Source organism: Xiphias gladius, chromosome 21 (assembly GCF_016859285.1).
Source record: "Xiphias gladius isolate SHS-SW01 ecotype Sanya breed wild chromosome 21, ASM1685928v1, whole genome shotgun sequence".
In the NCBI taxonomy this organism is placed as follows: Eukaryota; Metazoa; Chordata; class Actinopteri; order Istiophoriformes; family Xiphiidae; genus Xiphias; species Xiphias gladius.
This window is the reverse complement of record NC_053420.1, coordinates 29,474,170-29,546,258: the sequence shown is the minus strand read 5'-3', so window position 1 is coordinate 29,546,258 and position 72,089 is coordinate 29,474,170. Positions and strand designations below refer to the sequence as shown.

Here is a 72,089-nt window from a genome sequence, read left to right as displayed (position 1 = left end):
CTGGAGGTCAGATTTTTCACACACTTCTCACAGCCATTTGCAGACATACTCATGCATCTTTAAAAACTCAGCATTCCAATGAAATTTAAACTGTTTTTCAAGGAAAATATCTGCTAAATTTTCCCAGAAAAGAGGAAGGAGAATCTCTCAGACAAAACAGATTAACAGATAACATTATTACAACAAAGACACAAAATCAACACAAAATCATAACTTTCTCTAGACATTGAAAGTCTGCAGTGTGTCTTGGCGTGATGAGACAACAGCTTGATTGATTATCTTTCGGTTTGCATCTAGGCAGAGGGCCATGTCTCTGCGGCTGTTGGTGGATTGAAAGATGAAAGCTCAGTCTGGAGCCCTGTGTGGTCCTGCAGCTCCGGAGGCCTGCACTCTGGCAGCCTCCTCCTGCCCTGAACACACCTACATACATCTTTCCAAGTTCATCTTTTATTATGAGAAAATGCAGATGGGAATGCAAAACTTCATGAACAAGGAGATGCTGGAAATGGGTAGAATTGCAGACAGTAAAGGAATCATTTTGCTATACACTGGGACTCATGCCAGAACCAGGCATATGAACAGATTCGTTCCTAAGTGGCATGTACAGTACAAGTGATTTGAACTGCCATTTTCTTCAGAGGGGGAAAACACACTGATTTGACTTAAGAATTATAGTGGCTCAATCTGAATGAATTTGGAAACTAAATGGGAATACATTATATAAACATGCAAATTAATGCAAAATTAGTCTCACACAACTGATTTAAGATGAGTTTGTGCAGAGAGTTGGTGAATCTGACTTGGAACACTTTTACCAACAAGCCTGAGACGAAACAAAAATGTTCTTGCATGAGACCCAATGTCTCTCCTTAATGTCTACCCTTGGAAAACAGGCCAAGGACACAATAAGGTTAAACAGACAATATAGATTGAATTATATTGTCCTTACTTTGAAAGGCACTTCTTCTCCAGAACAAGCACTTATCGTACAGTATGTTCATCTTCCTGTGTAGTTTGTCCCCGGTTGCACAGGCACAGATTCTGTGAGTGCTTAGGAAGTTGGGCACCCACAGGCATTTATTTGCATCCATGGACAAATCATACTGTGAAGAGACCGTATTGCGAGAATAGTAACATAGTCCAATAAAGATAAATTGAGGAATGGATACGATTTGAAAGCAGAGGTGTTAACTGTGACCAAAACCTGCCTTATATTACAGTTTCTTGCGTCTTCTTTCAGCTCTCTACTTATAGGTTTTTGACCATTCAGTGGTTTCATGATGCAAAGTGACTAATTTTGCATCACCTTGTGAACTGCACCTAAAAATGCCCTTTAAACATGCACATAATAAGTTTCTAACCAAATGCTGTTGCAAGTATAACACATTAACAACTAGACCTGATATGTTTGGGGCTTAGGGCACCAAAACATCCACTTAGCACCCCTCTCTCTGTAGATGACTAACTGTAATAATCACTAATTTGGCTCTACAGGCTTGGCGATATGATAACACGCTAGCCAGCTGGGACATGCTAGTCAGTCTCAATAGCTCCCTGAACTTCTTTCTATTTCTTTATGTACTTGGCTGTTTATGATTGTACACATTATTTAATTCAAAAAAGCCTTTTATTGAATAGGTGGAAGAAAAGCTGTCCACGCTGATGAATTTGCCAACTGACAGTTAGCAGGCATGTTATTTCATTGATGTCCTGTTAGCTCGCTAACACAGTTTATTCAAAGTTTATTCAAAAGCTGCATTTGTCCCATCGACTGCTATCTTGTAACTGTGTCAAACCATTCTTCTCTTGTTGAGCAGTTTGTACAACAACAGAGGTGGGATAAATGGGATAAATGGTACAACACAACTAACAGGGCTACAGTAGCCCCCCTCCACTTTGCACATCAAAAATCCAAACTGTCAAGTAGGCATGCTGCTGGTCAATGGTTTGAGGGTCAAAGTTAACCAAATTAGATTTAACATGAAAAATCGGCACTGATTTTTACTTAAACCCTGCCAGGGAATAGCGATTGCATTGGAGTGAGTTGATTTCGCTGAGAAATTTTGCAGTTACAAATACCAGTGTAAGCAAGCCTTTCGACAGTCTCGCCAACAGTGAGTTGTCACCCTGAGTGATGACTTTTTGCTATGCCAAAAAGGTTTTTTTAATTTTTTTAATTACTTAAGTACATTTATGTACTCCAAAGATGCACCATATGACAGCAATGCCAGGTACCCCTGGAAATAATAAATTCAGCCTGCAGCCTGATGGGATATAAATTAACAGATTTTTACTTTATTGAAGAAATGTCTTCATGTCTGCTTGATTTAAAGCCAGTTTCAGGTAAACTTCACCTTCCCCAAAGCCCACCAAGATAGCCTGCCAAGAAGTGTAAAACCATTTTCAGCCATATGGCAAATTCATCTACAAGAGGGGCTGTTCATGACAGCTTGACATCTTGCTAAGAGCCAAAGACAACAGTCCTTTCCTCTATGCTCACATATAATTGCTGCACTTCTACATTTTCACTCCTGTGCATGTTTGGGTTGTCAGGTTTTGAAAAATCTTTGTGATGGTTCCACCACAGACATGTTGGGATTTTTATCAGAGAAAGTGTTTTTAATGATCACTGTGAACAAATGGGGGTCAGTTAACAGAACTGAGGAGGCATAATTGTTGTGTACTGTTTGTGTTGCGGGAATGTCATCTGTTATTTATACCTCCTGATTGCATTATTGTTGCTTTCTCTAGATCAGAGCGCTCACATACCTAAAGTAAGCAAGTCTGTTTTTCAAGCTAATGGAGGAGACTCCATTATTTGAGATGAGAAAGCCTGTTCCATCCCAGCAAGTGTGCAGCTGTACATATACAATATCTACCCTCTTTGTGGGGCCACCTGCTGGTTAGGAGCAAACATTACAACTTAAAGAAATTAATAATTCATGGCCGTCCGTAAGGTGGGAAACTTCAGAGCAAGCCAAACAGCAAGAGAGCCTGAGTCATACTATTCAGAACATCAACAAATCACACACAGCTGCCAGCGTAACTCTTTTGGCTCAACATCATAAATCACAATACTGATACTGGCAACAAATGTGTGGACTAAAATCTTCACCACAGGAGCCATGTGCACAAAATGAGATAAGATAAAAGAACGCAATCATTGTATTATCCTGAGGCGAGATTAGTAAAATGTCCAACACATCTAAGAATTGTGTCTATTGTCAGTACTGCCATGTGCCACTGACTGTGACAAAGCAGCTTCAGAATGAAATGCAAAACAGGAGAAGGTGTGGTGTTTTTTTGTGGAGATCCACGGCCATTGCCAAAATCTTAAAAACTGAGGTCATGGGCTCAAATTCCTCATCAGTCTCAGCAGGCATAATCTCTTCCTTTCCTGGTAGACTTTTAATGTAAAAAAGCTAGAGGAAGTGTTAAGTTCCATTGAAAGTAGCTTAACAGCGAACGAAAAAAATGGCCACGTGGAAGTAACTGGAAATAATCGGTGAATAAAAACAGTATTCTCTTAAAATAAGAAACTCAGAACAGCAGAGTACTAAGTATAACATACCTTTGTTTTTGCAGTTGAATCAGTGTTATGGAAATGCATGTATTGCTCTTATTAAATAAAAAAATTTTTTAACCCAACCTTTATTTGTTCAAGCTCGTGATGACATTGAATTCTGGCTTTTATTTGAGAATTTTCAGGCATTTCCAAGGGTATACCTGTAAAGTGTGGGTAAAACCTGCCTTACCTCGCTGGCCCACAAGGGCAATGATGATGGAAAGATGGACCTACCATTCTCTATCTCAAAAAACAATCCCGATTCAAACATAATCTACATGGTCTTTATTATACATCAGTGTTTGGAATATACCAGAAATACAAAACTGAGTAATATACACTGTAGAATCAATCTGTTTAAACTTCACAACAAGTATCTCTATTTACTGTCTCCTGGGCTGGTTCTGAATCAGTTGAATCGTCTGTCTCTTTTCCTCCTTCATCTTATTCTCTAAATCTTGAATTTTTGAACCTTCTGTACTGTCTCCATGTTTCTGTCTCTACTGTATCATCCTGAGTTTCTCCTTGTCTTCTGTCTCCTCTCTCCTCATCCCTTCATTAACTCTATAGAAATATAAAATGTATCTTGAGTGACCACTTGTGATTGGATTTCACCTCGCCGCTCTATGTGCAAAAAAACATGTACATAAATTCTGTTTGCAAAGACCAAATGCCATGTTATTTTTAACTGGCGGGGGGCAGCAAAGCACTTTCCGTGCCTAGTCTGCTAGAAATTTAAGGAAGAAGAAATCAAACCAATACAGACTGGGTCCATTCCTTGCCGTTTTCCAGGCAAACCAAATCACCTCAGGTGTTTATCAAACTTGTAATATATCTCTATTACGGAAGGGTGTGTTTGTTTTACTGTAAGTCCTGCATAGCACAGGGCTGATAGTCGCTCCATGTTAACAGGATACAATGGTGTTAGCAAACAAAATGATGGAAAATCTGTGTAAATGGGGTTGCATAAACCCTATTTCAGAATTTGAGAGGTGGGTAAACAGTGTGTACATGGGTTTAGCTTCCACTACAGCCCTGGTTATTGCATAAACTGTTCCCGAAGTTGTTAAAACATCTACATTCCCTGAGAAAATACTAAAGACATGACCTTGGATTCCTCAATGATAGCTACGACCATGCAGTGTACTCAAACGATGCCATCTGTAGTTTAGGAAGGAAAAGGAGCTAGGCAGGGAAATGACGGGATGACAAAGATTTTTTGACAGCTGCTGTAGGACTCTCCTAAAGATGAGTTTGGTTTCTTGGAGCAAAGCTTCCTAAACCCAATCAGTGTATTTGTAAGCCCAGAAGGTGTCATGAGTTGGGAGTTTATGAGTCGATAGTTTACACTATCGACTCATAAACTATTAGATTCGCTGTGCTCTAATACAAAGAAAAGATCCACTTACTTTATTCAAAGGTCACTGCTAAATCCTTCTGATTATTTTCAAACCCCCTGGGAATGAAAAATAAAATGATACCCAGCAGTGTGTAGGCAGCCTTCTTTCAACACGAATCTGACAAGGTGAGCGAAACAATTTAATATTCCCACTGCACTGCAGGGAAGATATTGCATAATCTATCATACAGTAGGTTGTAAAACAAATTTCCATTGTGAGGCATTTGCTGAACTGGAGGGAAACAATGAGAAAAAAATCCCTGTTGGTCACCACAGGAGGTCTGCCTGCCACAAATATCTCACTGTTTATGGGCTCATAGACATCAAAATCATACAACACTAACAGCAACAAGGGGTTGGGGGTATTATAGAAAAAAGATTTGTCTAGATTTTGGGTGGATTTTGCTGTCAGACATGTTGTCTAAGAACTGTAAAAACATGAAACTAGTCTGTCACAACTGCCTTTCACTTTGATGTAACACTGGGAATAAATACTATTAATTCCAGTTTTAGTTCTTCCCATTTTGGGTCTGAATCAGGCTTTGTGTACTGCTAGATACAAAGTCATGTTTTACTGCATTTCTCTCCATGTGGGTTCTCACCAATGCTCCAAGCGAACCAGAGCTAATGTATAATACCTATCATGTATGTTAAGGGGGCACACAATTCTAACTTCTTTCTCACTCTAGTGGTGTCCAGCCTTGCAGAGAGTTTTGGTTTTAGGAGCTTAGGTTTTGAGATATCTGTCTTTGAAATTTATTTTCATGGGGACCCTTTTTTCCAGTGAAAACTGGCATCAATTAAATTATCCAGAGTAATGAACATTGTTACTGGAAAGAAATGTTGCTTTGAATTTTTTAAATATAATTTACTGATGCTGTAAGCATTTCAAATTACATTTTATTCAGAGACAGATTTCTTAAAAGTTGGTCAACTAAATTGACTGAGTGTCATCTCGGTCAATTTCAGTCGACATGGAAGCTATGGTAGCAGTTGCTAGCAGCTAACTTAAAGCTGCACTACTTTATATTTTTATATTAACAATAACTCAAATATGTGTAATGTGAAAGAATTACTCATAGTGACAAACCCACAAAGAATTATCACCAACCCAGAATGTTTTAGTGTCTTTAAACTCATTGTTTTAGTTTTAAGGTCCACAACTTTCCTGTTTTGGTACAGTCTCACCACTCTAACAAACCCGGTTCAAACAGCAGCAGGCATTTTGAAGTGTAAAAGTTGTAATGAACTGACTGTACCTTACCTGTTCAGCACCAAACAGCAGACAGACAAAGTTAGCAACTGCTCGGTGAACACAGTGGAGCATTTAGCAGCTAAAGACAGATTTTATATTTCCAAATTTGTTGCTTGAGACCTAAAGAACAATGGACTTTTAATCAGGTGGCTTGAAACATGATTCTTAATTAATTCTAATGTTACTTTCTGTCTGCTGGGTGTAAAAAGGCAACTGGTTGACAACACGTTAGCCGTATCAACTTAAAAAGGGAATCAAATATCAGTGTTGTGTTTGTAGCTTCTTCTGCTGCCCCACAGTAGGCAAAAAAAAAAAAAAAAATCAATTAATGCTGCTTTGACATTTTTCACAATAATAAAAGTAGTTTAACAATGTATTTTATGTAATTGTTACTTATGAAAGTTAATTTTTTTAAAACAGTAAAACTGCATAAATCTTTTCACAGCAACTTATCGGTCCGCACTTTCCAGGCTTGACACAGAAAGATAACTTCCCGATTCTTAGTCCTGTGAACAAAACTTAGATTAGCTCAGTTTTGTTTTTCCCAAAAGCAACTGTCAAGGGGAACAACACCAGACTTATTTGAATCACTACAACAATCAGAGATATGGCATCATTCCAGATGTCTGGAACCAGGATAGAACCAAGCCTTTAATGACCCCAAAACTTTCTGTGTTGTTAGATGTGTGGATCTGGTGCACCGGAAACCAATTGGGTTTAGATGTGCTAAAAATGGCTGCACTATTAAGCCTCTCTCTACTTGAAATCCACTGACAATATGGATTAGGCTACCTACAGTTGAAAAGCTCTAATTTATTCCAACACTTGAACACCAACATCAACACAAAAGCATTAAGTAAGGGTGAATAGCTTACAAGTGTGCATCTTTACAAGGAGCAGAGGTGTGCCAGAGCTTTATGCGAGGTTGCCAATTGGTTGCCAATGCTTCACCTCCTTTGGTAAAACTGTCAGAGACAGAAATTCAGCTTCACATTAGTTGTAAGTCAGCCTGTGTTTTAGTCCCAGACTAAAACACTAGCACCAACTGTCAAAACAATACAACAACTCCTTCTGTTCTAATCTCAGTCTAGTTACACCACACTTGCCACTTATCAGAGGCAGGAAGGCTGCATTGAGAGAGCCGAAGTGGCGGATTTAATTCCTGCTTTAAGTGACTGAGTGAGCCTGAGTTGCTTTGAATCTCCTCCAAAATCATTCTGACACATTCAACTTGACCACGGACCAAAAGCTCTAAGGTCTACCAACATTTAGTCAAAGTCTGGCCAATAACCCTGAAAATCTGGCACTTTCATGCAAAATTTGTTCTCAGTTATTTTGTGGCTGTGCCAGATAAACCTTTTGATCCCTGGTTTTAAACAATCATTAAAACTACTTAGTGAAACTATCTTTGCAGACGAGGACTTTGTTATATGAGGCCTGAGTCGTAACAAATACTTCACAAATCAGGCACTGAGTCAATACCATCAGCTCTGTGTTTTCTTTAAAGATCAGATTTTTATGTCACTGGCAAGGCCAACAAATGTGGTTTGGAAAATAATAAGAACAATTTACAAATGTATTGGGAATTTCCGGATGATTGATAGGCATCAACAACACCACTCTGACACAGTTTGCCAGTGCATACATTTGCCATACAGACTTGGATAGGACACAGATCTAGACCTCACATTATGCTAAACATGCCAGTCATTGCTGAGTTAGTTTAAACACCTGAGCAAACTCTAATCTGATCAAATTTCCATCTAGATTACATTGCATCCTCGGTTGGATGGTTTGGCGTATTTACTCTGACAGTGCAGCCAGGAGCCCACTGAGTCACATGTTGCTCAGCAATGGTCTTTTTAATGATGTTGTGGGGATCTTCGAGATGGGGAGATTCCATTGAATTGTGTGTTGTCTACTGATTTTCCCTGGGACAGTTATGTTTATGTAAAGGGAGTATTTGCCAACATAACACTTAACCAAAGGAGACCAGAGCTTTTATTCTAATGTAAATAAAACCATCCAAAAGCACGGAACAATGACGCAGGTTGAATATGATTGTGTTGTCTTAAAGCAAGATTTCTGCAGGTTCATACTGAGTTTACAAGTAGCCTGTGAAGATCAGTCTGAGGCTTGATGTTTCTATGGACTGTGACTAGGATGTTGTGTTGTGCACCTGTCTCAAAACCTCATGTAAAATCTGATACAGAAAACATTTCTCCATCTTACCCTTCGAAATATTAAAGAGGCACACAAGCTGTTCAGTGTTGCACCACCAAAATTTTGGGCGACTCACAAGAGTTTTAGTCTATAGCCATGCTAGTGGCTCTAGGACAGGTAAGGCTGTGTTATGTTGGCGAAATGCTAACATCAGCATTGTAAAATGCTTACACTGACAATGCTAACATCATCATGTTACAGCAGGTATAATGTTTACCATGTTTACAGTCTTAGTTTAGTGTTAGAATGCTATCATTTGCTAAATAGCACTAATTACAAAGTACAGCTGAGGCTGATGGGAATGTCTGTTTTGCTGGTATTTTGTAAAATACTGTCAAAGTAAGATTTTGACCTGATGATTCAGTCTGGAGCAGAGTAGTGTAGTGACTAACTGACAATGCCATTTATGAAACCATGCTGCTAGTGTGGCTAAAAGAATGGTCAAACTCGAAGCAGCAGAGGCCAAGATATTCTAATTTTCGGTCCCTATTATGTGTCAAGGTGTAAAACCTACAGTTAGGTACATAAATATTTGGACAAAGACACAATTATTGTTATTTTGCATGTGTACACCACCACAATGAATTTGAAAGAAAGCCATCAAGAAGTGAATGAAGTTAAGTTTTAATGGGGTTTAAGGGGTTTAACAAAAATATTGCATAAACCTTTTATAAATTATAGCTATTTTTATACAGTTCCTCATTTTCAGAGGTTCAAACGTAATTGGACAAACCAACATTGTTATAAATATAACTGAGATATTGCGATGCTTTGCCAGCCTTTTACTGCAGCTGCCTTTAGTTGCTGCTTGTTTCTGGGTCTGTCTGCCCTCCATTTTGTATTCAGTAAGTGAAAAGCATGCTCAGTGGGGTCAAGGTCAGGTGACTGACTTGGCCATTGAAGAATATTCCATTTCGTTACCTTGAGAAGCTCTTGGGTTGCTTTCGCAGTATATTTTTGGTCATTATCCATCTCTACTGTGAAAGCACCTTCCTATCAGCTTTGCAGCATTTGGCTGAATCTGAGTAGATAGTAGAGCCGTGTAGACTTCAGAATTCATCCTGCTACTTCTGTCAGCAGTCACATCATCAATAAACGCCAGTGACCCAGTTGCATTGGCAGCTATACATGCCCATGCCATAACACTGCTTCTACCGTGTTTGACAGATGATGTGGTTTGATTTGGATCATGAGCCGTTCTTTTCCTGCTGCAGACTGTTCTCTTCCATCATTCTGGTACAAGTTAATCTTGGTTTCATCTGTCCAAAGAATCTTGTTCCAGAACTGGGCAGGCTTTTTTAGATGTTTTCTGGCAAAGTCTAATCTGGCCTTTCTGTTCTTGAGTGTTACCAGTGGTTTGCACCTTATGGTAAACCCTCTGTATTCTAATTAATGAAAGCATCTCTTGATTTTAGACTTTTACAATGATACGCTTACCTCATTGAGAGTGTTCTTGACCTGGCTAGATGTTTATTTCACCAAGGAAAGAATTCTGCACCATCCACTCTAGTTGTCTTCTGTGCTCTTCAGGCCGTTTGGTGATGCTGAGCTCGCCAGTGCGTTTCTTTTTCTTTTAAGGATGTACCAAAAATCTGATTTTGCCACTCCCGAAGTTTCTACCATCTGTCCAATAGGGTTTTTTTTTTTGTCAGCCTAATGATGGCCTCTTTCATTTTCATCAACACGTCTTTATGTACCTAACCGTACATTTCCAATAATACAATTCGACACGATATTTCATTAGACCCTCACCGTCTCCTAAATGGCCACCTCTTTCAAACCATATACCTTCAATTTGCAATGAAAGTTTTCTGGTAAAAATGTAAGTTCCATGTCCAAACTTTTGTAACTTTGCAATTTTGTCAAACTTTAGAAAGCTCCTCCAGAGCCACAGAAGATATACACCTATTTTCACAGGATGACTCCCTGTTAGTATTAAACTCAACTTCAAGCGTAAAATCGTTAGCGCACCTTTATCTCGGCCAGTCTTTTGTAAAAGTTAAACATATCAAGCAGAGCTTACATTTACTTGTTGTAATGTTGTTTTCTCTCCTGCCTTGTTCAGGGCTGCTGACTGTGAACTGTTTATACCCCACGTGGGAGAGGTGAAAACATCCCAGTCGAAGCAGCCAGACGACGAGCACTCGACAGTCTCGGCCTCTGTCCAGCTGAACCCCTGGAGCAGTTCATCTGAGGTAAGACGGCGTCCAGGAGCCAGGCAAACAGCCAGGGAATCATGTTTAATGAAGCTGACTACAAGGGTTCTTTGTCCCAACACCACAGTACATGGTCTTCCTAAAATTTGTTGTCATGATGGGCTCTGTCGGTCTGTGGGTAGACACATTTTTTTGGAATACAATAGTACTGTAACAATGCAAGATATCTTCACACTTCCACTACAGACTCTCTCTGATTACATTTAGGAGCTCCTTATCAATAACCTCCAGAGTTCATATTAATATCACCTGTGTGTTATGTGAAGACAAGTATGATGTTACTTACATATGCACTAATTAATACACTGACAAGCAGTATTAATGAGCTCATTAGTATAATTGGTTCTGTGTCATATATCATGGTGATTATGGTAGGGCATTATGAGGCTAAAGTGGCTCTTGCTTTAAGCTTGTAACACGCCTCAGAACATGCTGTATGTTAAAGACCATTTTTGTGAATTATAATTCTGTTGAAGAGCATAGAAAAATGAGAGCTGCTCATCGTGTTACAAGTCGAAGGCACCACATTTTGTTTGTCTGCACAGCTGCTTGTTATGATTGATTTTTTTTTTTCTCAGTCAAAAGCTGAACTCTGCTACTGCACTGCTTTGGTCATAAAGTATAGTTTGCTTGTCAGTTGGGAAATGAAAACAACACAAACAGGCAGAAAAGTTAAAGCCTTCACACCCATTTTCCTCCCACAGGGGTGTTTTTTTTTGTTTTGTTTTTTTTTTAAATTTTGCCTGGGTACTGTAGATCTTCTGAGAACTGTGGGTGTGTACAGAGTGGGGCTGACCGATGTCTCACCAACTCTCTTATTACCTGTGTCCACAATTGTCCAGTATTAACTATAAAGATGTAGTGCTTTTTCCTTTTCCATTGCTCTGCCTGAATGTCTAGTGACAGTGATTATACCCTGTGTAGCAGACTCAAATTACCCCCTTAAAGTTAAAGCAGTATACAGTCACTGGTCATTAACCAAGATATACTCTGTTGCATATAAAAGAACAAAAGCATGATGAATAAAAGTGTTCATGCAGAGTAGCCTGCAAGGTGAGTGCAGTCCTTTCAATACTGTAGGTTGGTCTTTTCTTTTCTGATTCTGATGAGTTGTCTTCTTCTTTTTCCCCTGTACTACTGTATGGCTGCTGTAGCCAGACTCTATCCTTGCACTCGATATCCAGCAGTGCTCAGGATTTCTACGCAAGCCTATGCTCCTCCTCTGGCCGACTGCAGCCAAATCACTTCATTCCAATGGAACTGCTGTTATCAGAGGATCTGCTCAAGGAGGCAAAATTAATTGCAAATGTTCTGCATAGAGTTCAACTTTGGCGAACTTACTAATAACAAGCTGTGTTGACAGTGCAGACCTTTGAGGGGACAGAGAGCCAGAGAGTCTAAAATAGAGGACGCTATTAATAGAGGAGGTTATCAGCTGTGTTGCATCAGCCATTTTTATTAACCTTCAATGTACAAATGGTACAAACACATCTTTTGAATAAACTATGTGAATTTATTGTTCTGTTAGTAACTGAGCTAACTTAACTTACAAAGTAGTTTTGTTAACTGACCATTAGGGAGCTTGGTTTGGAGTGCTCTATCTTGCCTTTTCAATACAATTTTATTGAACAAAATGGTGTGCAGTGGTGAACAGAATTCCATTACTGGAAAGACTGACATTGCCATCCATAGAGCCGTGCTGCTTGCATGGCTAAAAAGCTTAAATTAGCAGCAGACCGGTGTCTCTGGAGATGTGTTCAGAGAAGCTAAACTGCCCGTTAGCCTCTTCTATTGGAGCTACCGGTACACATTTCTTTCCAAGGCCCCTTCCTCTCTCAGTTTGAAAGGCAATGCATATACTGTAGTACCACCATACATTGTGCAGACAGACATGTCAAGTGCATTTCCTTCCTCTAAATACATTTGCAAAGCTGATTTTTTAAAGCATTTTAAATCCTGTATTGTTTACATCCACGTTTACAAGGTTGCCCTCTTTTTCGTCCCTGCTGTTGTTGGTACATTGCAGCATATCTTGGCACATTACTGCCATCTGTTGATCAGTGGAATAGTGTGACACCATTGGAAGGACTGTGTATCACGAGCACGTGTTTCCTTGTGCATGTGAACGAAAATAAACAAAACCAAGACACACTCATAGTACAACCGTTCCATAGTGCTACTAGAGGTCTAAAACTTCACAGGGAACCTTTAACAATTTCACCACAGATTTGGACCAATCCAATGACCTACCTGTAAGATAGGTAAGAAAATTACCTGAAACTTCACTAGTAGGACGCATCAGTGAAGCTCAATGACATAGGGACTTTACTTAGTTATTTTCTGACCGAGTCACTGCAGTACAAGTATGGGATTGTCATTACATCATATGGGGCCGGGCTTTAGGAACACCCATATGAGAAAAGTAGTACTCAATGGAAAACGCAGAGAAATGCTGAACTATATAGCAGCAGCATTATTAACTAGGGTTTTCCAAACATACTATACTTTTAGCATGGGCAGTAAAAGCAACTCAAAGAAAAAAAAAAAGTATAACGGACCTTTTGTTGTTATAGGATTTATTCAATGTCTTTATGAATGCATAGATGTAGTTTTTAATGTCAGCAAAACCCACAAACACACCAAAAAATGTACAGTACAGCTTTGAAGACTTAAGTGTTATTTTTGGCACACAACATTCAATCAACTCAAATGGCTGACACAGAAACGAGCTGATGAGCTGGAATCTGGGATAGCATCAGGTATTAAAGAGGCCTGCATACAGTAAGTGATATATTCTGAGTCCTAATTAAAGGTAGACTGCACTAAACCTCTCAGCCGCATTCAAAAGCAGCACACCAGATCAAAGGCTTTATCTAATTAGAACTGACACCACTAATATGGCCCGCCTCTCACAGTTTCATTATGAATGTGTCCAAACAGCTTCCTGGATAAGCACCAAACACTGCTTTTCATGCTGTTCAAAGATAGGCGTTTTAATCTTTTAAATGATCATGCGTCTGTGCTTTGGCTCTAACTTTTGTAACTTTTTTTTTTTAAACAGTAGAGTGAAGCCAGAGCAGCAGAAGATAATGAATGTGAAAATACATTTGAAAATCATTACAGCAACACCTGCCAGCTGCCACTTCAGGTCCACTCAGCTGCAAAACGGAAAAACACATCTCATGTAACGGCAGACAAAGTCCACGGAGGATGTGGTTTTATTATTAAAAGTACCCCTTGGCCACATTCACAGTAATATTAACGTCTCTTATAATTTGGTCAACAGCTTTGTCTTGTCTAATTCTTATCCCTGAGCTTTCTTACCAATCCTAACACAGGATATTATCAGGCCAAAGTCAACAACTTTGTCCATGTGTGTATTCCACAACTAGAGGTACTCAGAAGCCAACAGTACATGTCTCAGTGTACTGTGCAACTTCAAAATGTGAACACGTGTGCAACCGTCCCTCTTTCTGCAACTACTGTACTCCCCCAGGTTGTTGTTGTAATTTGAGAAGTCAATTAGCATGGCTAAAGCTGCCCTACACAAGATTTGAATGTGAAATACACTCATTAATTTAACCTAAATTACATAGTAGGGCAGAGAAAAACCTAATCGCCTCAAAAATGTTAAAAGCAACTGAGACGTCATGGGTTTGGCTTTTTCAAGAATGAAAACCTTGTTTTATGGGGTTTTAAGCATAATTACAATTGATTACAACTTGGGTATTTTTTTGTTATTTTTTTTATAGTTTTCATGATCATTTGTATTGTTTATAATGACTTTGTACTAAAAGATATTGCTGACATCTGGGAACAGGCCGATATTGCTACAACAAAGTCTCATGGGGTGAGAAACACAAGCAGTCAGACAATCAGGCAGTGACACATGTCCTAAGTAAGCCAATACTGTATCCAGATTATTTAAATCACTTTATTTGGGGGTTCACCCAAAAGTGAAAGTGAATGCCAGTTAAAAGTTGGACCGTAAACCATGATGGATGTTTTTAACAGATAGGTAAGTATTTTACCATTTGCATATCCTTACATTGATTTACAACAACCTGTACAGCTGCATCACCAATTTTGTGGTCCCTTTTCTGTTGCTGTTTTTCCTGAATGTTGCTAGGTAGCTAGCTAGCTATGTAGTAAATTGACTCCCCATTATGAATCGCACCTACTAAACTCCAATAAGTCAACTGTTTTTCCATTAGGTAACAACCATTAATGACCACTGCACCTGGCCTATTTAAATCACTAAACAAATCAGTAAGGTGGGCAGTGATTCAGATGTCTGGAACTGGGCTATGTTTGTTTAAAGTCAGTCTGAGCATCGGGCCACTTTTCTTTCTTGCCCAGTCACAATTGTTTTGGTGGTATCATTGCATTCTCGGATCTAAATTTACTTGGTGAATACAATGTCATTAATAGCAAAATAAATGAAGAAGAGAAGGGTTAAGGCCCATACCACATAACTGCAACGTCCACAGTTGTTACAAGTTGTACCACTCTTTCTCCCCGTTTACTGTCTCTCTCACACTGATCCACCAATATGCCTTGTGAAGCTTTACGTTAGCATTAAGGGGTTATATCAATATTTTATATACTATAAAAATAAGGAAAGAGTGCACTAAGGTTTTAGTTAACTTAAAACATTATTCAGTACAGAAATTGAAACTAAAATGGCTTAGTTAATATTACACACACACAGCTGCTGCATAAATCATATGGATCCAAATTTTTAAAGATCCATTTTGTCTCCTTTTACACAACTACTGTATGTGTAAAAATCATTAGGGGAGTTCTGAATGCCTCACTACAGCAAACCAATCAGAAGGAAAACCCTTGAAAAGCTCCACTGGACAGGCCTGCTCTTTAATCACTGACACTTTCCAGTTTTTGGACTTTGAAGTCTAGACGACTGGAACACAGTAAAAAAAGAACATTGATATTCAGGAGCATAGGAATGTTGGACTTCTTTCACCATACAGCAGTTAACGTGCTCAGAGTCACTTGTTTTAGTGTTAAGACCGATGGGACAAAACATTTTAGTACCTACAGTGAAATTATACTGGGCTCCCTGTAAACATTAACTGTAGACATCAAGAGTGGATTTAAAGCACTGAGTGCATTACGTACAAAAACCCATCCAGTGGTTGAACTCGATTAATCAAACACCATTAACTCTATAATGATTACAAAGTTATCCAAAGAAAAACACAGGTTAATACTAGAAATGATAAAACAAAATTCTAATGAGGACTAAATAAGACATTAGGTTCTGTAAGAAGGTTAAACATCACCATTAAATTATGTTTGATAGTTACACTTTTCACCAGAAGTTATCTTTACTTTTCACCTCCATAACCATACACTGAGATGGGGTAGTTAATATATTTAGCATGTATGTGTAGAACATCAAACCTCTGCACCATTTCATGGACTATTAACACAGAATATCATATCCTTCACAAATGACATCACATTTCCTGAGATAAATTATAATACCTCTCTAAAACGCAGCCCTGAACAAATACAGACCCACCATTCTCCAACTGATTATAATTTAAACTCTTTTTGTTGCATGTGAGAGCTTATGTAAATCTGCTATAGTCAACAGAGTGCTATTGTTTCGGTACAGTTTTAGTTTTTGAATGAGAACTTCCAACTTATACAGAAAAATGTAAATATTTTACAAAGTTTGACAAACAAAAAACCCCCCCACCACATTCCTTACATTATCACTGCTTCTGTCACACAATAACTGCACAATATAAAGTTACTTTACTGCCTTCAAATGTCACAGCTGTAGAGGTCACACCTGTGACTGTTAGACAGCACTGAATGTGGATCCTGCAGGTCCAGAGCTGCACATCATACTGGCCACTAGCGATGATGACCCCTCCCCTTCCCCCTCCAGAGCCTCTGCTCCAATCAAGCCCTGCTGGTGTAAGTTAAGAATGGAGTCGGCAATGATGCGAGCTGTTTTTTTCTGGTATCCCCCGGACGTTACCATGAGTATAGGGATGCCCCGTCGCCTCGCAGCCCTGAACACAATCTCATCTCTCTTTACAATGCCCTGGCAAAGAGGAGGAAAGAAAAGCTGTCAGTCTATCCACGGCTTCGGATAGTACTCATAATTCCTGTGAATTCTGTGAAACTGCTGGCTAACGTTTCTATCTATGCTGCCTTCCTCCCCTGAGGAGGGAGGGGAGGCCTGGAAGAGGCCTGACTGTTTCCATATCTCACTGCTCCACTGTGGAGCAATAAGCCTCTCAGGGCGACACATATGGGTGGGACTGAAAAGAAACACAAAACCCTGTTTGTCTAGGGATTGAGAGTGGGAACAGCTTGTGTCAAAAAAATCTCATTTATTATGGAGCGATAAGTAGCACGAGGACTGATTTTAAACAGTGTTAAGCCCGGCACAAACATATGTTAAACCAGAACTTTAAATAACAATTATTAAAGCTGCAGTAACCAATAGTTTTTTTTCAGGCCATTTACCAGCCCCAATCACAAATCAGCTCTGCAAAACACATCAGTGTACCATCCCCACTAACACGTTCCACAAAATCACCTTATTTGCTTTATTAATTTCTGGAATTTGCAGGATCACTGGCAGGAAATCTCTGTACACAGGAAGTAATAATCCAAATTTGGCTTATTCAGATCAGCTATAAGTATGCTTTCAATTCTCCTGACAATTAAGCTACATTAAGTGCTCACGTGATCTGACCCAGCTGAGGCTGCCAGTTCTATATTCATTCATTTTTCCAGCCATTACAGCAGAACAGATAAAAACTGTCAATGTTAGCCTTTAAGAAGATTTCTAAGGAGTGAACAGGGATGTAGAGTATTCTGCGGTTACTCTTCAACAAACTACATGCAACTAATAGGTGCATTGTAAGATACACATGGTACAGATTGGTGCCTCTTCCATCATGCAATGTTTAGGAACCTTTCTAACTAATGCAGTTGAATCCAACTGTCCTGCAATAGATCCTCCCTTCATAAAGGTTGCGATGTTCAGTTTTTGTTGAAATGGTTTAAGAGAGGTGTTGATTATATGATCATTTTGCGGCTTATCTAGTATGAACTGTAAAAAAATAAGCTGATCAACCTCCGCTTCCAGAATAATTTTATATCGAGTGTTAAACACAGCAGGTACAGTACCTGTGGTGATATGGAGAGTCCTCCAAGGGGATCCCCATCCAAGATGTCTGTCCCTGCATTATAGACGATGATGTCAGGTCGGACCTCATTCAGAGCTCCCTCAGAATGGAGCTCTACTTTCTGAAGGTACTCAGAGTCTTCAGTATCCCAGTCCAGCTCTACCTTCCTTCTTATGGCTCCTGAAATACAGACAAATCGAGACAAGATTGATGCATTCAAGATCCACATCATAAAGCCACAGAACATAGCTGCTATCAATAAACCATCCATTATGAAACAGTTGCATTCATGTTGCGCTCAATCCACAGGCCTGACATATAGACTAGTAATTGCTGCAGTATTACATGCAACAGAATTTCTTTACACACAGGCAGAGCAAAGAATTTCTGACTTTTTCTAACTTAATTGTTATACAGTCCTGTTTTAAATTACTGGCACCCCTGAATTTTAAGTACAGAATTTAGAAAATTTTCAGAAATAATTGCAAATGAACCAATTTTATATAATCATAAAATTTAATAAAATGTCCAAAGTTACTGAACAACAATAAAAAAGCTTTCATATAATGAAATAAAAAATACAGACATAAAATGTACGGTTGACAAAATTATTGGCACCCTGTTGATGAGTTTAAATTAGTGCCTCAAACAAAATAAAAGCCAAATAAGACTCAACTGTGCTTAATTTTCACTGTTCACATGACCTGAATTAACCAATGAATGGTGGTTTTACTTCATAAAAAGGGGCTGATTGTTTCCAGTTTCTTTTTCACAATGGCGAAGACAAGAGTCTGAGAGCATCAGAATTGCTATTATCAAAAAACATAAGAATTCCAAAGGCTAAAAGGCAGTCGCCAAAGATCTTGAAATCCCGGTTTCAACAGTTCGTAATGTTATCAGGACGTTTCACAGTCATTAAACTCTCAAGCTTCTAGGATGTAGCACTAAGAAGAAGGATTGTGGAAAAAACACCATGCATGTAAAGACATGTAAATAGCTTCAGGCTGACCTGGAGCAATCTGGGGTGGTAGTTTCAGCCCCTATCATACACCGCACATAAAATCAAGTAGGGCTCCATGGGCAAAGGGCAAGGAGGACCCCATTATTGAAATAAAGGCACAAAAAGGCCAGACTAATGTTTGCAAACACTTTCAAAGATAAGCCAGATTTTTTTCTTGGATAATGTTAATGGACAGATGAAACCAAAGTAGAGCTCTTTGGGAATGCAGTGCATCAGTTTGTTTATAGGCAACGAAATGAAGCCCATAAGGAAAAGAACACCCTACCTACATTAAAACATGGTGGAGGTCTTGCTGTCTCTGGTACTGGAGACATTGGATGTATCATAGAAATGATGAAATCAGAGGATCACCAAGGCATTTCAGAGGCAAATGTGTTACCAAGTGTCAGAAAACTAGGTTTTAGGCGACTACCAGCAGACAGTTGCAAGAAGCTTCTTGATGGCTACAAGAAATGTTTAGTGGCTTTCATTGTTGGCAAAGGTTCTTCACAATATTAGTGAAGGGTGCCAATAATTCTGTCTGGGGTAAGTTTTGTGTGTGTATTATTTCACTTTTATGCAAGCTTTGTTTTTTTCAATTTTCTTTTGTTCAGTAACCTTGGACATCTTATAAAAATATTTTGATTATAAAAATTGGTTAATTTGCATTTATTTCTTAACATAGTCTAAATTCTTACTTAATATTCAGGGTTGCCAATAATTTCAACCAGGACTGTATAAGGTTTAGGTACGAAATTGAGTTTCTTTTCTGTAGATTGCTCAGAAATGCAATAGTGCAGTAGTGCTTAAATGAATTAGTATATACATTTCCAATAATTAATGCAAATGATGCAAAAGGGCTAATTACGCGACCTTTATGTTTCAACGTTCAAACAGAACTAAGCTGCAAGAGCAGGAGAGAACAATTCATAAGCACGTTAAACAGAGTTCATGGTAGTTTTTCAAGCCTAGTCCTGCTATTTTTTCAAGATGACTTGAAAGAAAAAAGTGTCGAAAACTGTAAGCTTTGGTCTTTGAAGGTACAAAGAAATACATGCATCTTGTAGGAAAAATATGAAGCAGAATAAGACTCTGTGGTTTTTATCTTAAACAAGCCAGAATGTAAATGTATTTCCCTTTCATAAGGGGAGAGATGATTATAAAATTTCACAAATTCAATTAATTGCATAGAGAAAGACAACTAAAGAATGGGGAGTATTTTAAAGGTAGGACTGCGATGTGTCATCTGCAGAGTATTGTTAGAATTTGGGTTAAATGCTAACGTGTGGTCCCTGTTAGATCAGCTTTAATGTATTGACAGGTTAATTTGTATAAAAGCCATGATTATGATGTTGCATGGAAGGCTACGCGGCAGATTTTCTGCTGAGTGCTAACAGACTGAGTGGTATCACTGAGGGAAATCACTGCAACATTAAAGTGGCACTGAGTGACATCTAGAGGCTGGAACTGGTGGAAGCAGCCCTCTCTGTTCCAACCTCAACTGCCAACAAGGCATCAGGGGGAACGGAGAGCTTGTTTTGTCACCAGATACATCAGATTTGAGTACATGTGAACACGAGCACTGCACGGACTTGACTTACGTAATTAATGCCTCCAAAATTACTATGATATTTAAGGTTAAAAAGTTTGAAAAGAAAATTCATGGTGGTCTCACTCACTTTTGGCATATCCATCCCCAGGATAAATGTAGCGATTATACATATCCATGATGAACACTCGCCTGTCATCCATGAAGTCACGTTCATGTCCATTTCCCTATAACAGAGGGAAAACACAACTGTCATTCAGGACTTTGTCTCTGCTTCTTTACACACCATCCAACACTAACAAACTGAAACAAGTAACTGATTTTTCACTGCTGACAATGTGTAATGTGTCCAAAGTAGCAGATAACTCTCACAGCATTTTGTCAGTCCACTAAATCTCTTGACTTTGCCAAGGTCTACACAAGTGTCACACAGGCCCATTTGTTTACCTGAGATGCACTGTGCTGACTGACAGCACCAGATGAGGGATAAATAGTTGTCTGTAGGCATTAAATGTTAATATACCTGATAAAAAATTAATAGCTATTCCATCACTTTTCGTTTCCTTCGCTCAATTTGTCACCCAAAGTGTCTGGCTGCTGTCAGGAGGAGATTAGGCATTGTGCCAAGTCTAGTATTACTGAATGAAAAGCAGTATGTAAGAATGTATGGGACAAGCCAGGCAAATTGGTGTCAGCTGAACATCATGCCCAAGTGAGTGTATAATCCATTGTTGAATGCTATCAAAAAAAAAAAAAGGTGGTTGGTTCCACTTCAGATTTGAAGTTTTGATCAAGTGATATGATGCTGAACCCAGATATTACAGGAATAGCTCAACATTTTGGAATTTTAGGATTTGCTTTCTTGCAGAGAGTTAGATGAGATGATCAATACCAGTCTCATGTTTGTGTGTTTAGAATGGAGCTGGAGCCAGGAGGTGGTTGGATTAGTTTGGCATAAAGACTGGAAACAGGGGGAAACAGCTAGACTTGCTTTAGCTCTAAATTAAAAAACACGCCTACAAATACCTCTAAAGCTAACTAAATAACATGCTGTATCTCATTTGTTTAAACTTTAAAGAAACAGAAATGTAAAGGTGATCATTTGTGGTTTTACGGGAAGTTACATGCTGTAAGTATTTCTTAGCAAAAAGCATGCTGGAGCAGTGGCTGTCTGGAGTTTTCTTGTCACTATGTTACAATACAACCAGTGGAGACACTGTACAGAATGAAAGGAGGTGTTGCTAGGTGGATTTTTGAATTCTGAAAAGTGCTAGGTCACAGAATTCTTTCCTTGGTGAAGAAAAAACATTCACGACGTCCAGCCAGATCAAGAACACTCTTGACGGGGTAGGTGTATCATCGCCAAACTTGACCAAACTTGATCAAAAGACACCTTCCTTAATTTGAATACAGAGGGTTTGCCATAAGGTGCAAATCACTGGTAACACTCAAGAACACAAGGCCAGATTAGACTTTGCCAGAAAACATCTACACAAGCCTGCCTAGTTCTGGAACAAGATTCTTTGGACAGATGAAACCAAAATTAACTTGTACCAGAATGGTGGAAACAAAAGAGTATAGTAAAACATAGTGGAGGCAGCGTTATGTCATGGACATGTATGGCTGCCAATGGAACTGGCCAATGGAGCTGGGCCACTGGCGTTTATTGATGATGTGACTGCTGACAGAAGTAGCAGGATGTATTCTGAAGTGTATAGGGCTGTACTATCTGCCTAGATTCAGCTAAATGCTGCAAAGCTGATAGGAATGTGCTTCACAGTACAGATTGATAATGACCCAAAACATACTGCGAAAGCAACTCAAGAGCTTCTCAAGGCAAAGAAATGGAATATTCTTCAATGGTCAAGTCAGTCACCTGACCTTGACCCAACTTATCATGCTTTTCACTTACTGAATACAAAACTGAGGGCAGAAAGACCCATGAACAAGCAGCAACTAAAGGTGGCTCCAGTAAAGGCCTGACAAAGAATCTCAATGGAGGAAACACATGCATTTGGTGATGTCCACAGGTTCCAGATTTAAGGTGGTCATTGACTGCAAAGGATTTTCACCTAAATATTAAAAATAATCCTTATATTTATAATAATGTTGGTTTGTCCAATTACTTTTGAACCTCTGGAAATGTGGAACTATTTATTAAAAAATGCTGTAATTTCTAAACGGTCAATTAAATACTTTTCTTAACCCCCTTTAATTAAAGCTGAAAGTCTACACTTCAATCACATCTTGATGACTTCATTTCAAATCCATTGTGATGGTGTAGAGGCAAAATTACGAAAATTGTGTCACTGTCCAAATACTTATGGACCTAACAGTATATTATTAATCTGATGTTTATTTTTTATAGGAACAAATATACTACATGAACCAATGCCACATACCAAATCATTCACGAGCACCAGATCATTCATGAGTACATGACTACATGACTGATCTCTCTTTAAAAACTGCTTCAATATGAGTTTATTATAATCCCAGTCATGATTCAGTTTGAGGTTTGTGGGTGGAGAGTTTCACATGTTTATCCCCCAAACAGAAAAAGCCATCTGTCCAAATGATGATTGCACCTCGTGTTACCAAGCTAGAAACGCTAAAGGAACCACTGGGTCATTTAGCATTTTTGGAGCCTGCTTATTTAGATGTTTGTAGATGAGTATAATATTAGCAAAACTGATGAAAAGAAGTTTAGACTGAAAGTTGAGTCAAAATAAGAGAATATAAAACTATGTCTGGGGACAAACACTTTATTAAGGTGCTGCTGCTGCAACCAGAAGCTAAATGTTATACTTTTTGCCTCACCAATCTACAAAATATTTAGAAAGTAGTATCTCCATTTTATTAGTCAACCAACTGTTTCACATCTGGCGTGCAATGAGCTTCACAGCTAACAATTTTTTTTTACTAATGGATCAAAGTGTTGGATAAGTGGAAATTCTTCACTTGACCTCTAAATCATAGACTAAGGTGTTACAAAAATCATTAGAATCATCCTTGGTGGACAATAATGTCCATTAATCTGGGCTCTGTTTTCCAAAATCATATTAGGACTAAGATGATCTTCGCCAATCAAACCATTGTCTGATGATCTTGGATCCTGCATTTTGTTTCTGGAGTGTCCCTTTTCCATTTCATGGAATAGATAGGTAGACCTCTGTCTTAACAAATATAACAAACCACATCAACTTTGCCTTTAGATGCTTATGGAAATCTGGCCACTTTAGGTAGTTGTTGAGTTGCTTGTCTTCCTTTGTGCAAAGGTGTTGGCAAGACAGCTGAATGGACCAACTAATCAGCACTAGCATAAACAGCATATAAATGGACATTAGAGTATTCATTACTTAATAAATTCTATCAGCATCATAGGAACTGGGTTAATACTGATCAACAACTCCATCAACCCCCAACAATCAGTTTGTGCTGTGGGGCAATAAAAATATCTTTACCTCCCTTTAATAGTCAGTGATGTTAATTAGCATTTGCAAGGAAGTATCCCATCATCCATCAGCTGCCCGTATCACGATAGCTTTAGGTTAGCAATAAACAAAAATGAAATATGAGGGGGAAAAAAAACTAAATTATTTTATATTAGGGATGTGCTGGCATCAAATTTTCATTCTATGATTATTGTAGCATGTATTATTGTATCATATAGTCAGTGTTATCCCAATGAACTCTTCACATTAACTAACAGTTAAAACATCATAAACAAATTGACAATGTTTATGTCTCTATTCTATGCACCCATTCCTTGTTTTGCATATGTTTCCTTTGGATGTTAATATTAGTGAAAGAACCTAAAATTCCTAAACAATGCTGAACACTCATTTTATTTTCAGTGTTTTGGTCATCAGACCTTCCCTGGTCAAATTCATGAATTGGCTCAAATACTTGCTGGGGAGAAAGAGCTTTAAGTAAGTAGGTAGTGTAAGTATTACCTGCTGGGTGTTTATAATTAAGAGGCAGAACATTACAACATAATAGTGATGGACTATAGCACAGTTTATAATTAGCAGAAGCCACTAGCACCACTAACCTGTCTGCACACAATCTTCACATTACTACTAATACAAACAACAAGCAGAACTAAGCTGACCTGTGAAGAAAAATGTAATGTGTGTGATCTTGATGAAGGAGGTTTCCTCTTCAGGAGTCACATAAAGCGCCAGCTATCCTTCACTGAAGGACCAGGTTCCCTGGTCCTGCTGTGACTGATTTGTCTCTGTTTGACTGGTAAATGTAGTTAATCAAAATCAAACTGCTAATGAAGACAGGAAAACTGTACTGTGTTCACAGTGCCCTCTAAAAATAGTGATAAGCACGGTAATGATGGTTGAATATATTGTTAACCTTCAGAATAATATACATGGTATACTGTACTATTTCATGTAAAAGTTTGGCCACCACTGGACAAAAAGTTCTGAGATATTTTTGTCTAGCATTCACAGACTGTTTAAGATTTACTCACAGATTTTCAATGATGTTCCAGTCAGGGGACTGTGAGGGCCATTCCAGAAGCTTCAGGTTGTGTTTCCTGGAGTAGTTCATGGTGTATTTTGAGGACTGCTTTGGATCATTGTCCTGTCGTTGAAATGCTTTAGAGTTTCAGTTTCTTGACTGACTGCATGACATTTGCATCCAGAATTGGCTGATATTTAGTGGAATCCAGTCTTCCCTCTATCTCAGTGAGTTGCTTAGAGGAGCCCATGGTTGTTGCGTGTTACCAAAAGGTTTGAAGAGTCAAAGAATTTATCAAGCTCTGGAATTGTCATCTGCTGACAATTCTTGACCTGCCTTACAAGTCCTTATGAGTCAATTAAGGCCTATTGAGTTAAAGAGATATATTTGACAAGCAGAGAGGTGCCCAAGTCTTTGCACGTGCCACAATAATTGTTTCTTTTTTTTTAAATGAAATAAAAGGTAACAGTTCATTAAAATTGAAGATGGGTTCATTTTAGTATGTAATTTGTCCAGGGTGGCCAAACTTTTGCATTCAACTCTATACAGCAGATCTCTAGTCTATATAAAAGGTAATGATCAGTGTGGGTTTTGCATTGGGCTTCAGTTTGTACTATATGGATAAACCAACAAACTCATAATTAATTGAGGGCTCATGTAGGCTTACTTTAGACAATGACTGAATTAACATGTAAGTGAATGCTCTGCTCTACCTCTAAAGGACAGCCTGAGACTACAGGTTTTATGCTGCTTACATGCTTCCTGAGCTCCTGCTCCTGCAGTTTTATTAGTCTAATCCTCTCCCCACATTCTGTAATGTACAATAAAAGATTGTTGATTCACTTTCATGTGTTGGTGCCATCTAAAAGCCTTCACTGCAGCCTCTAAACAGGCCTTTCGTTCAGTTCTTTAAGACAGATATTTTCCCTTATCAAGTTAAAACATCCGTATTATAGATATATATAATAATAGAAGCATCAATCACTGCTTAACAAAACATAATCAAAAAGGCAGGATGACTACAAAAAATAGAACATTTTGTTTTTCATCTAAGAGGAAGAGAAGATGTTTTTTCTGAGTTTTTACCAGATGACAGGATGATACTGGTGAGGAGCGAGTGATGATCAACAGCTACAGTTTCTTCAAAGTCCTAGACAAACACTGTATACATGGTAATGTATTATCAATGTCAATTTTAACTCAGTGGTAATATTGGATTACTGAATAACTGATGTACATTTAGATACTGCACATTACAAAACTTAAACAAAACAAATCGAGTCTGTCTCAAAATCTAACCTAACTACAAAACTAGCTGTACTGGAGAGACGAGAAGAATGATGCAAAGCAACGTAGATAACTTTTGTTAATCCAATTCCATGATCTTTTTTTTTTTTTTGGACTGGATTCCTATATACTATGGAGTATTTCTAATATGTTAGATTATTCCATATACAGATGGGTAACAAATGGCAGCAAAAACAGCATTAAGCTAATAATGTGCTTCAGTGCTCCTTGGTATAAATTCTCCAGGCCTCTCCAACTTTTCCAAAAGATATTCCCTCATTTGGTGTTTCGGTGGTGGAGAGCACTGTCTAACACAATGCTCAAAAATCTCCCATAGGTGATCATTTGGGTTGAAATCTGGTGATTGCCACAGCATTTGATTCACATCATTTTCACAATCATCAAACCATTAAGTAAGCATTTGTGCCCTCTATGGAACTATCAGCATTTGTTATTCATTGTTTCTCCACTCATTTATTCAGCTTTTTCCTTTATTTTTTCCTCCATACATTTATAAGTGAAGAAAGTATTAGAGACAATTTTATATAATGTAGTGCAATACATCAACACTGCCTCAGAATGTTCCACAGAAATGAGTCAATACAAAGTTAAAGTAGTAGTGGTGTTTGTATTGGTCACTCAATGTCAATGGAAAGGTCAACTATCATTATAACTATTATATAAGCTTTACATCTATCGGAGGATGGTCTATAAAATGCATTTGACTCATCAAAAGATCGTAAGGGTACCTTATTACACGCACACAGCTTATACTGTATACACAGCTCATAATAGACACAGGAATATGCTTTCACAGCAGGGCTCCAGTCAAGCTTGTTATAAAGTGAACCTAAAAATGATCATTACTGTTTTGTTGACTGAGTGAATGAGCAACACAGCTGTCTAGGCCATAACCTCAATTTATGCAAGAATAAGAGTACTTTAAGTTTCATGTTTCAGGGTTGTAATTAGGATTTTACTGCATATCAAATTATACCCAAATTTTCTCTTTGCCCAATTATCTGCTGAAAGGGCCACTCCAGGCCAATATCCATGCCTTCATGCAGATTTGCTCTTTTGTACTTCTTCATGAATTATTTACTCCGCATCTGTATTGATCCCCTGCTTGTCAGTAGGTAAAAGCACATCATGACCAATGAGCTATAGCTCAAAATGTATAAAGCTCTAATTCTGGAATACAGCCATAGACCTTGGGAACCTTGAGACATCATCAATGCTAACACAGTTCTCAGGGCTAATCGGTGCTGGATACACGTCATTATGTTGACAATAAAAAGTTAGACTAAAATATGATGAGCAGACTTCCAAAAATGTTGAGTCATTGTAATCTATAGCTGGGATGACCTCACTCCACTAACGGTGGCCTGATTAACAAGATATGCATCAAAAAGGAAGCATATACTGTACAATATAAACATAGAAAGTAAGGGATAATTTTAATGAGCCACACTGGTTCTAATTTTTGCACAATTATGTATGTTCGTGATTTCTTTAAAGGATCAAATATTATGGGGAACTGTTGGATCACTGGATTAAGTGATGATGAGCTGATGGGCACAAATGACTTTCTTTGTCCTGCTTGAACTCTGAATTTGCTTGTCTCAAGTTTGAGTGTCAAAGTGACCAGATGCTTAGAGAAACTGGACCTGATCTTAACTGTGCAAGCACAATAACAGGCACAAAGGAGTAGGTTTTGGGTGCACAGACATCTCCAAGTGCAGCAGCTATTTTTGGGTTTATCTACGTGCAGCAGCGCAAAATACAAAAGGGCTCACTGATCTGAAATATAAAATGGAGGGTGTGGTGATTAATAAATGCACTCTTAGCTAGTCACATCACAGGTGTCATCGCTCTGAAACAGCTGTGCCAATCCAAGCGAGGCATGATGTCAACAGCTCAACAAATGGAAAGAGGTTTCTCCAGGATATCATGTTGTTAGGAAAGAGGCTTTGTGCTACAATACTACAGGCCTTCTACTGCAACCCCTCGTTCATCCTTTAAATACCACTTTGAGTTGCTACTCAGCAAAAACACGCTTCTGAATAATTTTTTTACATTACTGCTTTGCTGTAGCATAATTTACTTATAAACAGCACCAAGCATTGTACTTCTTTCCTTTGTGGACTGAATTCACAATCAACAGCAATAGTTAAAAGCCTCAGCATAGCTCTAAGTAAACCCTGACTTCTGAGCTGATTGCAATTGAGAAAGTCAAGAAATTCCCTTGTCAATACAGGGATGAAAAATAGAATTATGACTTTATTCGATTCAGAAAAAGGACATAAATGACTTTTTAAGATCCTCAACTGTGGCAACAAGGCTGAAACACGTTTTTGTACTTGTAGTTCAGACGGAATCAAACAAATTTCTTTTCATCAAGATTTTTCATTTTTGACAAAGAATTTAACAAATTTTAGAAGATTTTTGTGGTTGTACCAAATTAAAAAAAACATTTGATATATCATTGTGGCAATTTTAATTTTAATCCTTTAGTGTATTCTCAAAATAATTAAATGGATACACAAAGAATATGGGAGATTGGTCAACTGACTGGTAAAGTCAAAGATACCAACATCTGTGTGTTACTGGTATATATGTGAGAAAGAGCATGCTAAATTGACAGTTTTGTGTTGTACATTGGTCAGGTAAGACTATGTCCAACTATAAATCACTACACCCTAACTGATTTTGTGGCTACTAAGCTGAGGTCATTAAGTTCAATAAATCATATTTTTAAGAAGTGATGAATCTACAAGTAACATAAAAAAAAGTGAATACTAAAGCAAAATTGGTACTGTGGTACATTTATGGCACTGTCTGAAAGGATTTCATTTTTTTTTCAACAAAAGAATGATTATGAGTTTAAAATCATAAAAAATAAAAGATATTTCAAACCTGCACATCACTGTGTCAACAAGCCCAAACATACAGGTAGCTCACATTACTGCAGATATCCCGGTGATAGTCCATATTATCCAAAGCCTGTGTGCACTCAGCTGTTTGCTGGTGGAGATGTTTTTAGATATATTCCACTGAATATGACAGTAAGGGCCAATTCGGCCCACAGGGAGCCTCATTGATTGGTGGGGCGGTAAAAGGGGGGTAATCTTGTCATCAATGTCAGCTCCTAAACAGCAAGGCACATTGACACAGAGAGAGGTAATGGTATTGGCTCACCTGATGAGCATCCAGATCGATGATGGTAGCCCTGGAGATGCCTTCCACTCTCTCAAACAGAAACTGAGAGATGAATGAGAAAATATTTGCTTTCTCTCTGAAGATAACACATTCACAGTTTAGATTCTCACCAAGGGATTCCAAAGTAAAACATTTACTTCTGAGATAGAATTCCATTTAATTTACACTGAAACTCAGAAAAACCCACAATAACCATACTCATCTCTTGAAAAAAAAGCAGTTGGATGTCTTTCTTACTCTTACTTATAGTAAAACAGGTTACAGGTGCATGGAAGGCATTTTACTAATTTTTTTCCTTTGGTTCTAGTCTAAAAATGCATTTCCCCATACAGATTCCCAAATCAAAGGGCTGTAAAATGATGATTTTTCTGGGCATCACAAAGACTCTGAAATGACTTTTTCATAATTTGAGCCATTGGGTCCAATGAAACTTAAAGGATAACACTAGTGTTGCTGTATATTTTTCTTATTGTCAACAAGACCAAAACCAACAATGTGTAAGTCCGTCTTTCAGTACTTTCTGACTTCCTAGCTCATTTGTTCCTAGTTATGTAGTTTTTTTCTTGTAATGCATCAAAAATATAGTTTTATTTTTAAAAATCTCAGTAATTTCCTAAAACAGCAGAACACTGTAGTTTTTAACAAACTAAGTTACCTCATTATCCCAGTCACTATTTAAACCTACCTCTGTCTCTTACTCTTTGTCAGTTCGTCTGTATATGATCCCTCATGTTCCCTGTTTAAAGAGTCCTGTTTTCTTCCTGAGTTTGTTCCCCAGTGGGGGTTTTTTGTGCCTGCAACCTGTGCGGAGTACTGTTTTCTGTTCCTGCGTTGCCTGTTGACTAATCTACCTGTTAGCCTGTTTTTTTTGATTATTCAATTATCTTCACTGCATCCACCTGCGTTCATGTTGGCCTGCTTTTTGGTCCTTTCCCTTGAGTTCCTGGCTGCACTGTGACTGTACAAACTAACCAAAACATGGACCCAGCAGACCAGCACCTTTGTGGCCTGCCATTTACTTGGGAGGACTTTGGCGTGTTTACATTTCTTGATGTGGACTTTGACTTCATTAAGTTGTTGACTGTTCTTTGGAGGCATGATCCTAAACTTGCCAAGCAGACAGCCTTTTTCAGGTGGAAATTCCACTCCAACCCTGCTCCATGTCACCTGTCCTGTCAAGCTACATGCCTATGAGTCAGCTTCCCGGTCAGCTAGCATCGGGCCTGCGAGCCTCCAGCAAGGTGGCCCCCAGCTTACTAGACACTAGTCTCCCAGCTGGATAGCCTCTGGGTCAGCCCGGCTGTCCCGCCCAATGCCTCCTTTCCTGAGTTTGGGGGGCTGGGCATGTTCGTGAGGCTGTTCCTGAGTTGGCTGTCCCTGCTGACATCCTGTCTGTCGTTGAATCTGGGGTCCCAGCCAACACAAAGCCTGCTCCAGGTATCCAGTCAGCGGCCTGGCCAACATCTGTTCCTGGTTTCCATTTGGTGGCCTAGCCGACATCTTTTCCTGGTTTCTAATCGGCGGCCCAGCCAACATCTGTACCTGGTCCCCAGTCGGTCGCCCCAGCTGACACGAGGCCTGTTCCTGAGCTTGATCCTGTTGGCCGATGCCAAGCCTGTTCCCTAGCCTGTTACTGAGTTGGCTGACATCAAGCCTGTTCCTGGTTCCCAGTCAGCGGTCCAGCTGATACCATCTCCTGATCTCAAGCTGTCTGCATCCTGTCCCAACCTGCAGCTGTCCACCACCCTGCACCCAGCCTTGATCAACAACTGAATCTTCTGGTACTGGCTATCTTACCAGACTTCCAGTTTCTTTGCTGGTCTCCAGAGCAGTCCCGCCTATGGCACCAGCTTCCAAGTTGTCATCCAGGAAGGCTCCCTCTGCCTGCTTGCCATCCTGCTCAGCTTCCAGAGGGGGCTTACCTTTGCCGTTGGCTTCCTGCTCGGCCTCCAGAGGGGACTCGCCTTCTCTGTTGCCCTCCTCCTTCGCCTTAATAGGGATTCTGTCTTCGTTGTCAGCTTCCATGGACACCTTTGCTGTTGGTCTTCAGAATGGTCTTACGTTTGTTGCCACTCACAAGAGTGGTCCGGACTTAGCAGTCGTCCTCTTGGTCCACCTCTTAAGCGGTCCTGCCTTTGTCTCTGTCTTCGTCTACACCCACCTGAGCACTCCTGCCTTTGTCCCTTCCTCTGTCTGTTTGCCAGGCCTCCGGGCCATCCACCTGAAGTCTCCCGCTCTGTCCCTGGTCAGCCCCTGCTGTTACCCTGTGATCCCAAGCCCGATTCCTCTGCTCCCTGTCCACTGGCCCCAGACCCACCTCCACCCACCTACATTTGTGTGTGTCTGCGTTTGAGTCCCTTCCCTTGAGTTCCTGGCTGCAATGTGACACTGTCCTTTTAAGAAGTCAATTATTTTTATGCCATTCATGTATGTGAGGAATTAGCTTAGTTATAACTCTAATGCCCAAGCTTTACCTAAACTTTGGAAAACTAAGGAAGACATAAAACTTTTTAATCGTATGAAACCAGTGAACAACTTTCATAGGAATGAAAGTAAAACTGAAACCAAAATAATGTGAACGTGTTTTTTTAAAATATATTGTTTAAAGTTTTTTATTGTTAAAATGAAGAAAAAAGGTCTTTGGGGAAATATCAGAAACGCTCTTTTACATTTCAGATGGTTAAAGTGACATGTCGCCATTTGATTGACAGCAGCTGGCAGGCTGCCAGAGTAAAAGTGTTCTTATCGTAAGGAGAGTCATAGGCAGACGGTGTGTTGTTGGTGATACTGAAGAGTAAGGATCTCACGAGCAGTTAACTGCACCCAAGTGACATTTGCAGGTACATTTACATGCTGTTTAATGTGCTGCAGCTAAGTAACTATGTAGCCTGCAAACTTACACTAGCAGTGCACTTTTCCCCGTTCAGTGTTTGTTTGGTGGGCTCATACAACAAGCTAAAGTGCAGAACGAGACGTTTGTTAATGTTTGTAAGTTAGATAAGAAGCAGACTTTAGCAGGAAAACTAATGTGAGTTGTTGTTCAGAATCTGTGGCTCTTGTTTTGTGTGGCAGACTGCTCTACCTATGACAGAACGCCGACATTACTGCTTTATGGAAGATATGATATGCTTTACTGAAATAAGGTCTCCATCTACAAAGACAAATACCAGAATTTTATTTCATCGCAGTATTGCAAAACGAGTCAGCGCCAACGTGAAACCAAAAAATATAAAATATAAATAAATTTCACTATTTTGGTTTCTGATTTTTTCTCAAAGGAGAACACATGACAAGTGATTTACAGAGCAGATATGTAATTTGTAGCAGACCAAAAAAAAATGCAATTTAATAGTTAATAAATCTGCAACAATCAGGAAACAACAACCATATCTCCAGGTGAGCTCAGGTATGTTAAGTTCTTGTTCAACTTTTTGTGATGAAACCAGTGAAAGGGGGGGGGGGGGAAATCCACAGTTCTCATTCTGTACAAAAATACATCCCAAGTCCTGATGAAGCTGATGTGAGTCCTTAGCAGTCTTGGTTGGCACTACAAACTTCCCTCTTTAAAAAATGTGAACCTATTCTTTCAGGTTTGTTAACATTAGCTACAGTATCATTGGCCACCATAAGCTACAGGTCATGACAGACCTTTCAACAGATACATAATCTCACTTTAATCAAAAAACACCTCTAACTGAATCTGACAAACAGACTGCCTTCTCCTTCGTGAATGTTTCCAAAGAGCGGAAACTGTAAACAACATCAGTCTTACCTTGATGGCCAGACTGATGTCAGCGTAGGCACAAAAGCCCCCTCCTCTGTCACTGGAGCAGTGGTGAAAGCCTCCTCCTGGGAAACAGAAAATTCACTGGCTCAATGTCAGGTCTATCAGACAAGCTGAGCAGGTCAATGCACATCTGAGAAGTCTATTAACCAAACATTACTGTAATTGGTGATTTAAAATAGGCTGTTATTGAATTTACTGCCACTTATGAAAATGACTGCTGTTCCTCTGTGGTAAAGCAATGGGTGTATTGACATCAGAATGGGACTGTCTAATTTCAGTCTGTCTAATTAAAGCAGCAATGTACAGGGATATAGAGAAATACTATGAAGAGACTTTTTTTTTTTAAATTGGGATGATAACCATTCATTCAGGGTAGGAGTTATAGTCACCTCTGCCCTGCTCTGCTCCTGTTCATTAAACTATAGTTTAGAGTAGAATATTAATAAAGGCCAGTATGGCATTAGATGAAATATGATTATCATTCATTGCCTGGCTTCCAAGAACAGTCTTCTATAACGACTCTATGTCCTCATAGTGTTGAGACACACAATATACAGATGTTAGGCGCATCTGAATATCCTTTATATCTTTATAAAAATCATGTTTATTGATGCAGAACTATCTTTTCCCTGATTCATCAACACAAAGTGTGAAGTAGCTGAGTAAGCAGGATGTACAAAGTTTAAGTCTGATGGGGCGTTTTTGTTCTCTGCTTGGCACAAACTAGGAAGGAAGAATAAAGGATGACCCCGGTTTTTCAGCCAGAGACCTCCTATTTAGCCAGCCTGGCCACTGATGGCAGCGAGTCAAAAAGGAAATGCAACAGTAACAACCCTCCCCAAAGCAAAGATTCTGTCGACATGAATTTAAAGAACATTTTATTATTAGTGTGTTTTTCCAAATAGTGTACAACCCTCTATGGAAAGGTAAAGCCACTAAGACTCAGTTCTGAAATTATGTAGATGCCCAAGGACACTTGTTAACAGGTGGAAACCGACAATATTATCAACTGTAATTCAAAGCTGGCAAATCACACACTTCTGCATATACACATAAAGATATTTAGATGGTGACAATGACATGGCAAGGGTGTATTTCTCGAGATAAGGATACATTTTCTGACTGACAAGAACTAATAGTATCGAGTCTGCAGTTCAGTTTTAAGGAGACGATGCAGGCTGTGTTAGCATGACAGCACAGATTAGAGCCTCAGATCTTTGCATTCTTGCTTTGAGATTGCATGCCGATATATAATGACTGTTGAAACTGTTCTGAAACTGAAGTGTGGAACTATCATACTGGGATCTGAATGAGAAAACATCAGACTTTAAATTAAAGTTCAATAGTTCTTCATAATGCAATGGCACATCATTTAATACAACCCTGTCTCATCAGCATGAGAATCACATACAATTAACTCAGTAATTTGCAAACATAGTATTTGCTACCTAAAACATGCGTTATGTATTAATGGTATAACCTGATTTAGAAAATCCCCATTTTGAAACTACCTAGTAGTTATTTATACATACATACACACATATATCCATACATATACCTATATACACACACACACACACACATACATATATACACACACACACATACATACATATATATATATATACACACATATATATATATACACACATATATATATATATACACACATATATATATATATACACACATATATAACCATTCTTCCTCTACCCCACCAACATTAAATCCATCAACAAAAATGGAGGAGACAAAATACAGCCTTGACAAGCAGAGCTGTTTGGCTGACCAGGAAGAAAAGGCCAAAGAGCTTGCTGTCAAGCTGGAGGACCAGAACAAAGAAACATAATCTCTCTGCCAACAGGTGGAGGAGATAGAAGCAGATCTGGAGAGTGCCAGGAGAGAGTGTGATGCACTTCAACAAAGACTTGAGCACGTTAATGGCATGATGGCATGAGAGGCAACCATGAGACAACATAACCAAAGTATTTAAAATATGCTTTACCAACTGAGCAGGGAGACAAAATATTTGAATTAGGAGAGGAGATTAAAGAGAGATTAAAGAGCAGGTTTATAGCTGCGCAGAAGAAAGTGCAGAAAGAGGTATAAAGGTTGCAAGAGCTCAATAACATCTTGAGCAAGGCGAAGTTTGCCTAAGATGAGTATAAGAAGAAAAACAAGGAGATACTGAAAGAACTGGAAGCAGTCAAAGTTGAATACCAGGTGGAAAAAGACAAGAAGGCATCTCTTCAACAACAACTTGCGCAAATTAAAGTTTCATAAGACAAGATCAACCTCAAGTATGAAACTAAGCTTCAGTTTGAAAAATAAAATAGAGGACTCCCTTAAGGAACAGCTGAAGCAGGAGAACATACTTCATGCAGAAAGGCTGTTAGCAATCAGGACCTTGTCGGAAAGCTGAGGGGCACCAGGGGCCATGTGCAAAAGAAAATAGAGGGACAGATACAAATCCTGCAGAAAAACACTTCCGAGAGGGAGGGGTCATTTATCAAAGAGTTGGAGAATCTTAGATCACAAGTCAAAGAGCTAACTTCAACCTGCCTTGCACTCACAGTTAACATCAAGGCTGAGGACAAAGACATTAAGGACCTTTGACAGGAAACTGGTAAGCTGAAGGTGGAAGTGATGGAACAGGAAAAGGAGCCTGTCTCTAATTTACAGGTCCACAAGCTCCAGGAAGAGGCAAGTGTCCCCAAAGAAAATCTCCTGACAACGACAAAGAAACCTAAAATGTGGAAAATATCACGCTACTTTGTGGGACTGACAAGAAAAAGACACTTTTTACTGGTCCTACAGCCAATCAGCTTCTTCCTATAAGAAATGAGCTCAGCTACAAGAATATACAAAACTATTTTGGTTCATTTACATGAAGGATTTCTGTATTTCTAATTTTCTCTGTGCTTTTTCACTGATTTAAAGTGGGCAGGGCTCAGAGGGAAAAATATGATGTTACATACTTCCATGCATCAATCAGCATTTAGCAACACTTGAATAAGAATCTGATGGCACTTGGTGGGTTTCTGGGTTACTGTCAGTCAAATCTGATCAATATTTCATTGATAAAATATTTTTACTACTGTGTTTACAACTACTTCTAATGTAAACTAACCCTTAAGAAAAAAAAAAAAAGGAAATATACATAACTGTTACCGACCTTTTATTAAAAGACCTGTAAATGAAGTTGGGAGTGAAACCAGATTCCAAACGCGGGTCTTGGAATAATGGTGGAAGTTTGGGTTCACATTTGAAAACATGTATTTATGTGAGATATTCTTAAAGAGGGTTGATGTTAATCTCCTCTAGTCTAGTCTTCCTGGGGCCAATTTCACAAATAAAGACTTTGACTATAGATTACACGTAACATATAGTCAGAATTCAGATGATCAAGAACAAAACTATTTTGTTCAATGTCTATGTATGTCTATTTGATAGACATCTATAGACATCTGTCTAACTGATTGACATCTAAACTTTCTCTATCTGTAGCAACCTGATCTAAATAACCAAACTGGAAGGCGGAGTGAAATGCTGGCCATCATTGAGAGAGGGGAGATGTGATATAATGTAAACATGGATATAATGGTGCATATTTTCAGACAGTCTCCCTAAGAAGATATTCACAGTGTTGTACTCAATTGTACACGTGAAAAGTTCCACAAATAACTGTGTAACAGCTAGAGAGAGAAGTACAATCCTTGGCTCGTTTCTCACTTCTGGACAGCTGGCCAATCATGGTATAAAGCTTGCTTATTTTCCGATGAATTCTGGTAAATTAAAATGTTTGTTTTTCAAACTCAAAAAACATGGCTGACCAAACAACCGCATCAAACCTCAGATCGATTCACTCTGAGTCCAAAAATGTTTGCCTTGTGTTACAAGGCCATTGTGCTAGGAAATTCAGTGAAGAATGCAACAATATAAAGAATCTTCAGTAGCACAAAATCCAGCAGTTAACACCTGTAGCATAATTGAGATGCTGTGGCTTCTTAATGTGGAAGGGCTCAATAATTCTGCTAACTTTTCAGTCAGGGTGAGGGTAGTTTCCTTGTACAAATTAAAATGACTGGTCAACAGGTGTAACTGATTGTTATCATAGAAACATAGGTCTTAGTTCAGAGTTAGCCTAGGGCTAGGATGGCTAACTTTTTAGATTATGTCAGTCTTTTATCTTTGTGAAATTGTCAAAAACTACAGACCAGATCAGTATAACATATCTTTGTGAAACTGACCCCTGATGTTTTGCTAAAATCTTAGGTCCTTCTTTTCAAAGTTAAAAAAAAAAAAAAAAAAAAACTTGAGCTCTTGTTCTCTGTGTCTAAAGTAAAATGAATGACTCCTGAGTATAAAGATTAAATGTGGACTATAGGAATGCACCAAAAACTTAGTTTTTTTCTCCCAATACTGATTTTGATACCTAAACTTGGTGCATTTGCAGGTACTGAATACCTATCAGCTCTTTTCCCCTAATTAAACATCTTTACGTCAGCTACAAGAAGTTATTTAATGGAAATGCGGTTAATACCTGATGTCAGTATTGAGGTTGATAGCAATCTAGTGGATTGGATTGATTCAAGAGGGAAATATGTCAACAATTGTCACATCAAGCGTTTTGTACACCAAACCATCTACCACAACATCCTCCCAATGACCTCCATGCTTAAGAATGACATACTTTTGGAGAAACTGTTGCTGGTGATCATAATCCAGGCAGGAATTCCATTTTCTCACAGATGTACAGTATTTGTCAAAAACATTATGATATGTAAATGTACTGTGTAGGAGACAAGGTTGAATACCGACAGTAAAAGGTAACACACTTTCCCCTATTGGAGATAAATGTATACCAGTTGAGTACAGATGGACTGATTGTCTATCTATGGGTTAAGATCATTGTCTGTGCTGGAAACTGACGTACCTACATTTATGGCCCATCCTCGGTCAACGGCTAATTTTCCCGCCTGTGGAAGAAACTATATTTCAGTTCAACATTTAATATCAACATAGAAAGATGCATGAATATGCAGAATATCAGTTTATGAAAGAAAATGATCTCTAAATAAACCACAAAATGCAGAAACTGTCATCAGTTAGTTTTTACAGTGATCATAAATACATTCATGTCTAACAAAGAACGTAAATAAACAATGTTCCAAGGCAATGCATTCAAATGTTTCTCTTTCCAGACTTGGATAAAACATTTCAAATACTGTATCTGGTTACCAAAGGTTCTGTTTTACCAACTTGGAAATCTGGCTTCCAATTATGTAGGCTACATACATACTGTAGGTGACTTTGAAAGAGGGTTCATTGTTGGGGCACGGATGGCAGGGCTTTCAGTCACAAAGACTGCTCAACTGGCAAGTGTTCCATTAGGAACAGTGACTAAAGTGAGATTGCATTTAGATCTATGGGAAAGACCTCAGTAATTAGGGTTGGAAATTGTGGTTGACAGGGCACATATTACATATGTAAGGAAAAACCGAGGAGGAACTCTTCCTCAGGTGACTGAGAACATCAATGCAGGACATGATCAGCCTGTGTCAGCAAGAACATAGTCTCATCAAGTGGGCAAGTATGTATACCACATACAACAAGAGAACGGTACAGGCTTGAATGCTTGACCCCTACAGTTAGGGGATCCCTTGAGTCTGTTATGCTGTGGGGGGCATTTTGTTTGGGTCCACTTGTTCCCTTAGCTGGAAGGGTCAAGGCAAATCAATACAAAGCTGTTCTGAGTGACCACCTTTATTCTATGATGAAACATTTCTATCCTGATGGGAGCGGTCTCTTCCAGGATGACAATGCCCTCATCCATAGGGCACAAGGGGTGACTGAATGATTTGATGAGTATGAAAATTATGTGAATCATATGCTATGGCCTTCGCAGTCACCAGATGGTGGCACGCGGTGGCCCAACACCTTACTAAGACACTTTATGTTGGTTTTTCCTTTGATATGTCACCTGTCTATAATAGAACCAGAGGAAAAATCATCACATTTTCAGAAAGAAACCTTATTTTCATCAGTCAACAGAACATTTTCCCGGTTGCGTTGTGGAGTGCCAAGGTGCTCTTTGGCAAACTTTAGGTGTACAGTGATGTTTTTTTTGGAGAGAAGCAGTTTCCCCATTTGTGTTCTGCCATGGAAACAATGCTCCATGCAACCATGCACCATGAATTACATATGGTAGACTCATGAGCAGAGTTGTTGATGTGTTTAGCTGAGGGGTTCATATACTTTTATCAACCTACCCTGGGAATGTTTGAATGATGTACTCAATATGGACAAGAAAAATCCAGTTATGTGTATGTTATTAGTTAAAATGTATTGTGTTTATTCATTACTGTAATTTAGATTAAGAAGACATATTAATACATAAATACAGGTAATTCCATTTCAATCCAGTTTCTTCCTAATGTGATTACTAATGGAAGTCCTTGGCTGTTTGTTCAACATTTCTTGGGTTAAAAGGAATTATAGTCACAGATTTTAATGTGGAGGGTTTTTGTTTTTTTCTCATTTCCTTGCTGCCTTTTGTTGGTTTGACCTTTAGCCTGCAATGCCCGCCCTTCAGAGGAAAAAGCTAGCCTGGCTCTGTTCAAAGTGGAAAATAACACCTTCCACACCTCTAAAGCTCAACACTTTCGGCCTTTTTTAACCCAGGGCTTCTCAAACCTTTTTTAAATCAAATTTTATGTTTTATTAGACTTTTTTAGACCTCCAGAAATCTAATACACTTTCACATTTGCCTTGGTCATGTTTAGAATCATTATAATAATATTTAATTTTGCTGCCTTTACAAACAAATTTAGAAATGCCAAATTATGGTATTAGAGGGAGTTAAATACAATTATTTCTGTAGTTGCAGTATTTTTTCAACAACAGTATCCTGAAGTTTTTTTTGTCACAGTGAGGTTGTACCATTGCAGCTGTAATGAGCTTTAGAACCAAAACCTATGCTCACTGACTATGTCCGGCAACCCAGACTAGCTGGAAACATGTCACAGCAGCACTGTTTTAACAAAAGATAAACTATTGTCTAATAAGAAACATTTCCATCCTGTGATTCTCCCAAAATCACAAATTGATGTTTTTACATTTTTGCTCACATATGGGTGAAAAAACAAGATACATTTTGATACATTTTGTAAATACACCAAGATAGCTTGTTGCTAAATGTTTTTCTCACTACAGTATGGACAGAGGTAGGGTTTTCTCATTCGACACCCAAAAATAAAGCACGTAAGTGTAGTACCTAAAATGCTAAACTTTTCCTTTATATTTAAATGTAAAGAAATGCTAGAACACACACTTACCTATAAAATAACAGTGTATGGTAACAAGAATTTTCATTTTCCGTTGGGGAGTTATCATACAGCCACACTACACTGTATGTTAAATTTACTCCGAAGAGCAATTTTCCTTAGAAAAGGGACTCGCAATGTTTGTCTCACATGTTGATCAATGTAATCCTGATGTGCATAGCTACACATGAGGACGTAGTTATTTAGGGCTGCTCCCTCCACTGGCTCATCATCTTAAAAAACCACTGAAGGCTTATCTAATACACTTCAAAAATAAAAGACATTCTTGGGAATATGGGTACAACACCTTCAAACCACCAAATTGATAGACAAAATGTGATCAAATAGATCATTAATAGCTAAGACATGTCAGCTACATTCAAGGAAATCCCACAGAATTTTCCATACTGTACGATTCATTCTCTAAGAGGAATGGTGTTGCATGCACAGTGGCAGATGCTCCTTTCAAAGGTGGGTCAAGATTTCTCTCTCAGATGAAAAAGGGGGCTTCTCTGCCTTGTATTCCTGAAGCTCAGTGTGTAGGATGCCTGAGGCAAGGAGATATGAGCTGGAGAGAATATAAATGCCAATGAGGCTCTCTGATGGATGAGTAATAACACACATTAGCATGTATGCACACACTCTGGCCATGGCTCAACACTCCACTTTGTCTGGGGAAAACAAACACTCAGTGTAACAGAGAGTACAGGCATATTTTACTATAGCCCCTTTAATTTCATCTGCACAAGTCCATCAAACATCAGTCTCGAAATGCATTGATTTTATTGAAAATATCTTTGGCATGCTGGGTCTGATATAATTTGTAATTATATCAAGTATATATACTGAAAACCATATAATGTTCCTTATTTGCATAATACTGATCAGTTTGTGCACATTCAAGTCTGCGGCCATAACTGTATTGCATTAGCTTCCCATTTGTTTTTTATTCCTTAGTCTTTCTTTTTGCATAACAAGAGTAACAGAGATGGATCAGAGTTTGTCCTCATGCTCCACTGCAAACAAAGTAAGCTGCACAAAGCGGTCAACATCAATCAAGAGTTTTATAGACAGGAAAGTCTAAAACAAACACTTAAACACTCAACCCAGATAATTTGAGACATTAAAATTAAGAGAGGCTCTGATCCTGGAAAGTAAAACAAAACAATCACTTTCAGGTTTCTATAGGAAATAAACTCAAGCTATTGTGTTTTTCCTCTTATGTAAATTGAACATTTCATTTATTAGTATTAGACAGAATTACAGGGATAAAATCCACCACAGCTGCAATTACACTTCATTACAAACATGATTAGTTTAGGAATTTCTGCCTCTCTATAGTTACATGATGGTTTTTTTATTAGTTTACTGTCTATTACAGAACAAACTGGACTCTAAGCAGTCAGATGTCAACCACCATCTCCTCCTTAGCTCTTCTATCAATCCTACCACATCTGCTAGGTTACAAAGTGGGGTCCTCTTTGTCATGTTATCCATCCATTTTCTTGTACCTTCTTGAATGGCGTACTTCAGGGCTCAGTCCTTGGCCCACTCCAGTTCTCCTTTTACACCCATTCTCTAGACCTCTACCACTGCAAAGCAGACAATACTTGGCTAGACTCCCTTCCTCTCCTCTGACACAATGACACATTCAGGACCTTGTAAATAACTGGTTTTCCACTTCAGGTGCATGCTGTCTGTCAACGCAAGATTAAAATGGCGTTTTTTTCCTCTGGGAAATACTGAACTCTACAAGAACTCTCCATTTCCATTCATGAAAAAATAATACCTGCCCCATTTGTAAAAAGCTTTGTTGTGATCCTCGTCAAACCAACTGTTTCACATTCATCATCCTTCTGGTTTGGTTCTTGATCAGAAAATGTCCAGACTCAACAGGACTCTGAGAAGGTCCTTGTCCTGCTAGTTCATTTCTGATTCACTTCTCTGACACCAAGAGCAATGTATTGGTCTTAAGCTACTAAACGTTATCTCATTTACAAAGTCAAAATCAATACATTTGTTCACAATATATTTGGGACTTTTACTACGCTATAAAATTAATAAAATTATTTCTGTCGCACTAGGAGTAAAGAAAGGGATTTCTTTGATATTATAGCCTTGTTATAAATTACGGAAGTTTTAAAGGGAAGTTAAAGATTATGATGAGCTACTAAGTTAGTCAAGTCAATCTCTAATATTTAAGACATTAAAAGCTATTTTTGTGAAATTGCCTTAAAAGTCTGTAAATTAGCCAATGCTGGCTGGGTGCTAGGGGCTGCATGTGTGGTCTGTGATGCACCTGCAGAGGTAGTATTATTTGATAAAGGCAACAGAGACACTAGTGGATCACATTATTTTTTGATAGTAGTACACTATTGAACATCATCTCTATTTCTTCCTCTGACAAATAAGGGTGGAACGCAGGAAAGTGGGAAAAATATATAAATATTACCAGCTACAAACATGAGGACACATGAAAGGGAAATTAGTCCCTCAGATACATACCATTATTGTCCCTCCTGTCTGTGTCCGCAAAGGCCTCAACACCCTCCGCTGCACCAGGAAATTAGGCAGAAACAGGAGAGGTGGGATTTCTGTGATCGTTGCCACCACCAAAGACCACTACAGTGAAAAAAGACACAATTAGAAACGGCATAAATATGTTTTTCTGTGTTATGACTCTATCACCTATAAGGCAAACAAAACCACAGATTGACCTCAGTTGACTGAAAAGCACAGAAAGCAGGAGGTAGAAAAAACACATTTTTTCAATGTGTGCCTACCAGGGTTTGGATATAAAAGGTGTAGAAAAGCTGACTAAGGAAATACACAATAATGCTGCCAGGGAATTTATGATTGCACCTCGACCCGTGCATGAAACAGGACAGCACAGAATAATGCAAATTCACAGCGGAGTACTGAGGTACCTCTGTTGAGACCTCCAAGATTTGGTTCTGCATGCAGTAGAGGGGGAGAGAATAAATACAATCTTTGAACATGATAGAACTAGTGTTATCAGCTTTACTTCTCCTGCTGCAGACACTCTTTTACTAGAGATTTACTACCACATCTCGGGATTTCTATATCACTGACTGTATGAAATGGACACAAACAACTGAACTGCAGCTTTGCAGATCCCCTCTGAAGGAAAAACAAACATTGATCTTAATCAGCTCCTAGGGCTGGTAAATTAAAAGCTCATAAACTCCTCCTGACTCAAAGGACTCAGAGAGGTACTATCTTCTGAATATGCTTGACATGACTGACTTAAATGAGGACTAATTCCCCTAAGGGATTATCCACTGCATTCAGATGAGAACTCCCTGCTCTCTTATGTCACCTCCTGCATGACAATTACAGGTGGGAAAAAATCTAAAGTAAAGCAGGAGAAAATCCAAGGCAACAAGTTGTTTGGTTTAAATCAATTTAATACTATTATCAAATGGGAAAATACAGTAACTTTTTAGTTTAATAAGAGTTATATCAATTAAATCCTGATGGATTCCTCATCTCCTCAGTGCTTCTGAGTCATGCATGTGATACCCAGAAGAGGGATGGAAGAAAAAAGAAGTAGAGATGAAGAACTGTATTGAAGATGCCATGCTGTCATAATGATACACTAAAGGTTGGCAGTGTTGAGGGTAAGAAAAACTACCTTTAATCTGTTAAGGTAGCGTTTGGTGTGAACCACCAGCAGATCGTCCTCAGCAGCTTCAAGGGCTTCCACGATGTTTCCATCAGTGATGAACTGCTCCTCTGAGACAAAGGGATTCAGTGATTGACAGGCATCAGATTGAAAATCTATAAAAATGATGTTGTTGTGGGCTTTGACAGCAATTTTGTGAAATAAACCTTCATTTTCATGATAATAATTTTCAATTTTTAAAAAACTGGAAAATTGTGAATTCTAGTTTCCAAGTAAGAAAAAGAAGTAAACTGCCCGGTCCTAAAACAATAAACAGGTTTAAGCAACAATTCCGTGTCCGCACCTTGGTATTAAGCGATTGTGTGTTTTACTGAATAAACACTTCGTAACCATGATGTCAGTATTCATTTGAATTGTTATCATGACCAAACTAATTTGCTTGCATGAATTATATATATATATATATGTGTGTGTGTGTGTGTGTGTGTGTGTGTGTGTGTGTGTGTGTGTGTGTGTGTAGATAGATAGATATAAAACCAAAGTATTGTGATTTGTGATTAGTGATTTATATATCAGTTATACCAATGTATTAGTGATATATAAACTAATATATCACTAACACATTGGTATTTGTATACTGTATACACTCAGTTGCCAGTTTATTAGGAGCCCTTAGCCAAAACTAATGCTGTCTAATACAACAGCCCTGCAATAAATCTGACCTTCATGAACGTAATCATGTTTACTTTTTGTTGAAACGTCTTGAGTGGTGTTGATTCAACTGAATGGTCCTTTTCGGAGGCTGTACATTGTGGTGCTACTGTATTGTGTTAAACTGACAAGTCTTTCTATTATTTTGTCCACCCCATTTATATCAATGAGGTTAGCCTAAAAACAGCTCTCTGTATAATGTAATACAGTTCAATAGCCCCACAAACTTCATCCTCCATCTAATCCCTCCTCTTTGGAAAACAGAAAGTTGAATTAACAACTCTCTAATTATGAAGGTAGGATTTATTGCAGGGCTATTGTATACAGCACATATAACACCCCTAATTTTAGCTAAGTGTATGAATTTTACTTGGTTACAATTTTTTTATTAGCAAAATTTAAAGGATCTTTATCAAAAAACTGAAAGTTATAAAACAAAAATTGGCCAATATCAAACACATCAGATATGTTTACTTAAATATCAAGTATCAGTATAAAACATATATAAAATATGTATAAACCCTAAAAATCCAGTACTAGTTGAGCTCTAACACAGACCATAATTTGTATGCTAGCTGGGCAAGCACTGACCATCCATCTAACTTACATTTAGGAATGAGTGAGAGATCAATATACTAATTACCTAAGTTCCCTTATTGAGATATTTTGGTTTAAATATCATGTCTAAATGAATGATCCTGAATTGAATAATATTAAACTCAACACAACATCAAAGCAAAGGGGTTTTTTTTGGTCTTTCTTTTGATAAAATACAGTATTACCATTTGGATCAATATCATGAACCTAAAGTTTTGGTTTTTAAAAGTTTTTGAACCTAAAGTTTTGTTATCATGCTATTTTAAGCATGACGCAATATACAGTACTGATATAATGGTCTTATAGCTATCATTATATTTATCGTGGCCGTATCAACCCCCCCTAACTACACTTTACACTGCGGTAAAACTTTTCAAACTGAATTGAATAATTAAATAATTTGAAAATGTGACTCTGGCAAGAGACTTGTGAACCCTGAATTCTCCTAGATGCAGTTACAGAAGTCTACACTTCGCAAACACTTCCCATGCTCCATAGCAACAGGATTTTTAAAATGATTATGATACTACAAAAATGTATGGTTTTGAATTTTAGCATCTGTAGCACTGCTTTATTTTTTCTTGGACCACTGGAACACAGAAAGGTTCCTATACCCTAGTGTTTTAAAAGGTTCAGCCTCTGACTTTGAATGGAACACAGAGGACTCATTTAAGTCCATTACAGAAAAAGCCCCCCTGTATGATTTTCTAAAAAGGCTGGTTAAAACTGCAATATCATCTACTTTTTCTCCAATTAATGTGAGTGTAAATTTAGAAAATCCAAAGTTTTCTTCTTTCAGTAGAGGCTCAGTTCTTTATTTGCACTTTTAACTTCTGAAGGTTTTGTGAATGTATTTATTCATTCATTAAGCTGTGTACAACAGTTTCTATAGCAAATACACCCCATGATGCAATCTGACAACAACTTCGTGTGTAGTCATGCCAGTTAACCAGCGCCGGTTATTCCCTTGGCCTTGAAACCTGCAGTGGGGCTCATGTACTGCACAGACTCCCACGGGGAGTTTTCTTTAATTATATGTGTTCTATTGCGCTGCCTTTCCCCCTCCACAACTACACCTCACCTCCCCACTCTCTCCTCTTTGTTCCCCACCTCTCTGATCCACTCCGAGTGAGTCCATATAAATCAGCTAAGGGAGATGTCCTCCCCGTCTGCCACTCGGTCTCTCACTCTCTTACCTTTCAAGAAGCGAACGACTTTCCCCCATTTCCCTGCGTCAAATGGATGGAGCTTTTCGAGGCCCATGAAGGTGATGTTGTAATCTGGGTGGTACACAATGGGCAGACATGTTCGGGGGATGCTGCTGTACAATTCAGTGCGGTGAGAGCTGAAATAGATTGTCAGTCGGGTGTTCATTACAACACTGCTGCATTACATTTACATGAGGTGATTTCCCCAGTGGCTTAATAAGCATTACTGGAATTTTTCTTGCTGCTTGTTTGTGCTGCTCACCTCCTTTTCCCTTCACTATCTTCTTTGCGAGACATGTTTTTCAGGCATTGCTACATTCATCTAGGGGAAAAAGAAAAAGAAAAAAAAATCAACTGACAGTGACATTCACACACTTGTAGCGGATGTAAATATTTACAGTCACACTCAGAGCATCAGAGATTCTAATGAAATACGATAAGCACGTTAGAAAATGATTTAATTTAGCAACTGAGTTTGTAGATATAACACACTATCCACGTTACTGCCCATGCAAGAATGGCGTTTAAAAAAAAAAAACTACATGAATCAAAAAGCTCATTTCTCGCGCATGCGCAGTAAGATGTGTACATTTCCAAAGACGCAACGGCATAAGGAAATGTTTCCGGGGACGCGCAACCTCCAGACAAGTCTCAGCAACTCTTTGACGCTTTAACCGAGCTCGTTTTACCGTCGGACACAGAAACGGCCTCCAGAACGGCTGTATGAAACGGCCTGGAGCAGTTTCAGGTCACAGAAGCTGCCAACAGCCGATGTAACTCACCTGCTACTCTATGTGGAATAACGCAGGTCACCGAGCAGACCCTGGAAACAAACAGTCACTGGAGGCTGTCAGTGTGTGTCCTTCCCGATAGGGTTCACTTTTGGTTATTTGACAGTGGCTAGTAGCGAGAAAATGCCTTTTCTTTACAGTGTTTCTTTGACAGTATCCTTATTGCCTCCTGCTCCCCTGCTACGTCAAACACGTACGCAGAATGCGCGCGATCGTCTCTCTCGGCAGCTCCGCCAGTTACGCTCTTAGCGTACACGGAGATTTAAAGTCGAAGGAACACGTTGGTCGCGTCTCCTAGGAGCTTTCGCTCCCTCGCCGCACCCGGGCGTTTCCTTCGCGAGGTGAAAAACCACTTGCTTTAAGATCATTACAGATACCTGCCGCGTAGATTATACACCGGACAAAAGGCTTTATTGCACCTGCCCAAAGTACATTTTGTTTCAATGCAGGTAGAAGTGTTGAGCATTCTTTAACTCGTGCTTTTTGTCATACAGCAAATTTACCGCCTTAACAGGTGCAATTAAGAGGGGGGGGGGGTTCAATCAAGCACCTCCACTGTTTTGAAAAGACATTTAATTAGGAAAGCAAGTGGAAACCCCGATGTGAGTGGAAAATGAGTGTACGCCCTTCAAAATGTTATAGTTAGGTATTTTTGATCTGTAACAAACCATCATATCTAATAAGCTCATATATTTTGAACGAGAATGGTACATATAAAATGTAACTAGTAAATATAGCTGTCAGATAAATGTAGTCGAGCACAAAGTACCATATTTCCCTTGAAATATAGGTGAGTAGGATTATAAAGTAGCATATAATTAAAATGACTACTTACTACTGAAGTAAGTAGTAGTTTTATGTAATTAAAGCTTACTTAAGTAGACCTAAAAATGTGTATAATTATCATACAGTGTATAGTTTTCATTGTGGATCCACTATTCCATGCCTGCTTCGGGACCATTTTTCTATTTGTAATACCGCGCACATTTACAGATACACTTCTAATCCGCATTAAAGAAAAGCGATCATAAAGCTGGTAACACTTTGTTACCTAATCATTTTTCTTTCCCAGATATTTCCAGTCCATGTTTATTCGTGCTCATATTCTGTTTCTCTTCCCCTTGCACGCCCATTTCCCTACCCGGATCAACAAAGTTTTACCTTATGTCAGAATGTGCAGCAAGGATTTAGCAAGGAAAAAACAAAACAAAAAAAAAACACAATCCCTAGCAACACAATAAATGTTCCCACAGGGATCGATAAAGTTACACCTTATCTGATCTCAGTACAGTATGTGCAATAATGTGCAGTTGCCAATAATAACTCCTCTGAATGCTGTGGATATGTCTGTGAGTAATATGAATTCACACGCCACAGCTCTCACCACTCTCATACCGGCACTGACAATCAAAATGTTACCCGTAATTCCTGTGAACGGGATGACTCTGAAATTCTCCTTTTTGAAAGATGAAAAGGCAGGCGTCTATAAATAGCATATATTAATGCCTGTGTATGGTAATCGAGATGGTCTGCCTCTGAAGTGAGGAGAGATGTGTTCTCTCCGCTGGGCTTGCGGTCTGAGAGAACTCTAAAAAACTCAGTTAGATTCCTGTCAGTAGTACCTCACAGTGGAATTTTATTTTATTTTAACTCACACTCATTTCCTATACTTTGTCTGAAGGATCCTGCATGTAGATTATTGCTGTGATATTTGTTTTCAACATTTGTTTTTTATGAGCACACCCTCCCATAATCATCTGTTTATCTGACGATTTAATATATTAATATTTTATCTTAAAGCATGCTACAGTAACCTGAAAGTCAGCAACAAAGACCGATAGAATAAGATGGTGTAGAAGAAAATATTAATGAAATTAATTCATTTTGCAATTAATTTTCCTAGTATTCAGCAGAATAAAGTAATACTAATAATAATAATATGTTTTTGATAATAACATATATATTGTCTGATTCAAACATACCCATGTGACTTAAAAGCATTATCTAGTACATAAACCAAATAGGACAACATAATAAACTGCGGTGACAACATACACTTCAGAGACAGGCAGATACATCTTTAATGTCAGTGTTCTAAGTGATAGTTCATCACACATACGGTATTCTACACCCAACCTTGTCACTATAAATTAAATACACCCTATTCCACACCAGATTTTTACATTACTGATTGGCTGTTTTCAGCTACATAAATGTTTCTTTGGGCCTGGAAGTTGTAATGTTGTTTTTCTGCGTCAGCGGAAGTGACTGAAACTGCGAGGTCCAGATCTGACAGGAATTATATGGTCTGCATGGGGCAATGAGCACCTCACCAATAACACTGAGCATCTGTTACCATAGCGACTGTCAAAGTAGATATGACAGCCACCCATTCTCGCTAATCCAAGTGAGAACAAATGAAATAAAGATTCTACAGCTGAATCAGAGGCTGAGGGTGTAAATGGACCATCAGGGAAACCCTCTAAAGTAATACTAACATCTACTGTATAACCTAATTTCATAAATCCTTATTCAGTGTGCTTTCTGTGGTGAGGTTGTGATGACTGCATTGGCTGTTTTGAAGACAAAAGGAGAAAGCAGCTTCTCAGAAGTCTTCAGGGAGGTATTTGGAGATGCAAACACATTTTTCCATCTGCACTGCTAAAGCCAGAAGGAACAATTATCTCATGCAGGGATTGATTATTATTATTGTTAGAGGTGATATGTAGGATTACAGCAAGATTTGATAGATTAAATGACCTCAAAGCCTGCTTAGAATAAATTCAGTTTTACATTATTAAATTTCAGACCTTAGATGTTGTTGTTTAGTGTGGCAATGTTTATTGTTGATTCTTGACAGTAACCTTAAAACCTAAAACCGATGGTGTGGGGTGACTAGTTTATAACATCCAGACCACACTGTCATTTCCAGATCCTAATTTCTCATCTTAAATGTTATTCTCTTGGAGTTCAATCATATACAAACTGGGTTTAAAATATCCTTATAATAAAGTAGTTATATGGCAAAATGCTCCTCTGTATTTCCTCTGTATTTGCTTTGAGAGTCACCGTATGATTTGTTTTGTTTATGGCTCTGGCTTATGTGATAAAGACACTGCAGATAGGCTGACAGTTGACAGGAATTATATGAGTCTTGACAACATTTGTTGTTTGACTTTGATTTCATCCATAACCATGATAAAGAAAAGTCAAAATAAAGGGGCGTTCTGTTAAGCCAGTAAATCTTAAAGCACACGTCATGTAACCACAATGCTTTAATCCAGGGATTTTTGTCACATTTAAACCTCTCTTTCTCCCCAAAGTTGTAATGTAAATGCCTAAATAACAAGGCAAAAAATATATGATTGTAATTTATTTCATTTTATCTGACTATAATTCCCCTGTTCATTCTGACAGCAAAGCAGTACTAAATAAATCCTGCCAAATCCTTTGTGTAGAGTTCAGTTTGATTTTTGACCCATGGTCTCACAAGGCTCTCTAGAGCTGAAAGCGGAACTGAAACTGAAATGTCTTTCAATAATTACACAAACAGTCAGGCAGACTGACCAAAGGAATATAGACAATGGATAAATGGATGACACTTTCACTGTGTCTCATCGCAAGCATTAAATGAAACCTCGTCAAATCAGTCAATGTCAGATTTTCTAGCTAAGATGTTCTCTCATTCTCTCAGGCATTGACTGGATCTTTTTCTATTTTTAACAACATATGGGAGTTTCCTAACGGCTGAAGTGATCACATTTCTTTATTACAAGAAAAGTTTCCTGTGTAAACATTAATGGCATCTAGTAGCAATGCGAAAAATATAAATATTTTATATTAAATCATTATAATATGAAAAATAACCTGTTACAACATGAAAAGGATCTCTAAAATTATATCATTGTAATGAGAAACTGAGCAAATCACTTGTTATCAGGGTGGCAACAATATGCTGCCATAGAAACGACCTCTCATCCAGGAAATATTGTTATATCCTTGTTTATATAACTGCATGGCAAAATAATATTGTACATAAATGGAAAAAGAGTGATGCGAATTTGCTGCAGTGAGTGCAAAGACAATGATGGCTGTTAGTGACAAACAAAAACGTTTGATGTGAAGCTGTGCAATTCTCAATTTGTGGAATGCCATTGTTATTCTGCTAGCCTGCTCTCTCCAGCTGTTTATGCTAACAACCAAGCTATTTACCCACCCTATGCCCAAGTTATTTCCCGTCCTGCCTGTTTTTTGCCACCCCTCGCAAGTAAATCATACTTTCCAATTCTGGTCCAACTGCACCTTTTTTTGTCCAATGTGTACCTCTCTAGATATGTTTGCCGGTTCTGCCCGCAAATCTGTTGTTCATTGACACCATATGCCTGTGTTTCTTAGACCAAGTAAAGGTTGTTTTCTGTCCCTATCTACTTTGTCTGCCAGGTCTACTTGTAAGTCCTTTGGTCTGAGTTGCATCTCATGTAAGTTAACGGGGTCACCTACGCTCATAAATATTTCTGAAGAAACCTGAAGGCCAAAGGAGACTGGTTATCTGACTATTTCAGCTGGCTTCTCCAGCTGGGATGTCTTTGTCATGGTCTAGTCATAAACCTTCCTCAGCACCTTATCATTCAGCATGAGCTATGTCTCAAACAAATGCATGTGACAGTTAACTAGATTTTGATGTATTTTGCATGTCAGTTTATACAGAAAGAGATGCTGAAGGTAAGTCACTGTGTTATTATAATTAGACTAATAGGAGCTTCTTTTGCTTATTGTCAAGTACTCTGGAATCTTATTAATTTTTGGAAGACTGCACTCAGATCATGTTGTATTTGGGAGCAGAACAGTACATCTCATTCATATTTCAAATTGTAAAGCAGATATAGTGGTTGCTATGTTTGTATTATTTTGACTGACACTGGAGTCGTACTCTGTGTGTGAATCGGGACTTCAGTTTTTTGCACTGCTGGCTGGTAGACAGATAGGAGAGACAGAATACAATTTATTTCCACTCAGTGGAAAACAGTGCCTCTCAGTTTCCCATCTGCTCAGGCTGATGTAAACATCATCTGATTTCCTGAGCCAGGCAGTGATCTCATGAAATGCTGTCTTTATAGTTGTTTGCTTTGCCATCCTGCCAGCTCTCTGCTGTGGTTCCTTTAGGTGCCAGACTCAACCTCATACGTTATACAGATCATCAGCGCATAAGAACCCGCGTACTGACGAGTCTCCGCTTTTTTCAGGCTGTAAATGGCAAATAGAATCTAATGAAAAAGAAGTATAAAGCAGTCGACTTGAGTTAAATTCAGGCTCAGAGTGGCACTGCTGTACACTGGCCACATTCATTACATAGTAATCATTCAGTGTTACCAGTAACCTCAGCTCTTGGGACTGACTGTAAATGTCTAATTGGCTAAATGGCGACAGAGGGATTAAGCAAGCACTGATGGTTACAGCTGGCTGCCACGGCCAACTTATTTGCTGCTTAATTTCCCTCTAATGTTTGGACTTGTTATTCCATGAGAAGACTTCATTCTCACCAGCATCCATACCAAACCCTGAGATTTAATATGTGCAGCATGGTGAAATCGGAACATTTCGATGGGCTAGGGTGTGGTAATCTGGTGTATTCTTGGTTAAAATCTTTTCTGAGGCACTTTAAACAGTTATTGAATGGTGATGATTTAACATCTGTCTGTCACCCTGGAAAATTTTAAGCTCGTAAGAGAGATTTTTGAAACATGGCACATGCATTATGGGTTTACTGATGTGTTAATTTGCCTAGTGCAGCAATTAAAACAACTGACTTTTAAATTCAATATAATTTTTTTAAGGTATATTTTGGACTCACAACACGCTGTTAAGTACGGCACATCGGGTTTGAATCAGGTGCCCAGCATGCTACTGTGCCTCCTGTGGGAGCCTTGACCACTGCCACTCAGAGCACAACGGTCCTGACAGGGAATAAGCTATAGAGCCATAGGAGGGAATGGTAGCCCCACAACATGGACATCAATGGGCTGTCAGAGCACACACCCAGCTGTTCTTATCCAGCCTCGCATCTGACAGCTGCTGCCACGCTCTCACCACAACACACACACTTGACAGGAATGTGTGGAAGTGGAGTACAATAAAAGGAGATACCACTCTGTAGCCTTTCTTTTGAAGAGTAGGCCAGGAAGTGTATAACATGGTTCTGTTGCAGACCTGAAATACATTATACTGTGACCCACAGTAGAAACAATGGATGTATTGGTCATATGTTTCTCTGTCAAAGAGAATTAAAAATATATAGTGTTCAAAATATTATACTTTGAGTCAATTAACTAAAAAACCAGTTCACTGGTTTTATCAACATGACAATGTTCATAAAACCAGTTTTAGACGACTTTTGCTTTGTGACATGGTGCATTATTATGCTGGAAGTAGCCATTAGAAGTGGTTGCAAATTGTGGCTTTAAAGGGATGCACATGGTCATCAACAATACTCACTTAGGCTGTGGCATTCAAACCATGATTGATTGGTATTGAAGGAAACAAAGAGTGCCAAGAAAACATTCCCAAAAACATTACACCACCACCACTGTCAAAGTCACTGATCACATTTTTTCCCCAATATGCTGTGTGATGTGACCATTAACTGAAGCTCCTGACCTGAATCCTTGTGATTATATGCATTGCACTGCATATAATCATACATTAGCTGACTAGATAATAGCATTAATTTTGTCAACTATTTTTTGATTTAGTCTTATTCCTGAGATAAAATGTCCATGTTAGTTTAAGTTATATTTAGTCAACCTCACACTTTTTATTTTTATTAAATTTTCGTTGACTAAAACTCTGGGCATTTCAGTCTCATCTTAGTCAAAGAAAAACAAACATTTTAGTCTAGTTTTAGTCAAGGTATGAGCATTTTAGTCAAACTCCAGCAAACTGCTTTCAAATAAATTTTGAACCAACTGACTGTCAAAAGTAAGTCTGGAAAGAAATCCTATGCAATCTAACTTTTGCAATATGAGTCAATCAATGAGTAAGCAGAAAAAAGAAACAAACTTCACAATCAAAAAGAACCTTGTACAACAGCCCTGCAATAAATCCTACCCTTATAATGTTCAGTTTTGTCAGGACTGTAATTCTGTAATTTTGTAGGCCCCAATGGTAGTGTTGTGCTAGATTGTGTAAATACAGTAAGGTTTTTTTTAATAGGTTGTAAACTATCATTTAAATAAATTTGCAAAGAACATATTTGGAACCTCTTTGCACACAAAGCAAGCTAAGAACTAGTAAACTAATAGACTTTATTGAAGCCCAACAATCTTCTTCATTATATCCTGTGCCTTTAATAACCAGCAGGGGTCTCAAACTAGCTAGACTACATTTAGCTATCACAGACCCATTCTGAAATGTGCCTGGCAATTAAGTTGTGTGTGCTTTAAAATTGATAGCATGTTTAATACACCAAAACAAAAAAACTCGTCTTAAGCAAAAGGTTGCCCAACTTAGCCGACTGGGCTACTGACTTTCAGTGAGACTAAATCCCCATTTACAAGCAACATATCAATGTCCTGTGAGATGTTAATAGATAATGTTACACCACTGCCTTTAGTTGTTGGCTTAATATAGATTTAAAAGTAAAGCAATGTTATTTTACATCTTAATGTCAGGTTACCCTTAATTTCTGTGTGGTGTGCCTTAAGGTGTGTCATCAGGTTTGTGGTTTTCTACCCAGTGATTTTGTAGCCGCAGGGCTTCTCTACTGACAATAAGTTACTACACACAGTTTTTTTTTCAGCAGCATGCTCGTTATCCGATCACAGCTAGGTGCAGTCAATCACTTTTGGCCTTGCGTTCATGTGTGCACTGGTGTGCTGCTGGCATGCAGAACCACCAGAAACACGATTTAAGCGCGGAAAAAAAATGTCCAGCACAGCCTGTCAAAGAAGTACATTAAGATGGACTTTGTTTGAAAAAACACTCTATGTAATTTCATCTCCTTTTTTCGTCAACAAAAATATAGAGATGTTGGTGAAGATGTTATTTTTCAACTACATTCAAGTCTTGTCTTTTTCCGTCAACGATATTGCATGTTGATATAGTCACAGTAAATTTTTAATGACATCGTAGTCATCTCGTCATCGTCCTGTCTTAGTCATGGAAAACAGGTCGTTGACGAACATATTTAGTCATAGTTTTCATTAACAAAAATGAACACTTGTGGATAATTGCATGAATAGATGGGTGTACACTGTACTTACACCAGTATTTGAGAAGTCAAAATTTTCACAGTGAGAAAGGTCTACAGGCAAACTGCCCTCTTCTGGGGAGTTCATGAGTAATTAAGGAGCAGCTGTGCGGGCTGATTACTGACAGTTGACCGATTACAGAGAAGGGAAACTCACTGAGGGTGGGGTAAGGTATGACTTCATGCAGAATATAACACAAAACATGCAGGTGTCATCCCAGCCTTGAGATTTTACTAGTGTATGCATCCACTGGAAGTCCACAAGAGCTTTGGGAGACCCATTTTTAGTTTTTGCTCCTGTGTGCTACTATGCAAACTTAACTAACATCTATAACCCAAAAGGTAGAGGAATACAGGCTTTGCTGCTGCAGCTGTACACTAGCAAGGTACGGGCACTGTACCTTTGAACATTGGTACATTTTTGTACCTTCTTGTCTGTACCTCTAAAAGAACATCTCTACACCCATAGTGACCAAAATGTACTTTTATGTCCTAGTACCAAAATGTACCCATTTAAAAGGTACAGAATTGGTACTTAATGAGGTGCAGCTGGAGCGACATGCCATTTTGTACCTTTATTAGTGAAAAATATACCCTTGAACTCAGAAAACAACAAAAAACCTTTACAACACTTCACCAAAATTTAAAGAGCTACCAATTAGTTTACATTGTTGAAAAAAAATCAATATTTTACATGTAAACGGGTCCCTTTTCAGTGCATTTCAATCTGCTATAAACTGATTTGTCCTTAAGAAGTTCCAGCACATGACAAAAAACTGTGCTTCTCAAAATTAAGCTGAAGCATAAGGTCTAAGAAGCTCTTCACTAATCACTGAGTGCAACAAAACTCCATTTCACAACTTCTTTTCGCACATAAAACATGTAACATAAAACAAATACATTTTTTTTAAAGTTTTAAATTCAAAACACACAAGTGGTGCATGTTTTACAAATTTAAACATAAAATGTAACAAAATTATTAGTATAAAGTACATAACATTAACAGAATTCAACTTTATAACTCATTCAGGATATTAATTCTGTATAAAACATTAACAAAATTCCAATTAACATATGAGATAGTCTTCATTTTCTTAGAGCTTACACACAAAACTGAAAACATCAGGCTGTTTATGAGCTGTTTATTAATCATTTTTAATTGCAAAACACTCAAGCAGTTTAACACATCCAGCTATCATGACCCTTTCTGCAGACTTGTTTTCTCATTTACTTTTGTCCTTCTTTACTCCTATCATTAATAGCCATACCTGATGATCAGTGTGTCAATCTGTGTTTGGACTTCAAGTTTAAACCACATATTTGGCAACAATCTGGGCAGGACAGTTGTGTTAATGGGAGGTGTAATGGGAGGCAAAACGATCTTTAGTAATACTTGCACAACACTAAGCATTCCATTCATTGACGCTTGCCAAGAACTTGCAAGCATTTATACAAACTGTCTCAATCCAACATACAAATTATCAGCAACTGTACATGTGTCAAGTGATGTGTGGTCCAACTCATCTCCAGGTTTGGCCAAAATCCATTCAGTGTCTACTTTTAAATGATATGAATGAAAATGTATATCAAAGGAAAATGGAAAAAAACTTTTACTGCAGAGTACCCACGGGGTATCAGTGTTTAGAATGTATTTGATATGTCCAAATGGGACTTTTGTCACATAATTTGTAACATATTTTTATTTACATATTAAACATTCTATAAATGAATCAGCAAAACTTAAAATGAGAGACTAATCTTTCAGTTTAGACATATTTCTTCTGTATTAATCCAGCAAATTTATATTGAATATTCTTTGTAGACAGATAGGTGGGCTTTACAAGTACACTTACCCTATATTTTTGGCTGTACTGCAACACTGGGGCCAGCCCTGTAAATGTGAATGTCACTAACTAACTGAGTGAGGGACTGAATGAGTGATGAAGTTATACCACTGGTCAGCTGAATGCTGTGTGACTGAGTGCGGAAATTGAACCACTGGTTGGCCGGCCGAGTGTTGGAGATTAAATGAATTGGCGCAAACAGTTTCTTTTGCATCATCAGGCAGTGTTGCCAACTTAGCACCTTTGTTGCTGAATTAATGCTATTATGCTATTCAGTTATCATTTTTATTATAACATTGCAATGTAAGGACTAGCTGAAATCACTAATATGGACATCCAGCTAAGTTATTAATGAAGGTCATAAAACCCTGACCTTAAACCCTTTGGTTTATGGTCAAACATGACATTACCATCAGCCCTCAGCTGTACTTTGTTTTTAGTACTAATTAGCAAATGTTAGCATGCTAAATGCACTAAATTCAAATGGTGAACATGGTAAACATAGGTCAAAGCACAACTGTGCATACTATAAATACAACCTCACAAAGCTGCTAGAATGGCCGTAGAGCTTTATTCTTGTTAAAGGATTTAACCCTCTGCAAAAGAAAAGAGAGAATGAACTTGTTAGATGCACATGATGATTAAATTTTGCTGAGAGGTTAGCTTGTCTGAAACTTTCCCGGTGAGTCAGTGCAGGTGACTTGTAGGCTGTCCAAATACCAACTAATCATACAACCTTTCTGCATTGAATGAATGGAAATGCATTCACAAATGTATGAATTCAGCAGCATTATAACATTAATGATGGCTGCATTCCACTTAGAGGAGTTCCTGACATTGTGCATGCTTACTCACCGGAATAGCTAACTGGGACACTTAACAGAACTGTGCCATTGTTAATGTTATTAATTTCACCTGTGCTGTTCCTGCTATGACGAGTCAAAATGTCTGCTGGGAAAAAAGTCTGTTGAGGCCATGGTAAAAGTTTGTACATGAATGAACATTCACACAACTTTTTCAATTTGGTGTTTCTGATTATAAATTGAATAATAAGCAAACATAGCGCTACAGGGAACACTATCCTTCTGTAAAAAAATGACACCGTAGGTTGTTTGTGTAAGCAGCTTATCATGACTAATAGTTCAATTTTATTGTTAAGCAACTAATGGTCGTGTGAGACAGCCTCTTTGTTTCCAAAAAGGCATGTTTACATTCAAGTGACAATGCCCCCTAGTGGCTATAGTAATTATGACCGTAGCAAAGGAGGAAGTCAGGTTACATTTGTATATAGCGACAAGGTCCGCATTGGGAGGAGGTCGCGGTGGATGGCTGGGTTGACAAAGCATCAGACTAACGTTTTTGCTTCCCCGTTTCAAACCAATTGTCAGCGCTGTGTTTATTATTGTAGCCATGTAACCTTAATGCAGTACTTACTTTAACCCAAACAATGTTCTTTCCCTAAACCTAACCAAGTTGTGTTTGTGCCTATGCCTAACCAAACCTTCACCATAGCATCGTCACAAAATAAAAGGGTTAGTTATCTATTTCAACAGTGTTTGTAACAGTTTACCTGTGGCCTATCTCCTGCTGCTTTAGGAAATGCTACTATGATTAGTACCAGAAGGTAGGGACAAACAACCTACATGATTGTTTAACTTGGTGGATGCAAGTCTAACAAAGTACCAGCTTGGAGGAGAACCCCCAAGGACAGGATCACACTGACTAGCAAGAAATAAAAAGAAAGATTCAGCTGCTGAAGAGGTGGGGGGGGGGTCCTTTAGTCTGATGTTGCCTAATGAAGATGCACAGTAGAGTATGAGTTTAAGATTTATGATATTTTAAAGATATTTTATGAGTCTGTTGCAACTAAAAAAGGTGGGTAAACTGAGTTAGGTTACCTCCCCTATAACAGTGTACAGTATGTCTCTGCTATTTTTGTAACATTCTAAAATAGATGAAAACTGTATGATGACAATATCTACAGTGCAGCCGTGGTTATTCAGTATACAGTGTCTTCTCTGTTAATGCAAAATCTCCATTCTTGCAAATGATTTCAGATGAGAGACCATAATTCCAGGCTTATATTCAAGTGTCTTTGTGTTCCATTATTTATTCTGTCAATGTTACTTTGGATTAATTGATGTCAAAAGACTGATCATAAAGCTTAATGTAATAAAGCTGAGTCCTCTCAAATCCCTTTAAAGCACAACTGAGATGAAAACTGTTGGTCTGTGATCCATGTGTCATGCTGCCAGGCCAGATGATGGTGTAGTGGGAAGTGGTAATGAAATGTGTATTGTGTGTTTGATTTGTGTGTGCGTATACTTTTGATCTGAGCAGGATCAGAAAGGATTTCCATTGAGCTCTATCTATTGAGAATTTTCTGAGCCACTGAGCTCGGTATGACATAAACCTGAGGGACGTTTCGGAACAAAAATAGATCACACAAACAATTATCAACACGGCTGAAGCTTTCCAAAACTGCGAGGTGTTTGTGTTGTTCAAAATAATCCATAATGTGGCTCAGTTCCCTGCTAACAGCCCCTCCTACATTCATCACTCAGTGACTATTTTGCGCAGGACCGTACCGTGATTGATTGTGTTTATGTTTTGAGCCTGCTGTGTGACTGATGAAATGAAATGTGAGTTTACTGTTCTGTGGATCTATGTTGTGTTCACTCTATGCATGTGGCTGTCCTCCACTGCACACTGGTGGAGCTTCACTAAGCCAGAGTTTTGGAAGAATTGAAACTGTCTGTTCAGCTTAAATCACAGAAATAAGAACAAAGCACTTCTTCCCCTTTAATTTAAACATTTCAGATTCAGCTGATTCACCAGCTGAGCATTTTTTTTACTAGTCACTACTTCACCCAAGAATTTTCAATGATCTCAAGTAAAAGCAGTGTGTGCATTTACCACCCTGAGAAACCTGGACTCACTAATGTTAGGACCCCGTCCACACATTAAAAGTTATTTTACAGCTGGGCAACAGCCTGGGATCCACAACTACAGTCCTGGTTGAAATTATTGGCAACCCTGAATTTTAACTAAAAAAATTAATTTATCTTCAGAAATAAATTAAAAATTAACCACTTTTGTACAATCAGAGTAAATTTATTAGAATAGAATATTTAATAAAATATTGAATAAAATGTCCAAAGTTAATGAACAACAGCAACCAATAAAAGTCACCTGTGCTTAATTTTTGGCATAGACATGACCTGAATTAACCAATGAATGATGGTTTTACTACATAAAAAGGGTCTGATTGTTTCCAGTTTCTTTTTCACAATGGCAAAGACAGGAGAGCTGTCTGAGAGCATGAGACGTGTTATTATCAAAAAAACATAACAATTCCAAAGGCTACAAGGCAGTCGCCAAAGATCTTGAAAGATCTCTGCAGTAACAATATGCCCTCAAAGCACTTCTTTTGTTATTATCAGTGTTATATTATTATATACGATACCTCTTTTACAAACAAATTAACACATAAAGTAAGCAGACTGTAATATCGACTTTTAGCATTATAATCACAACTGCTTTAAACTATAATAAGGTATAACAATTCATCAGTTGATATATTTTTATCTAAAATCTCAATCTGCAAATGTAGTGGAGTAGAAATGTTAAGTAGCATTACAAAGAAAATATTCAAGTAAACTTTCACTGGACTAGCTAATGAAAAGTAAATGAATTCATTCTATTTCCTCTTTCTTTTCTTTCAGAGGAATACATTCTTCTTAGTAGTTATTCTACAGCTTTTTACTGGTTACTTTGCAGATTTAGATTTTATCCAAAAAACATACGACAACATGTGAAGTATGACACAATATTGTAGATTAAAATATCTAGCAGTATATAAATAATCAAAATGAGATCCACCTTGAAAAGACTTGTAACTACACCTTAATTTGTTTTTAAAAATGTTGTGAATGATGTGCACAGCACTTTTTGTGCTGTACACATCATTCACAACATTTTTAAATGTGTTTCTAGTTGTTCTCCACAGCCACACTTGGGGCCACACTTGAGGGAGGGCCAAAAAGCCTACCACTGTAGAGAGGGAGAGGTCTTTATAATTGTTTAAATAAGGGGATAAAGTTGAACATTTTTTGAATCACCTGTCCAAAACTGTGTCTCCCCTGAAATAAAATTCATGGCAATGCAATTGTTTGTATGGACGCAAAGTGAAAATGTTACTAATGTGAAACAGGCATTTTCAGACTTAACCACTCTGGAGACTTTTTCCGAAATGCTCCTTTTTGTAAAGCTATGGAGGTGAAAAATGGCATTAAAACAGGGAGGAACGGATGCGTTTTCAGATTTAGTCAGTTTAGTATGCGATGGTTTACCACGTTCCCTCTCTCATCCCTTTGCTGTAAAGCATCCCTGACAGACCAGGGTGGTAAACCTGAGCATGGTTAACACAGCTGACATGTTTTTAAACAGTAATGTCTTGTTTCAGGGCCACAGACATGCAAAGTGCTGTAAAGCAGCATTAAAGGTGCTAATTGTAAGTTTACTTGCTGGAAGCATCAGCTATTGTTGCGTTTACAATACCAGAGGTTATAATATGCCCTCTGAGCAGAGCTACTTCTTCAGGGTAGCCTGGAGGCTACAGTGACTCACTATGAGAAAGTGAGAAGAAGGGGTGGCCGGGTCGGGGCTAGCTGGTTAGCATGCTAATAGAAGCAAAACAAGAGTAAGCACTGGCGTTGCTTTCCACTGCTGGATACAGCTCTTGGCAGGTAAAAGAATGAAGTATGATGCTGAACTCACAACATTCCTTCTAGACTGTTGAGTAAACTGCTGTTTATGTTAACATTGGCTACGTAGCAATAGCAAAACTTACAAATAGCTCCTTTAATATGGTCAAATATTAAATATTATGGTCAACCAGTAATCCTGAAGCTTGGCATAGGTTAGTGAGATATAAGCAGCAGCAGCCTGTGGTGATCTTCAAATTGAGTGAAATATGGGGCAGACAGCTTGTGACTGAAACAGGCATTAAGTAGTTTCATACTCAACCTGTGCAGAAGAAGGTGACTGAGGGGGTTATGAGTTTTGAGATCCATGAAAGGTGGTTATAGTACAAGTAAGTGTACTACAAGCTTTGTGTGAAACATTCAATCTTGAGCTCAGTATTTCACCACACAGACCTGCTGCACTGCCCAAAAATACAAAATAAATAAAGAAATACAAGCTGGATTCCTGGAAATTTGGTTTGCCTGTCTCCCAAGTATGTGTTTGTTCTTTTTGTGTGTTTAATTAAAAAGTTACTTGATTGTTTTCCAAAGAGTGTCTGTCCCAGTTATGCTGCACTGCTGTTACTTCCTGCCCAGGGGTGCCTTACTATTGCTCCATTCACATGTTATTTTAGTGCACACTCACTGAGGTACCAGATGGTCAGCTGCTATTAGGCCGGATTGTGAAAAGTCTAGGCAACGGGGCTACTTTAGAAAGCTTTTCAAAAGTCTGTCAAATCACTTATTCCACTAGCAAACACTGACAGAAGTAGTTGGGATTGAACTAAGTCAACTGAAATAAAATAAACTTCCAGAGAAACAAAACTCAGGATAAACTCAGTAGGTACTGATCATGCTCTGTGTGTAGATAATGCAAATGACAATTCCAGACATGAACAAATGAGTAATTAAAAAATGCATGACAAAAGAGCAAACTTGCGATGATATTTGATTGTTATTTTACTGATGCTATTGAATGCTATGAAGTCTTGTTCAAAATGCAGGGCATCATACTGTATCTGCCCTGAGTTCTTGATGGTAGTCTGTCCCGCTAAGATAAAGTGGCACTGACTGATAGGAATTAATGACAGTCTGATATGTGAAATGATCTGTTCTGTATGGAATGTGAGGTTACTTTATGTTAGGCATTTTAGTATGCCACAAAAACTAACAAAATACTGAAGTATTGATTTAAATTCTTTGTTTAGTGTCAATTATTTGCATGCAGTGTGCTCATACAGACTGTACCAGATTAATATCTTCCTCTCACTTCTATAAGCTGTGTTGCATCTGTAATGGCGAATGCCTCCTAGCTTCAGCCTGAGCAGAGGTCTGAATCCGCCAGAACTCAAACCCTTGTGGGCCCTCCCCCAGGTGCGAGGGTACACGAAGTACAGGGGGGTCCAAAAGTCTGAGACCAATTTCTCATTCAAAGTGGTCTCAGACCTTTGGACCCCACTGTACATCTAAGCAAGAGACATGTCAGAAATCACTCCCTATTTACTACCTAGTGCACTATATTTAGTGATCGCCATTTGTGTCCAAGGCATATACAAGACTTAATACCAACAGTCCCACAAGAAAATTGTGTAATCATTTTATAAACTACAGACTACAGTTGTAGTTTACAGATGTCTCCTTGGAGAAGACCTCAGTATTATTAAGTCAGGATGTCAGGTAATAAACCTTGGCATTAAGTGAAGGGTGAAATTTCAATAGGGGAATAGTGGATATGTCTAACCTGGTATTTGCCCCCTGACTTTTACAGCTGGACTTTTGGTGAATCTCTCGGTCGCTTCCACATGTAACTTGTTGCTACAAATTTCATAGAGAAATTTTTTTTGGACGAAAATGATGTTCCATCCCTCCAGTATAGTTCCAGAGACTTGGAGAATCAAGGCCAAGGAGCACTGTAGCTGTTCTGGTGCCACATGGTGGACAACACCTTACTAAGAAACTTCATGTTTGTTTTACTTTGATTTGTCACCTGTCTTTAGTAGAACTGAAGGAAACAAACATCAAATTTTCAGAAATAATTGTTCATATTTCATTTTTTTGTATAAAATATCAAGGGATCCTCAGATTCAAAGTGTTATCCTTAGGCCCTTCCACCCAACCCTACACTCAAACATACAGTTGCTTTAAAGTAATGCAATATTTAAAGAAAATGGCAGCGAATACTGATAACCAAGACAATGCATTTAAAATATCAAAAAATAATAACAAAATAATAATAATAAAAAAGTTATCCTTAATTTTAGGGCCATGTTTATACTAATATTGATGATTTTGTGTAATCTTCTGCAGCATCTGGTTGTACCTGGAATGTTGTGTAACTAATTTAACTTAGAATAGAGACTGTCTCAAACATTGGTGGGCTAGCAGCTTCTTGCAACTTCTTCAGTTTAAAGACAATAAATCTGAGTTTGCCATTTTGGACACCCTGAAAACATCGTCACCATCATCAGTAAAACCCTCTGTGAATGATCTGCCTGTGCCAAGAGCGTGTCACAAGCCTTCTGGGTAATTTATAGTAAGAATTTGGCTTTGATAAACATATTAAGTGGGTTTTAGTAATGAAATCTGCTTTCCTCCAGCTGTGGAATAACCCAAATTACCCAAATTAGGTTGTTTCTCTCTTTCCTTTAGGTGTGCCTTCACTGTTGACATTTTGACAAACCTCAACCCTAATTCCTATCTTTTTGCTTTTGGGTCTTTCTCTTATGTTCCACTGTGGTGTGCAAGCAGATTGTAATGTCGTATTACTATTTTCACTTTTTAAACCTATGTAAAAGAGACTACACTCAGTATTTTGTGGTTTTAAATGACCTTTTAGCTCAATACCTATGGTCCAATAGTGGACCATAGATATAAATAGGCTTAAAACTGTGGGGATAATATGATGACCTCCCACATTGTTTTGCACACCTACACATGCATCATACATTTTCATTATCTTTTGTCTGATTTGTTTATTTAAAAGTAAAGGTTATATCTGGTGCCATTTACTGGGAGTTAAAAGCCTCTTGTCCCGGTTTAATGACAACTGAATGACCCTTCTTAATGTCATTAAACGCCTAAGGCATATTGTGTGACTCAGAGGACCCATGCATTATCCACAAGAGGCCTCCATCTAATACTCAGCGTATCTACAGAACACTTTGGAGCTAGATTTTATACAAGAAAGCCATGTGTATGCGCAGTAAATCCCTGGGGTTGGTCCTATGGATGTTCGACAATGGTGCATGTCATGAACATATGCTGCAGAAGGACAGTTTATCAGGATGGGTTAGATTGTGTTGTTGGCACACAGTCCGGTTCCCCATTCAGAACTTTGGATTTGTTGATGTTATCCTTTTCATCATGTCACCTTTATGCAGGGTGGCTTATTGCACTTCAAAGCCAAATGTTGCTGTGGATAGAGCAGGATTTGCTTTCAGCCTTTGAACTGAATATGAACTACCCTTAAGAAATACGGAACTGAAAGTGTGAGGTCGACTTAACTGATAAAATTGTAAGAGTCTAAAATTTCCAAAACAAGAACAGACTAAGGTAAGACTATCATTTCTTAAATCAAATCTGAAGTCACTATCTTAATGAATAAAAGCAGTGTTATTAGTGGCAGCAAAAATAAAATAAAAAAACATGATTAATCGTAATATTAAAAAAATAAGTGGTTTTAGAATAACTTACTTGCCATGTTCAGCTGTGCTGTTCAGGTTTCACTTAAGGGGATATTATTTACTAACAGTAGTTAACTGGAGCTTTTTTGTTTTAAAGGCAAACTAAATTTGAATATTGATAAATATTGTTTTGATTGAGTTTATTTTCTGTTTATTGCACTTTGCATGAAGATAATTGATAAATCAAACTATTCATGGCATTATTTTCAGGTATCCTCACTTCTCTGGTCACCTGGGAAATGTAAGTCCAGTATTCAATCTCTTTTTGCCTGGTTGGTTGGTATTTACCATCTTCGAAGGAAAAAATTTGACTTTTTAGCTGTAAGTTTGCTATATGAACTTAAAAGTTTATGATATGTCAGTCACACACACACACACACACACACACACACACACACACACACACACACACACACACACACACACACACACACACACTCACTATTCAAACTTCAAACATAAACCTTTTGAAATCAAATAAATATGACTTGATAACGTAAACATCATGTAAAAAAAACTTTAAAAATAGATTTTACAAATTTGAGGCATTAGAAATTAAAATACTTCACTGTATCATATAAAACCAAGTAGTTGATTGTAATCATATCTCATATGCACATGAATGAATACCATGGAATGTCTGAATTACACTAATAAACATTTCTGTCGGTGACGTTTCCAGAGACAGTAATATAAAGACAGTGCCAGGAAAAATGCTGTAATTTTTTTTTATTCAATTCCATTTTATTTCTGTAGCTCTTTAACAAAGCATTTGTCACAAAGACACTTTACAGACATGTGTGCAATTTAGAGAAAAAGAACTCAAGGCATCTGTTGACGTTTGGGGGTATCAACACATTGGTCCCAACAATAGCAAGGCAATAACAACAAGGCCTATTTGTATGACTTGATTCATATGACATTCCTACCATCTCCCAGTATTCCAGCCTGCAAACCATATCAATGGCCGTACTAAAACCTCCCCCAAACCCCCATAACTATGGACCATGTCAGATTTCAAATGGCATCATCATCAAAGTTTCATGACTAAAATCAGTCTTACAAAAAAAATAATTGGTTCTTCTAATATGAACAAGAGCATAACTCAAAGTTTTGCAAGAATAACTCGAATTTTAGGTGATAGCAGCCAAGACGTTATCCTTCAGGAACCTCTTAGTATTTGAACAAAACATACAGTAGATCAAGTTTGCTTTGTTTAAATGAATACAATGTAAAAGCTTACAAATGATAACAGAGCTGACACCGCTAATAAACTCTATGTTTCCGTTTCTTCATTCTGGCTGTCATTCAAAACACAGCACTTACTATAATAAAATATATAGATATAATACATACGCTACTCGTATTTATGCAGCCACAGCAGCAAAAATAAAACTATTATTATTATCTTCCCCCAGAGGGGCAGCGCAGCCAAAGAGGCCAAATCCTGTTGCTTGGGCAACTTTTGCCCAGCTCTCTGCATGTCCTTGATTAGATGTGCATTCCCAGCTATCCAAAACATGGCCATCTCTATAATGAAGCAAAAATAACGGAAATTCTGTGGTTGTTTCTGTCCCATGCTGGATATTATGAACTGGACAATATTTCCCAGCTGGCACTGAGCTAACAAGCAGGAGGTCAGGCTGGAGCGAGGAGCCTCTGCAAGGACACCAGCAGGTTAGCAGCCGTACACTGGGCCACAAGCCGAGAGATTACTGTTCACACCACACGACGGAGGGTTTCTCTGTATGGAGCCAAATGTGTTGCCAATCACAGTTTATATGCTTTTCATATACTTTTCTTTATGAATGTACATATAAAAGTTTGACAACACTCATTTCTTATTGAGGCTTCGAAAATAGTATCCAACACATTACCATCATAGGTCTGCCAGGAAATGAGCATCCCGCAATCAGAATGCAACAGAGGTAGAATTGCAATCTCTTATGTGATCAGACTTTAGAGGACTACATGCTGCTTTTGCCATTAGCTGTTTGCACATTGTGCCATGGTTGAGTTCAACACCATTAAACAACACCACACTATTTGCAAATGCAGAGTGAGGTTCTGTTCTATTCCTATCAGCGTTGCTATCAACTGGGGATGTAATAGCGAATCAGAACAATTCTCATTTCTGCTCTCCCCGGGAAGCCCTGTTTTGTCTTGCTACCTTTATTGGATTACACCAACTCTAAAAGTGTCCCCTAATGTGTCTCTGTGAATACTAATTGCTCCTCACCAAAACAGAACATCTTCTTCTACAGTTATTCTATGTGGACACTAAGAGTGGGACCCACTTTCCCCTTCCTCACCATTATCAAGGCACTGTTTGGCAAGATAGCTAATCTCCAATTGCTCCTTTGGAGCTGTTCAGTGGTCCACAGTGGAAAAACTTTGATTACATTGGGAAGTCCACAGGAATGACTGTGTTTAATTCTCTGCGTCACTGTTTGCAGAAGTGGGCTTAGTGATTCTTTCCTAGGTTAATAAAAGCAACTTTCATTAGGAGTAAACACACAAAAGGCAACACCAACGAATGTAATGACCTGAAAGGTTTCACTGGGAGAGGACAAGTAGTTTGAACTAAATTCTAAAATTTAATAGATGATTATAGGACACTTTCACACAAACATGAAGTGATATGGACTGACTTCACTGCACTTCACTGCTTGTTTTGTATTTGTTTATCTTATCTGATGGCCACAATGAGCTCAGTAAGAAAATAACTGATTATGAGCATTATTAGTCAAGGCTGCAACTAAACCTCATTCTACCAGTAATGACGAGTAGGTAGAATGAGAATGAAAAAGAGGCAGCTTTTACCATAATAGTATAGGTGGAAATGGTTATATATTAATGTGGTCACTATATTTGACTTTATAACAAGGAACTGCCAAGATACAATAAGAGTAGGATACAAGTACACATCCATTCTTTTTTAACTCCTTTTCAATTTATTGATGATCAGGAAAAATCCCTGCTCTAACGTGCATATATGTGTTACCCTGGTTACCAAATCATTTGCATAAATATGTAAGTCGCTAATGCATATGACTTGTAAGATCAGCTACTTAACAGTCTACCTACTTAACAGCCAGAAGATGGATTTACTAGTTCTTTTTTAATTGAATTTATGCTACAATCCCACATTTTTTGTCACAAAATCCTTTGGTTGGTCGGCTTCGCTTTCACAACACAAATGATCCACACCAGAATTTGCTTTGAAGGGTACAGTGACCCTCCATTCATGGTGGTCTTGGTCCGATTGTCTTTAGTGTTTCATGGCTGCATTGCAATAACATGCACAGTTAATGCTAAAATAGAAGCTTAAAGAGCAACTGAGTAGCAGCTGAAAATTTGGTTTTGCTGATCTCCAGTGGTTTAACTTCTCACTGTGGCTTTAGTCATATAGTTGCAACACAGCCTACTGTTCAACTGTGCAGCTGTGCAAGCTATTATCACAGTGCCATAGACCATACTGGCTGTGGGTTTGACAATGCAGGTTTTGTGGTTTTTATCCTAAAATGTTACAATAAATACATTTTAGGAGGAAATAATTATAATAAATTGTTTTGTTTTGTTTGTTGTCTCTTTACTACAATGGAACTGAGCTGTGCCCCTGAAACTGATATTTCTCCAGGCAACCCATCGAAGAAGAGCTGTTGGAAGTGTTTCGCTGGGTGACAAGCCCACACAGAAATTGAAGGAAAATTCTGTGATAATAGTACTGTAATATGGAACTTGAAAAATATGTTATATTCAAGGAATTCTCAAATGTGATTTTCAAAATGTGAATGACTAAAAGTTATGTTTGCATGAGTATTCATGAAGAGTAGAATTTCATATTTTGGACGGAGGCTGGCTTGTTCAATTTTTATTTAGTTTTATATTCTCATAATCATTATTTGGCAAGATTTGAAAAGCAACTGTGACTGCCATGTTAAGATTTAGCTGCTGGATTTTCAGTGCAGGAGCCTTGAGTCAAAGGTCTGCTGCAGACCAGCCAGATGTTTATTTCACCATCCATGAATACATACAGACATGGTTCTCATAACAAAACTGCCGACCACCGTTAACATGTGGTCCGGACAACAGCAGCGCTGGATGTAAATTGTACCGCAGTATAGCGAAGTCTGACCCTCACCTTACATTAGAACTACACAGACACAGAAAATCTATATTCACGCTTCAAATTATCAAATAGTAGTATTATCTTAGGTCACTTTACACATCACATAGAAAACTAAGAAATCAGAATTTTGGATTAAAGTACACTGAAAGCACCTCCACTAATTTTAACTTGGTATCTGGCTTAACCTTGAAATTGGTGTTTGGATACCCTGGGACTCTTATAGCCCTAACACCCTGGAGAGGAGAAATGACAGTAGAGGTAAGTAATTTTATTTTGGCATGGGTGAAACAACAAAGAAAATCATTCAATGATTTTATGTTGAAATAACCAAACTACACTACATTCAACCCAAAAAGTTTGTGAAATTATTTCCTGTAACATGTCCTTTTTACAAAGTGATTTAGTCCAAATGTACAGTATGTAATTTGCTACAACCAGTACAAGTGGAGAACCTTCATTACATGCCAAGAGATAAAACCTTTTTAAGCCTTCAAACTGAAGGCATGTAGCTTGAACAATGTGGGCATTTACCAAAAAAAGGAATGAAAAGACACTATCAAGGAGCATTATGCTCACACATTCATTATGATCCACAGGAAATGAGTCCCTTATCAAATCTTTCATTCACATTCTCTGTTTATTGTCTTTCGCCTCTCTCTCTGACACGGCGCGCATTGGCAAAGAAAAAAAACCCTGATGTATGCAAACGTGTGATCACTCAGTGAAGTGTTCTTATCAACAAACATGGTGGATCAGCTTAAATGTTCTGATGTCAATAAAACGGCAAAATGCCATATTTGCAGGAGGATACTCAGAACAAAGGGGAGACAAGTCCTTTGTTTAAATATCAACTGTCCAGCATGTGAAAGTAAGAAGTTTTGGCATTGTTAATGACTTGAGAAGGATGGGTCCTCAGCCTACCACCAGTGTTAAGCTGTATACTGTGACCTGTGAGGTCCTGTGACCTGTAGCAGTGCAACAACAAGTTCGCCTTCAGGTAACATTAAGTGCAAAGTGTATTAAAAAAAACAGTGATTTATTTAATTAACATTCAATGAATGATGAATTGGAATTAATATTAATTTCACTGTAATGTTTTTACTTTAGCTTCTATGGCCTCTGCAGCTGCAGCACAGCCCCCTAGTAATTTCTATTAGTGTTTGTCGTGCTTGTCTTTTAACTGGTCCATAAATCACAAATAAAATCCCCATGTGTGTTATTTACTTGATTAGAAGAAACTAAATTCTTAAATATCAAGTTGTACTTTTTGTCACACAGTTCAAATTTGTTTTTTTACTTATTCCCCCACCAAACAAACTACTTAAAAGATTAGAAAGGATTTTGATTGGATAAGTGGAATCAGAAATGGATTCAGATTCAAAAAAATTCGATTGAACCTCATCCCTAAGGGAGTGTAGGATCCGGTATTTTTGGAACTTGACCTTTAGTGACTGAAAAGTCAGAATATCTTGATTCAAAACCAGTTTTGACAATTTTTTTTTAATCTGTAGCTCACAAATCCCCAGCTTGATAGAAGCATAATACTATATCACTGGAGAACCCTTTTAATTGATTCTAGAGCATTTATCAGATTTCTAAATAGGCATCTCCAACAACAAAACACTACGTTTCCTTTATGACATATATTTTTAACATATACATCTTATAACACATATTAGATGCAACAAGGATGCATTCTGAAAGGATAAGTGATTTAGTTACCACAGAACTTATTCAACAAGCTGTGCCTGCTGACAGCTCCATATGTCAATGTTTCCAGGTTGTTTCTGCCCTGAGGCTGTGATTCCAACATATTAAGGTAGTCTGTTATTTTAGATCTTAAATCAGAAGCCTTATGAATTTTTTATCACACAGTGCCTGCCTCATAGAATCAATTGACTTGGGGAAATGGAGCCTTTCAATGAACAAAACCTTAAAGAACATGTCTAAGACAACATTACTACAGTTCAGTAGTTTAACTGACATTCAGATAAAAGCAACAGTGAAGATG

The 72,089-nt window shown here is 38.2% G+C and overlaps 1 protein-coding gene across 1 annotated transcript; it reads right to left on the bottom strand.

Annotated features, from left to right (window-relative positions):
- Positions 1 to 13,236: 13,236 nt before the first annotated feature.
- Positions 13,237 to 47,652, bottom strand: hdac11 (histone deacetylase 11). The gene is made up of 11 exons (XM_040116316.1): positions 47,421 to 47,652; positions 46,901 to 46,960; positions 46,627 to 46,775; positions 44,132 to 44,232; positions 42,982 to 43,098; positions 38,088 to 38,130; positions 33,137 to 33,213; positions 29,344 to 29,406; positions 20,513 to 20,609; positions 17,835 to 18,013; positions 13,237 to 16,737 (listed from the first exon to the last, which is right to left on the bottom strand). Exons 2-11 carry the CDS (start codon positions 46,933 to 46,935, stop codon positions 16,489 to 16,491), a joined length of 1,110 nt encoding a protein of 369 aa, XP_039972250.1. The 5' UTR covers positions 46,936 to 46,960; positions 47,421 to 47,652; the 3' UTR covers positions 13,237 to 16,488.
- Positions 47,653 to 72,089: the final 24,437 nt, after the last annotated feature.

What these genes read in the sequence shown, in the direction of transcription:
- hdac11 (XM_040116316.1), bottom strand. Translation starts at nt 46,935, where the DNA reads ATGTCTCGCAAAGAAGATAGTGAAGGGAAAAGGAG. An exon ending in TCGATCTGGATGCTCATCAG is followed by an intron (nt 20,610 to 29,343) that starts GTGAGCCAATAC and finishes CCTCTGTTATAG; the next exon opens with GGAAATGGACATGAACGTGA. An exon ending in TGGGGATGGATATGCCAAAA is followed by an intron (nt 18,014 to 20,512) that starts GTGAGTGAGACC and finishes TCTGTATTTCAG; the next exon opens with GAGCCATAAGAAGGAAGGTA.